This window comes from Triticum urartu, chromosome 3 (genome assembly GCF_003073215.2).
Source record: "Triticum urartu cultivar G1812 chromosome 3, Tu2.1, whole genome shotgun sequence".
Taxonomy (NCBI): Eukaryota; Viridiplantae; Streptophyta; class Magnoliopsida; order Poales; family Poaceae; genus Triticum; species Triticum urartu.
The window spans coordinates 266,304,656-266,376,744 of NC_053024.1; positions in this window are offsets into that span (position 1 = coordinate 266,304,656).

The window sequence follows — 72,089 nt, forward strand, 5'->3', positions numbered from 1 at the left end:
CGTCTTGTATTATTTGTGTATTTGTTTGTTAGTATGCCACAATAATACTTGCTTCACACACCTTTTGATAGAGCCATACATGAATTAGAATTTGATAGAATACTCTATGTGCTTCACTTATATCATTTTGAGCTTAGTAGTTTTGTTCTATATGCTTCACTTATATCCTTTGAGCGTTATAATTTTGCACTATGTGCTTCACTTAGATCTTTTAGAGAATGGTGGTGGATTTGTTTTAAAGAAACTATTGATCTCTCATGCTTCACTTAAATTATTTTGAGAGTCTTAATAGCATGGTAATTTGCTTAATAATAACATGCTTGGTATTCAAGATTTGTGAAACTTTCTTTTGAGTGTGTTGAATACTAAGAAAAGTTGGATGCTTGATAATTGTTTTGAGATATGGAGGTAATAATATCAAAGTCATGCTAGTTGAGTAGTTGTGAATTTGAGAAGTGCTTGTGTTGAAGTTTGCAAGTCCCGTAGCATGCACGTATGGTAAACGTTATGTAACAAATTTGAAACATGAGGTGTTATTTGATTGTCCTCCTTATGAGTGGCGGTCGAGGACGAGCGATAGTCTTTTCCTACCAATCTATCCCCCTAGGATCATGTGCGTAATACTTTGGTTTTTGATGGATTGTAGATTTTTGCAATAAGTATATGAGTTCTTTATGACTAATGTTGAGTCCATGGATTATACGCACTCTCACCCTTCCATCCTTGCTAGCCTCTACGGTACCGTGCATTGCCCTTTCTCACATCGAGAGTTGGTGCAAACTTCGCCGGTGCATCCAAACCCCGTGATATGATATGCTCTTTCACACATAAACCTCATTATATCTTCCTCAAAACAGCCACCATACCTACCTATTATGGCATTTCCATAGCCATTCCGAGATATATTGCCATGCAACTTTCCACCATCTAGTTTATCATGACAGATTCATCATTGTCATATTGCTTAGCATGATCATGTAGTTGACATAGTATTTGTGGCAAAGCCACCGTTCATAACTTTTCATACTTGTCACTCTTGATTCATTGCATATCCCGGTACACCGCCGGAGGCATTCATATAGAGTCATCTTTGTTCTAGTATCGAGTTGTAATCATTGAGTTGTAAATAAGTAGAAGTGTGATGATCATCATTCAATAGAGCATTGTCCCAAAAAAAGGCCAAAGAAAAAAAAGAAGGCCCAAAGAAAAAGAAAATAAATAAAAAGGGGCAATGCTACCATCTTTTTTTCCACACTTGTGCTTCAAAGTAGCACCATGTTCTTCATATAGAGAGTCTCTTGAGTTATCACTTTCATATACTAGTGGGAATTTTTCATTATAGAACTTGGCTTGTATATTCTAACAATGGGCCTCCTCAAGTGCCCTAGGTCTTCGTGAGCAAGCAAGTTGGATGCACACCCACTTAGTTTCTTTTGTTGAGCTTTCATACATTTGTAGCTCTAGTGCATCCGTTGCATGGCAATCCCTACTCCTTGCATTAACATCAATCGATGGGCATCTCCATAGCCTATTGATTAGCCTCGCTGATGTGAGACTTTCTCTTTTTTTTGTCTTCTCCACATAACCCCCATCAATATTCTATTCCACCCATAGTGCTATATCCATGGCTCACGCTCATGTATTGCGTGAAAGTTTATGAGTTTGAAATTATTAAGGTATGAAACAATTGCTTGGCTTGTCATCGGGGTTGTGCATGATGAGAGCATTCTTGTGTGACGAAAATGGAGCATGACTAATCTATATGATTTTGTAGGGATGAACTTTCTTTGGCCATGTTACTTTAAGAAAACATATTTGCTTGGTTGGTTTGCTTGAAGTATTATTATTCTCTATGTCAATATGAACTTTTGTCTTGAATCTTCCTAATCTGAATATTCATACCACAGTTAAGAAGATTTGCATTGAAATTATGCCAAGTAGCACTCCGCATCAAAAATTCTCTTTTTATCATTTACCTACTCAAGGACGAGCAGGAATTAAGCTTGGGGATGCCTGATACGTCTCCAACGTATCTATAATTTTTGATTGCTCCATGCTATCTTATCTACTGTTTTGGACTATATTGGGCTTTATTTTCCACTTTTATATTATTTTCGGGACTAACCTATTAACCGGAGGCCCAGCCCAGAATTGCTGTTTTTTGCCTATTTCAGTGTTTCAAAGAAACGGAGTCCAAACGGAATGAAACCTTCGGGAACGTGATTTTCTCACCGAACGTGATCTAGGAGACTTGGACCCTACGCCAAGGCTCCAGAGAGGAGGTCACGAGGGTGGGGGCGCCCCCCCCTAGGACGCGCCCCTGCCTCGTGGGCCCCTCGGAGCTCCACCGACGTACTTCTTCCTCCTATATATACCTACGTACCCCCAAACGAACAGAGACGGAGCCAAAAACCTAATTCCACCGCCGCAAATTTCTGTATCCACGAGATCCCATCTTGGGGCCTGTTCCGGAGCTCCGCCGGAGAGGGCTGTCATCACGGGGGGCTTCTACATCATCATAGCCTCTCCAATAAAGTGTGAGTAGTTTACCTCAGACCTTCGGGTCCATAGTTAGTAGCTAGATGGCTTCTTCTCTCTTTATGGATCTCAATACAAAGTTCTCCCCCTCTCTTGTGGAGATCTATTCGATGTAATCTTCTTTTTGTGGTGTGTTTGTTGAGACCGATGAATTGTGGGTTTATGATCAACTCTATCTATGAATAATATTTGAATCTTCTCTGAATTCTTTGATGTATGATTAGTTATCTTTGCAAGTCTCTTCGAATTATCCGTTTGGTTTGGCCAACTAGATTGGTAGTCCTTGCCATGGGAGAAGTGCTTAGCTTTGGGTTTGATCTTGCGGTGTCCTTTCCCAGTGACAAAAGGGGCAGCAAGGCACGTATTGCATCGTTGCCATCGAGGATAACAAGATGGGGTTTATTTCATATTGCATGAATTTATCTCTCTACATCATGTCATCTTGCTTAAAGCATTACTCTGTTTTTAACTTAACACTCTAGATGCGTGCTGGATAGCGGTCGATGAGTGGAGTAATAGTAGTAGATGCAGAATCGTTTCAGTCTACTTGTCACGGACGTGATGCCTATATACATGATCATGCCTAGATATTCTCATAACTATGCTCAATTCTGTCAATTGCTCAACAGTAATTTGTTCACCCACTGTAGAATACTTATGCTCTTAAGAGAAGTCACTAGTGAAACCTATGGCCCCCGGGTCTATTCTCATCATATCAATCTCCATCACTTTAATCTTGCTTTGCTTTTTACTTTGCTTTTTACTTTTTACTTTGCATCTTTATACCAAAAATACCAAAAATATTATATCTATCAGATCTCACTCTCGTAAGTGACCGTGAAGGGATTGACAACCCCTAATCGCGTTGGTTGCGAGTAGCTATCGTTTTGTGCAGGTACGAGGGACTTGAGCGTGGCCTCCTACTGTGTTGACACCTTGGTTCTCAAAAACTGAGGGAAATACTTACGCTACTTTGCTGCATCATCCCTTACTCTTCAGGGAAAACCAACTCAAGCTCAAGAGGTAGCATTCGCTACGACATTTTCATACATTAACTGGGTTTTGTAGGCATTTTATGTGCATAATTCAAATTTGAACTACATGCAGATGGTCCAGTGCAGAAAATGGGTTGGCATATCAAATGTGTGTCCTTGGCTGCATGCTTAGGTCACATGCAAGAAATGGAAATGAATTTCAAACACCAGGGCACTGTTGATTGCAAGCAAAATGTTGAGGTACTTTGTTTTTAATTTATAGTAAATCCAAAACTAGTCTGAAATTCATGAAACTTGGCATGCTATCATGGAATGGCACCCGACATATTGTGGTATTTTTCGTTTCCATTTTGACAGAAGGCGCACTCGAATAACAACCAACAAAGACATTTTGAAATAAATAGTAGCCACTTTAACATCTCAGATGTTTTCTATAATTTAAATCGTGTGCGTTACATTCTGTTAACCATTCACGTGACGCCATGCCTCACTCTATTAATGGCTAGGAGGTATCGTGCGGACAGGTACTTGACTGAACTGGAGGCATGCGAGCTGTACTCCAATGTGCATGTTCACCGGGAAGCATGCGAGCTGTACGCCACGCAGGCTCACTGGGAAGCGAGCCCTTTGACTTCCATGGCCTCCCGCCTTGATCACCCCCTCTCCATTAATGGTTCCCAAGCCACAATTTAATATGGGTGTCCTTACTGTTCGCCTCCCATTCCCCTCCCGCAGTCCTCCACCAACACCTTAGCGCAGAAGGATCATCTGCCACTAGTCTTCCAGTTGGGTTTAATACTGTATCTCGATCATATGAATATAAATTCGCAGTGTGACTGAATGAAAGATATGGTTTGAATGAACTTGCATTTTTTCTATGAATGTACAAACTTATCAAACAATTTTCTTTTAAAAAGCTCCAATGATTTTTAAATATAAAACACTCATCGCAAATGTTTTAGTTAGAACACCTGTATGCAAAGCGACAGCTTCCACGGGAAGCCAAGGGAAAATGTGCCGAGCAGGATTGGTGCAGCTCTTGATCGCAAACATTTTAGATAGAATACACATATGTAAACTGACAGCTTCCCCAGTAAGCCAAAGGAAAATGTGCCGAGCAGGATTTGTGCAGCTCTTGATCGCAAACATTTTAGATAGAACACCCGTATGCAAAGTGAGATCTATGGTCTTCCCTAGTAAGCCCTGGGAAAATTTGCCGTGCAGGATTTGTGCATCTCTTCAATGCAAACGGTTCAGATTGTACACGGTATGCAAAGCAAGACTTCGGCGCTAAGCCAAGAGAAAATCTGGCAAGCAAGATTTGTACCTCCCTTCAATGCAAACGATTTTTTCGGATGATCTGTGATAAGAAAATTCAATATGAGGCAAGCATTCTTCCCACATTTTCTTGTTATTCTTCTCTTTTTTTTTCCAAGACCTACGCAGGCAAGGAAACACGAATCGGAATTTAGATTGGTCTCAAGAACAAACCTAATATGAGAAGAACTCGGATTGGTGGTGGATATATGGTTGTGGTATATGGCAGCGGTGGTGGTATATGGTAGGGGTGGTGGTATATGGATACAGATTGGTGGTGGTATATGGATACGGATTGGTGGTGGTATATGGATATGGATTTAGAGCGGTGGCGGATAAGCAAAAGTGGTAGATGGGCGATGATGATGGTGCGACGGCGGCGTGACAACTTATGACCAGAACTCGAAACTCTAAAAGACTAGACTCTAAGACCAGCAACTTGACACGACGATGCAACCACAAATTCAACAAAGCAAAAACCCTAAAAAGATTATGCAAAGGCTCAGATTGGTTCGGATATGATGAACTAACCCTAAATTTTTTTTGTGGCTTTTTCGTGGACTGTAGGTATGAAGAACAGACTCGATCTAATCTACGAAAAACTGTAAAATCTCACCGAGCAACCTAGAAATCTGATACCACTTGATAGAGGCTAAGGTGTCCCGATCTTTCGATGAGATGGTGGCTATCGTTTTCTGTGGGAGTCGACCTTGACGATCCGACTACGAACGTGCGAGACGTCGCGCCTTAGCAATCGCTAAACCAACTTCCGAGGGTTATTGACCACGCCGGAGCACGATCAACCTGACCACGAGGGTCTGTTTCCTGCGAGCAAACGAAGAACAAGCAAGAAACTGAGATTGCAATCTGGATATTGCGAATATAAGATGAAAGCTTTATTGATCAAGGTGGGGTTCTGTGACGTCTTGGTCTGGTCGTTGGACACAAACGAAGTACGCGAAGTTGCAGCTATGGCGAACTTTTAATCTAAACAAAACCCCAAAGTCTAAACGACGCCCTAAGGGATGTATATATGGAGGAAGAGGGGGGAATTTCGTGGACCTTGAGGGTGGAGTCCGAAACCAACCCTAACTCTTGTTTCCCCACACATGCGGACTCTAAAAATAACCTATACTTAAGTATTTCAAAATTACATGGGCCTGGCCCATTAATAAGGTGACGCAGCACCTAGAATAGCCTATGGACGAATATTATGAAGTGGCATCTTGTATATTTCGTCCAAGGCTTCATGCACTCCTTATGGCGGCTTTACAGTCCTGAAATCATCACTTGTAAATCCGTTCTTGACCCCCTTGTGCATGCCATCAACTCCATGTGTGTTCTTGCTCCAATGTTCATCCTTCTCCAAGCTAGGCCCTTCATTTGTAAGCAAAACAAATGTATCCAATTTAGGCAGCATCATAATCTCATGAACATTAGAATCATTACCAAGAAACGAAAGTACCTGGTAATTTAATTGGCGTGCGCGAGCTCTAGTAATTGGTCCAATATATGTAACAGTAGGGGCTGTGGGTGTAACAATGGTATTGATGTCCTCATCATGTGTGCAACCACGTACAGACAATTTGGTAAGATTTGCATCTATCATATTGGGTATATTTCCATTTGTCAAACTACAAAGATTGAAATTTGTTGTTCTAGTAACATTGCCATTTGTCAACCTTGTAACACTGCCATTTGTCAGAATATGCAGCTAAAAATCACTAGCACTATCTAATTTTTGCTACTAAAATTCAGTAATTAAGCATAGATTTCATTCATAGATTAAGCAGTCATTCTTTATACAAACAGTTCAACTCAATAGCTGAACCGACCAAAATTTTCCCAATTCTATAAAAACTCGGATATTTTCACATAACCGGGAGAAGTTTAGATTGATAACTGCCAAAAATTCACGTACTACAGGTGTGCATTTTCCTTGTTACTAAAGAATGAAATGATGAAGTTCAAATTAAAATAAAGGAGTAGTTTTATGTATACAAAAAACTCAAATTCTTTCCGTTCTCTATGGAATATAAAAACATGTAATTCAATTCAAAAAAAAGTTTGATGCTTATTTAAAAACATATTTATTTCTAAGAATAATGCTGAGAAGTTCAAATTAAAATAATAGCGAATTTTGAAGTGCATAAAAATCTCAGATTTGTTGCAAGAAGTTCACGTGCACCTCCGTGCACGGTTCAGAATTTCTATTGTGGTACATCGGACCTCCAATTACATGTTTTAAAATGGCAAAAAGGACGTTCGACCTTCAGTTGTGTGTAATTCAACGTATACACAAAAATGTGATAGAAGTTCATAGTGAAAACAACGAGAAGTTCAATTACTGAAAGGAATGCATTTTAGTTGAGAATAAAAGTATAGATAAATAAAATCTTAAAAGGTTTGTTGAAAGAAGTTTAAGTGCTCTCTCAGGGGATGTTCAAAAATTCTTGTGAGAGAGGTTCACCGTGTATTTCCATGTTCAAAAAAACAAAAAAGAAATTGTTTGGGAGCAATTTGATTTCAAAAAGAAAATAAAAATCAAATTATAAAAATGGAAAAAGTTCATGTACTACATGGTGTGTGTTTAATATGAGAAAAATGAATAAAAAGGTAAGGTCCAAAAGTTTTTTTGTTATAAGTTCAACTCCTCGGTCGGAGAAAGTTAAAAAAATATTGTGAGAGAGGTTTGTACAAAAAAATATCATTTGTGTAACACTGACGAATGTATGAGAAAATTACAAACGAAAATACGTCACAGAAGTTCAACGCAAAAACAACAGGAAGTTCAAATACTACACTGAATGAATTTCAGATGAAAAACTTATAAAACCGTCACGAGTATGAAAAAATGATCATAAAAGGAAAGTTGCGTGTTTACACAAGCTTTCCATCGATATATCACTTTCTCAATTCCGATGAGTGGATCGAGAGCTACGGGCAAAATAGCACGTGAAAAACAGAGTGAAGTTCAAGTAGACATGCCGAGAAGTTCAAGCTCTTCACGCGGTGCATTTTCGAAGAATCTGTTTTGCGATAAAGGCAGAACGAATGATCACGCTGTTTTCAAAATTAATTGAAAACAGCTAGGAATGAGAGAAAGCCATCAACATGAGAAAGTTTCGCATTTTTTGTAGCTTTTAAATGGTATATTATTTGCCCCATTATGATAAAGTTTGGAGAAATTATAGCGAAAATACATTTTTATCCGTTTTCAAAATTGACTTAAAACAGTAATGAATTGGGAGAAACAATATATACCAAAAAGTCTCGCATTTCCTCAAGATTTCCAACACCATATCATTTGTTGCATTCATACATACAGTTAAAAAAATTAGCTATATCAATAAGAGAGGAGATGGCTGCTTGTTGTCTGTGCACGTGCGTGTGAGAGGCGGGTCAGGAGGCATGCACGAATGATGAGGGGGGACGATGTGGCTGTGGTAAGCAGACGTAACTACATAGGAAGATCAATCGCCCTTTTTAAGAGAAAGGAGAGACATAACTTGTGAGGTACGTCGATCGATGGGGGGTAGTTATAGTCGATCTAGGTATATGTTGGGAGATCGATCGGTATACATGCATGTGTGTGTTAGAACAAATGAGGTGCGAGGAGAAGGATAGAGAGAGAGGGATGCATGTAGGAGGTGGTACGAGAGGCATACTATATCGAGGGGGAGGAGTGTGCGAGTATGAGAACGATGAAAAGAGTGGTGGGAGTGAGGCATGGACGATGACAAGAGCATAGGGGAAGCTTGTGTTTGTGCTAGGCACACCTGGCTAGAGAGGCATATCGATCGATGTGTGCCGTAAAGAAGGAGCTGGGGGGCCTACACACACCGTGGGTGAACGACCTAAAGTGAAAAGACGAATTTGCGCGATGGAGCTAGAGAATGCTGAGGGAGGGTGAGAGGGATGCGGGAGTGTGCATGCACAAGAGAAAGTTAGCGCTAGCTATAAAGATAAGAGGGTTGTGTGGGTGTAAAAGATGAATAGAGATCATATATACTTCATTATAAAAAGCGAATTTGGATATTTGAAGAATTTATCATAGTGTTTCAAACCAACGGATGTGTGAATATATATAACGGTGATACACATGGTGTGGTTCTGAACATGGTATACTACATTTAATATATTTTATCTGTACTCTTATAAAAAACAGAGTTGCTGATGATGGTGTGCCTGCCATCCTGCATTATAGGCCCTCTGATATATATCTGGCGGATAGCAAGGAAACTATGATGGTTGAAGTTGGCAACAATCATGATTGTAGATTCTTACTGAAATAGAGAAATGAATTCAAATTTAGTTCGAATTGCAGCGGTAGTATAGACATTTGGAATGCACTAAAATGTTGGTATGAGTAGGTTACATGCATTATACAGCAAGTGAAAAAATTTAATCGGACATAACATGGATTCATACTCCCTCCTTCCATCTATATAGGGCGCAATGAGATTTTTAAGACCGCCTTTGACTATTGACAAGATTAATAGTACATGACATGCACAATGTGAAAATTATATCATTGAAAGAACCTTTCACAGACGAATTTAATGGTGTGCTTTGTGTAAGTTGCATGTCATATATCATTGCTCTAATATTTGGTCAAAGTTAGCATCGAAAAACGCACTAGGCCCTATATAGATGGAAGGAGGGAGTAGCTTTGAATAGGATTTGTATAGTAAAACGGGGCAAGACTCTCTCTTTCTGTGGTGTGAATAGTTTTATTTTTTTCATTTTCTTTTTGGTTGAGGGAATTGCGAATTGATTTGGTACGTACAAGTACAATATTACTACACGTTAGGCTTGTCCCTAAAATTCAACCCGCGTCTTGTTATATCCTGAAAATTCAGATATCGTGCTCCCAAAACTGGCGCCTTCACAACCCGTGCCTTGCTATCCCGAAATTACAACGCACGCGAAAACTCCCTCCAGCTGCCAAATCCCGACATGCGAAATCCCCCTTCTAACCCTGAGCCGAAAGGGCCGCTAGTTCAAATCGGTGGGGGGTACTTTTGTAACACACCCTACATTTTGGACAAGCGCGTTCCTAAGTCATGCTTCACCCCCTCCCATCGCCCCCTTTTCGTCATTTGAAATCCCAGGCCGCCATAACCTCTCTGCTCCAGCCACGAAACCCCACCCTCCTCCGTCCGCCACGTCACCGCTACCTAGCCGGAGCCTCTTCCCCGACGACGTCGTCCACCGCAATAGCTCGACGTCCCTTGTCCACCTCCCCGGATGAGGATCCGTCGTCCATCTCGCCGTCCCGCCGGTTCAGCCGCCCCGTCCTCCACCTCCAAGGAGCTGCTCCAACGATCGCCTCGTCTATCGCGGCTGCTCCATCCCCATAGCGCCGCCTTAACCTGCTCCACCGGAACTGCAGCATCCTCACCGACTCCTCGGACGAAGCCGAGGCCTACTCGGTGCCACCAAAGAGGTTGTACACTCATCGCATCGCACCTTCTCTTTAACTCGACCTCCCGGCGCCGACGGTGCTCCATCCCGCACCCCCATGGAGCGGCTACCTTGAAGCCGACGCCACGGGCAACATCTTCACGATGGCTCTCCCCCAGTGCGAGGCCCCTTCGGCGGCGGTGTCCATACCAGCCGGATCTATTGCTGCTGCTCCGGCTCTCGCTTGATCGGTCGCTCGCCCAGCTGCTGCTGCTGCTCTCCCCCTCGCTCGTGCTGCTGCTCTGCTCCAATTAAGCCACACTTCAGTCAACCGAATCGACTTGTGGGTCAGTCGATTTTTAGGGGTTGGGGGGCTCACCGCAGTTAAGGAAGAAACACCCGCAGCGGGGACGGGGGCTCGCCGGAGAGGTACCCCACTATCTGTCTTAGGGTTCAGGGTGGGGGCAGGGGGCCTAGAGGGCTGGGCGAGGCGGCGGTGGTGAGTTGTTTTGGGGCGGCGAGGTGGCGCTGGGGCCGGTGGTGGCTGGCGGCTCGGGGGGTGCAGGTTGAAGATGAACTGCAGGCCCTCCCTAAACTACATGTCAAGTGCCTCTCTGCTACCATTGCGTTCAGTTTCAACAGTAGCATTCAGATTCCACAATAAGTTTTAGTTTCGATAGTTAAGTTCAGAGTAAATAGTTTTTACCTCATCTGTTGTAGTCAGGTGGTTTTAGGTGATTTTAATTTTACATCCATTTTACATCATCTATTGGAGATGCTATTAGAATCCCACTTGAGATTGACGATGTCTGTCTTGTGCTGCTTCAGCCTTGACGTCTTAAGGCTCATCGGAGCTGCTCCAATGACAGAACGATCCATCACAACAGAGCGGTGCCCTGGACGCCGTCTACAGATTCCTCAGATCTTCCTCCACACCTCCGATAGCCACCTCTGCCTCAACTGCTTCAGCGACCAACCCAATGATGCTGAGGTCGACACGGCTACGGCAAAGAAGTTGTACACTTGTTGCATCACTTATTACTATACATTCACGTCGATCCATTAGGGCTATTTTGGTTCAACGGAAAAACATCGATCCACTGGTTGTTACCATCACTCTAAATTTCTGCATGCTCTCCTTACATAATCTCACCATATTTTTTTCGTATGCATGTCAGATATTATACACAGTCATCCTGAACATGTAGAGAAAAAGAGAAGAGTTTTGCGTGGCAATACAATGTCATGCAGACATCGCTCCATGGTGGGTTCAATGGCAAACCCTCCCCACCCCTCTCCAGATTGTAATCCATAGGAAGATATCTGTTCTGAGATGGATTCGGACGCCGCTGAGCACTCCTATTTACCCCCAAGGTGTTTGCTCTACCTTGGCATGATGATGTTAGTCATATCATGCATATGTTGCCTTGCAGTGCCTACTTTTGACATCATATATGTCATCTTCTTAGTTTAGACATGTTCTGTAATGCCACCTGTTTAGTTTCTATATCATATATGGGAATTATGCAGTCTCATTCTTTTAGCCAACCATAATATAAGTGAAATGTGCAATGCCATCCTGTTTAACCAGGCATCATATATTTGAATGATATCTTGCCCATCCTTTTCTTCATTACATTTCCATTTGTCGACAATGTTTGTACATTAAACTACTCTTCCTGTGAATCAGCCATTTGGGTGGGAGATGGAAAAATCTGGAGTGAAAACAAGGCCTTCAGAGCAGACAGTGCTACCTGTCGAAGCAGATCTCTTGTTGGGTCCCGATAGCTCCTCAGAGATGGATTCAGAGACAGATGACCAGTCCTATTCCCCCACTGAGGTGTATGCTCTAACTTGGCACGGTTATACTGCTCATATCATGCATACGGTGTCTTGCATTGCATAGTTTAGACATCATATACACAATGTTCAACACCATGTTCTCAGTTCAGACATCATATCGAATGCCCTCTGTTTAGCATATAAATCACATATGTGAATTAAATGATGCGATCCGGATTACTTAGATAACATGTAGGTGAATTATGTCATGCGATCCTGTTTAGTTATTCATCATATCTTTGAATTATGTTATGCTATGCTATCCAGTTTAGATAGACATCATATATGTGAAATTATGTCATGCTATCCATTTTAGTTAAACAATATACATGTCAACTATTTCATGCCCTCTTTTTTCCACACTATCTATTGCATCTGTCTCTCATACACTGTCTGTACATTCAACCATGTTTCCTGTTTATCAGCCATTTGAATTGGAGCGGGTGATGCCAGTATCTAGCGGACTAAAAACACGGTCTTCAAATAAAATAGTGCTACATCTTGGTGGAGATAGCACCCCGGTTGTACATGCACAAGAACCAGCCCTACCACACATAACCCAAACTCTCGCAGATTGTACCCCTACTACGATGGACAGAGAACCAGCTTCACCCAATCTAACCCCAACCCCAGCCGATAGTAACCCAGTTCCTGTTGACACATCACCATCTCCACCACAGAGCTCCCAAACAAGAGCAGTTAGTAAGGCAGCTCCAGTGCCCAAAGGGCCAGTACTATCACGGTGAACCCCAACTCCACCAGTTAGTACGCCTATTCCTGTGGAGGAAGCACAACAAGCTAGTCGTAGTTTAGCATCTATCGCATTTGATGTCGTTAAATCGTATGTGTGTATCTTCCCATCTTGGAAATATTATACTGAAGATGAAGGAAAATGCCAGTTGCAGGTGTTTGTTCAGGAGTTATGTGTAAGTAATGTTATTCACAGCAAAATTTCCCATTTTTCTCTATAGAGAAGGACAGATTTGGAAACTCAGGATGAGGTAACCTGTGCTAATACCTCTGCTATCTTCAAGAATGCTTGGTGGCAGTATCCGAATTACCTGAAGAAAACGTACTACACCGGCAAAGAAAGTCATCAAATTCCCTTACGTTCTCCTGAGACACATTTACTAGACGATGAGTGGGAACACCTTGTTCTGTACTGGTCCCGAACCAAGAATGTGGTAAGGTCTACGAGCTCATTTTCTATTTTTAAGTATTATATTCTTGCGTCTTACTGTACTCTGTTCATGTAGAACAAGTGCCTTAACCTGAAGAACAACTATTCTAATTTAAGATTCCATTGCTACCATAGGACATAGATATATGTTTGTTTGATGCTTTTATTATGTACTAGTACTTGGCAATAGAAGACTTGGTAGTTTAATCCTGTCCACCTTACTAATGAACTGGTTCACCGAACTGAGTTTCATATACTAGTACAAGCTAAACTTGTTATGTGTCTGCTTGTTTCTTCTTTTAGAATGCTGACAGAATATTGGGGAAGAGTGCCTTATTAAGCAACGGTAAAGGAAGTAATGCAGACAATGTTCAGGATAGTGACACATCCTGTCTTGGTTTAGTGTTGGAGTTACTGGCCACTACCGCTTGCACAAGCTATTCAAACTAACTGCCTGAATCAGTTCGGTTTCTTGAGTCTCAACTACAAGCTGAAAGACATCGATTAGTTGTGCTGCGACAAGAAGCGGAAGGACTGCGGAAGTCCCTGGAGCATTAAGATGCATACTTTCTGGTACAACAGCAAGCGTTGGAGGATTTTAGCGCCAAACAAGACAAAGCTAATCAGCTTGCTAAGCTTATTGCGAGCATGGTGGATACCCAGGATAACGTTTCTTGAGCTCTTTTGAAGTTGTTTCAGTTATGCTCTTGTTTTCCTGCCGCGTTTATTTGCACTGGCGGCCAATTTTGACGGTCAGTGTATATGATATGCTGTTTTGTTCCCTATATTTGCACTGGTGGCGAACTTTGATGCCCAGTGGATGTAATATGTGTAATAGCCGTGATAGCCTAGCGTTAGTTGCTTGCTTATTTATTTCCTTGTTGTCTTGTTTATTTGTTTTCTTGTAGTCATTGCAGTTCTTTTTCTGCGGTTAACTAGTGGCTGCAATAACCTATATTTTTAAACTAGGCCACAATAACCATGGGCTAATATTTACTGTAGTGACACTTGGCCTCCTACGGGCCGTAGAAACAGTGCGCCTTCTATGGGCCGTAGAAACAGTAGGCCTTCTACGAGCCGTAAAAACAATGGGCCTTCTACGGGCCGTATCATCAATGGGCCTTATACGGGCCGTATGATCGATTGCCCAAACATGGGCCAATAACAGGCCGCATTATGGCCGTAAACGGGCTAGTGTTGGAATCGTCCGTTCATGGGCCGACCGTAACGGGCCATCGTTAATAGGCCATATTTGATGACGCTATGAAAATGACCCAACGTATTAACGGACCACAAACGGGCCGACTGTAACCACGAGCTGAATTTGGCCCATAAAAAGAAAATGACAGTAACGGGCCGTAAGTAAACGAATGCTGGAAATGAGCCCAAGAATAAATGGGTTCTGAGAAGGCCGAAAGATAACATGGGCTGGAAACGGCCTAATGGCCTAACGGGGCGTTAATGGGTATAAAGTGATACACTATTCATTACGGGCCAGTTTCACCACGGGCCGTTAATGGGTGTAAAGTGATACACTTTTCATTACGGGCCAGTTTCACCACAGGCCGTTAATAGGCCAAGAGTTACATAGGGCCTCATATGGGCCGAAAGACGTCATGGGCCATACATGGGCCTGAAGTGAAAACGGGCTGGAATCATATTGGATGGCCCAGATGACGCTACTGGGCCTAATTCGGATAGGGTGTAACGGGCCTTAGGTTAGCGAGCTGTAAATGGGCTATATGCGAATAGGCCGTTAATAGGCTTTCCATGGGCCGGCCCGCCACCTTTTGACCAAGTCAAACGGGCCGGCCTTTTCACAGGAATGGGCCACTTTTGGGCCGTGCCACGTGTCGACGTATCATAGGCGCCTATCTGACCCACTGACGAGCTAACACGTGTTTCGTCCGGCCAATAAGAATTTTACATGTGGAAATTTCCCATTGGTCGGGGTTGTTAACGGGTTATCGGATCCAAAACCCGACCTGATAGCTTAACGGAGTTCCGTTACGGTGGATGCCACGTGTCGGTCACCCTTGATGAAAGCACTTCTGTGACGCGCGATTTATCGTCATGGAAGTGGACACTTCCGTGATGATAACGTTGGTAATGTCATGGAACACTTCTACGATAGCACAGGTATGACTATCTTGATTCTGTCATAAATTTGTCATGGATGTACATGCATGACAAAAAAAGCGACCTACTGTGACAAACACGTATCATCACGGAAGTGCATTTTTTTGTAGTGTGAGCCACGGTAGTTGCTACAGCCCGGTTTACCCGAGTCCTGTTAGCCCAGTTGCTACTGCTCTGGAACACTTAGACTCACCGGCATGTGTCCTTCTTCAATCATGTGTCTGTCCCTTCGGGGAAATGTCACGGGGTGTCTTTCGGAGTCCTATTAGCCTGCTACAGCCCGGATTCCTTGAGTCCTGCTAACCCAGTTGCTACAGCCCGAATTCACTCGCTGATGACCGACACGTTCATTGTTGGATCATGTATGTCTGTCCCTATAAGTTAGTGCCACTTTGGGTTCACGACTAGTCATGTCGGCCCAGATTCTCTGTCATATGGATGCTAGCGACGCTATCATATACATGAGCCAAAAGGCGCAAACGGTCCCGAGCTAGGTAAGGTTGCACCCATGGGGATACCGTGCGTGAGGCCGCAAAGTGATATGATGTGTTACATGCTAGATCAATGTGGCTTAGGATCGGGGTCCTGACAGCTTTGGTATCAGAGCCTGACTGCCTGTAGGATAACCAAGCCAAACTGGTCGAAGTTGAGTCTAGAAATGCTTTAGTTATATAAGGGAATTGATTGTGGATGGGAACGTAAGGCTCTGTTTACTCCTTTACCTTATGCCCTTCTGATCTGAGTCAACCTCTTCTTCTCTGCGGGCATTAAGAACTAGGCTCCGCATCTTTCTATCAGGATCACGTATTGCTAATTCATAGACTTATAGAATATATGGATTCAAGTCTTAGTTCAGTTCTAGTACCTCCGTGTGTTGGTAGTTGATCTCAGAACCTTGATATTGTGATGTTAAGTGGTTATGCCACCATTTTGCAGGATTTCTCAACTTTTGAGCATTTACAGCCGTTATGCTGTCAGAGTCATCCCAGGTTTCAAAATAGTTTGATGCATTTGCAAATCCTTTCTTTCCGTTCCCGATGTTTCTTTGGGCCAGTTTGACCACACTGATCGGTGAGTTGAGGTACTCTATTGCCTCAACATATATGTTGGAGCTATTATTATGACCCTAGTGATGAGGACATCAATACCATTGTTACACCCACATCCCCTGCTGCTATACATAATAGACCAATTACTAGAGCTCGCGCACGCCAATTAAATTATCAGGTACTTTCGTTTCTTGGTAATGATTCTAATGTTCATGAGAATATGATTATGCCTAAATTGGATACATTTGTTTTGCTTACAAACGAAGGGTCTGGCATGGATCAGAGGGATGAACACTGGAGCAAAACCAAGCATAGAGATGATGGCATGCGCAAGGGGATCAAGAATGGAGTTACAAGTGATGATGTCAGGACTTTGAAGCCACCATAAGGAGTGCATGAAGCCTTGGACGAAATATACAAGATGCTACTTCATAAATTTTGTCCAGAGGCTATTGTAGGTGCTGCGTCACCTTATTATTGGACCAGGCCCATGTATTTTCAAAATACTTAAGTATAGGCTATTTTTAGAGTCCGTATGTGTGGGGAAACAAGAGTTAGGGTTGGTTTCGGACCCCTCCTCCAAGGGCCACGAAATTCCCCCCTCTTCCTCCATATATATAGCCCTTAGGGTGTCGTTTAGACTTTGGGTTTTGTTTAGATTAAAATTTCGCCATAGCTGCAACTTCGCGTACTTCGTTTGTGTCCAACGACCAGACCAAGACGTCATAGAACCCCACCTTCATTAATAAGGCTTTACTCTTTTATTCGCAATATCCAGATTGCAATCTCAGTTTCTTGTTTGTTCTTTGTTTGCTCGGAGGAAATAGACCCTCGTGGTCAAGTTGATTGTGCTCCGGCGTGGTCAATAACCCTCGGAAGTTGGTTTAGCGATTGCTAAGGTGCGACGTCTTTGCACGTTCGTAGTCGATCGTCAAGGTCGACTCCCACAGAAAACGATAGCCACCATCTCATCGAAACATCGGGACACCCTCGCCTCTATCAAGTGGTATCAGATTTCCAGGTTGCTCGGTGAGATTTTACAGCTTTTCATAGTTTAGATCGAGTCTGTTCTTTATACCTACAATCCACGAAAAAGCCAAAAAAAATTAGGGTTAGTTCATCATATCCGAACCAATTTGATCCTTTGCATAGTCTTTTTAGAGTTTTGCTTTGTTGAATTTGCAGTTGCATCGTTGTGTCGAGTTGCTGGTCTTAGCGTCTAGTCCCTTAGAGTTTCGAGTTCTGTTCACAGGTTGTCACGCCACCACTGCACCATTGTCATCATCTTTGCCATATACCACCACCCCACCATATACATCGCCGCTGCCATATACAACCACCAATCCGAGTCCACATATACCATCGCCATATACCACCACCAATCCAAGTCCACATATACCATCGCCATATACAACCACCAATCCGAGTCTGCATATATCATCGCCATATACCACCACCAATCCGAGTCCAGATATACCATCACCATATACAACCACCAGTCCGAGTTCCACCAGATTCATCACCGCCACCAGTACGAGTTCCACCAGATTCATCTCCGCCACCAGTCCTATTCTGACTCCAGTATTTGTTGCTTTGTTTTCGGTTTCTAGATCACGCGATACTTCGAGTTGTGACCAAGTCAGACTCCCCAACTTTCATGCTACCCGCAGTAGAAAAATAGTTCCAAACTCAAAAAAAAACTAAGTCTGGAAAATTCTGGCTAGGCAGTTTTGAGACTATTTGTAGACTTTTTCGAAAAAAAATTGTCGCGGAGCAAAAAAAGAGGAAAAAAAGTGCAAAAAAAGAGAAAAAATTCAAAGCGTGCTCCTCCATTATTTATGTGCAGCGTCGTGATTTTGTTAGTGTTCTAGGCTCGCTTGTCTAGCACGGTCTAACCTAGGACCAGCACAGTACCATCGTTGAGCGTTTATTCAACTTTGCATCTCTGAATTGATTATTGTTGACCCTTTTTGCTAGCACATTATAAGCCTTCCAAGCTCCACATAGATCTACGTCGTGCGTTTGACTCTCTGAGGGAGTCCTCGATTAGGGGGTGTTCGGGTAGCCGGACTATACCTTCAGCCGGACTCCAGGACTATGAAGATACAAGATTGAAGACTTCGTCCCGTGTCCGGATGGGACTTTCCTTGGCGTGGAAGGCAAGCTTGGCGATGCGGATATCAAGATCTCCTACCATTGTAACCGACTCTATAACCCTAACCTATCCGGTGTCTATATAAACCGGAGGGGTTGTAGTCCGTAGGACATCAATCCATATACAACAATCATACCATAGGCTAGCTTCTAGCTTCTAGGGTTTAGCCTCCTTGATCTCGTGGTAGATCTACTCTTGTACTACCCATATCATCAATATTAATCAAGCAGGAGTAGGGTATTACCTCCATCGAGAGGGCCCGAACCTGGGTAAAAACATCGTGTCCCTTGTCTCCTGTTACCATCCGGCCTTGACGCACAGTTCGGGACCCCCTACCCGAGATCCGCCGGTTTTGACACCGACATTGGTGCTTTCATTGAGAGTTCCTCTGTGTCGTCGCCTTTAGGCCCGATGGCTCCTTTGATCATCAACAACGATGCGGTCCAGGGTGAGACTTTTCTCCCTGGATAGATCTTCGTCTTCGGCGGCTTCGCACTGCGGGCCAATTCGCTTGGCCACCTGGAGCAGATCGAAAGCTACGCCCCTGGCCATCGAGTCAGGTTTGGAAGCCTAAACTACATGGCAGACATCCGCGGAGATTTGATCTTTGATGGATTCGAGCCACAACCAAGCGCGCCGCACTGTCTCGCGGGGCATGATCTAGCTCTGTCACCGAACAGTATCCCGGAGGCCGCAAAGACACCAGCTCTGACCCTTAATTTGGAGCCAGTTGTGTCAATCGAGGATGAGCGGTTGCACGTCACCTCGGGGACTGCGATCTCAAAGGCGATCGAGCCGAACGCCGGCCCCACATTCCGCGTGACTCATGACTCCGAGGATCCGGACTCCTCTCCGGACTCCGAACCCCCCGCGCCCCTGCTGATCGAATCCGATTGGGCGCCAATAACGGAGTTCACCGCCGCGGACATCTTTCAGCACTCGCCTTTTGGCGATATCCTGAATTCTCTCATGTCTCTCTTTATCAAGAGAGCCCTGGCCGAACTGCGGTCAGCGAGGATGGGATATGGATGATGAAGAAATTCAAAGCCCACCCACCACCCACTTGGTAGACACTGTCGACAATTTAAACGACGTGCTCAACTTCGACTCCGGAGACATCGACAGCATGGATGATGATGCAGGAGATACCGATGAACCAACGCCCATAGGGCATTGGACAGCCACCTCATCTCACGATGTGTACATGGTGGATACCCCTAAAGGAAGCGACAACGAGGAAAAAGGGGATGGAATGGGAGATCGACCCCCCGAAAAGCAATCAAAGCGTCGGCGTAAACGCCGACCCAAGCCCTGCCTCGATAAAAACCCAGCCATAGAGCAGGACGAGCCGGTACACGACGAGCAGGCCTTAGAGCAACCGTCCGAACAGGGCAACACGGATAGAGAAACCAAACATCCCTCCTCCGGCGAAAACGGCATTCCGGACGACCTCACGCCGGATAAACCCATGGAGCAGAAGAATCTCCACAGGAGGCTTATTGCAACTGCACGCAGCCTGAAAAAGCAGAAGCGGAAGCTAAAAACAGCGGAAGATGCACTCCGGATTAGATGGAGCAAAGTGATCAATACCGCAGATAAATACGGCGACGGTCGCCGCACTAAAAGCTATCCGAAAAGAAACCTACTGCCTGAATTCGACGAAGAGGCCCTAGAGCCCTCACATTCAAAAAATAAGAAAGCCACACGGTCGGATAGACGGCCCCATAAAGCGGCAAGCGGCGCCGCACTTAAATCGGCATGCGACCCACCTAAGGATTCGCATCATGGCCCAGTTAGGTCCATTTATGGGCCAAGAAAGCAAGCTCTCGTAAGCAATGCAATAAAGCCATCATCAGAATCCGGCACACCCAAATACAGGGGCGCCGCACACCCCCTATGTTTCACCGATGAGGTCCTGGACTATGAATTTCCAGAGGGATTCAAACCCGTAAACATAGAGGCATATGATGGAACAACAGACCCTAGAGTCTGGATCGAGGATTATATCCTCCACATACACATGGCTAGAGGAGATGATCTCCACGCCATAAAATATTTACCCCTTAAGCTTAAAGGGCCAGCCCGGCATTGGCTTAAAAGCCTTCCTGAAAACACAATTGGAAGTTGGGAAGAGCTCGAGGATGCTTTCCGAGCAAATTTTCAAGGGACCTATGTCCGCCCTCCGGATGCAGACGATCTTAGTCACGTAACTCAACAGCCCAGAGAATCAGCTCGGCAGTTCTGGAATAGATTCCTCACTAAAAAGAGTAGTCGACTGTCTGGACGCCGAAGCCTTAGCAGCGTTCAGGCATAACGTCCGAGATGAATGGCTCGCCAGACACCTCGGCCAAGAAAAGCCAAGAACAATGGCCGCACTAACAAGCCTCATGACCCGCTTTTGTGCAGGAGAGGACAGCTGGTTGGCAAGGTGCAGCCCCAGCGACCCAAGTACATCCGAAACTAGGGATGGAAACGGAAAACCGCGATGCAACAAGGACCGTCGCCGGACTAAGGAAAAAAGTCCGAAGAGCACTGCAGTCAATGCCGGATTCAAAGGCTCACGACAAAATCAGACAAAACCGCCCCTCCAGGATAACAGGGACGATCCATCCAACTTAAAGAAAATCCTGGACAGGATATGTCAGATACACAGTACTCCCAGGAAGCCTGCTAACCATACCCACAGAGATTGTTGGGTTTTCAAACAATCCGGCAGACTCAATGCCGAACACAAGCGGCTCAACACACCAAGTGAAGACGAGGACGAACCCCAAAAGCAGAGCACCAGGAAACAAAAGAACTTCCCACAAGAAGTAAAAACAGCGAACTTACTTCACATAACAAAACGTGCGGCGCCCATAAAGATGAACGTCGTGCGGCGCCCGTCCAGGATACGGCACAACAGAGACACAGGCGCAGACGTGCAGTAGGGACCCGTCCTAAAGGATTCTTTTTAGATTAGGACCCTGCGTAAACCTTTTTTACTGTCTCTTGTTGCTACACATCCCCTGGTGTTTTCTGATATAACCAAGGACGAGGCTGGCGTCTTGGCATGTGGCCACGTTAGAATTTTTGCACATACCTGGACACTTGGGGCTTTTTTAATAAAGAGTGTTGTTTCGCCCGCACTCATAAAGACCGAACACCTTAGGGAGTGTTCGGCGTCGCGAGTTTTGGCATTATATGCATCAACTCCGAATCATGTCTTTGGTCAAATGTTGGGTTGCCCGGCTCCTGAGTTCGGCTACCTTATGTTCCGCTCTATCGGCTAAGGTAGCACCAGGAGAACTACTGCGATTGTGCCCCGGTTCGGCCGGGTGAGCACCTCAGTAGAGAAAGCCAAAAACTGACTGTCATGATGTAGCATGAGACTGGTCAGCCACTCGATGACCTATCGGAATCTATCGGATTCCTCCGCTTTAACAAAGGGCCGCTTCCCGGTCAGGCACATACGCGCCCCGAACTCGGGCGAACGCAGTCGCCACCAAGGGGCTACCTAAATAGTCTCACTGTCAAGCTCCTATGGCTAAGTGAAAGTGTTAAAGCATTATAGTCCGCTTGCCTGGCCCGCTGCGCTATCACCTCCTTTGTAGGACCAAGACGTTGGGTTAAGTGTGAAAATGCGTCTTCTGCGAGCACCCCCGCACTATGTGCATGGGGGCTGAAGCCAACGACTGCCATCTTTCAGATTTTGTATATATATATCTTAAAACGGCCGCACAGGAGGTGTTCCCAATACTTGAAGGCACAAGTATAAAAAGGCCACTACAGTTTTTCAAAATATTACTTTATAATTACATATGCTATCATAACATAGCATCTTTTGAGCACTGTATCTCTATTACACGAGCACCTTCAAGGACTTCCTGAAAATAGTGCTCGGAGGGTACTCGGCTTTTGTCCGAATCTCGGGACGCAATAACGTGGTCTCCATCTCTGCCCATTATGTCTTGACACGGTCAAGAGCCATCCTTGCGCCCTCTATGCATGCTGACCTCTTCATTGCATTAATACGCGGCACCGCGTCAAGCAATTGCTGCACCAAGCTGAAATAACTCTTCGGCTCCGATCTCCCCGGCCACAGATGACCCATGACGTACTTCATGGCGAGTCCGGACAACCTATTCAGTTCGGCCCATTGAGCCAAACGATCGTCCACTGCCAGTGGACGCTCTGGATTGTGAAACTGCGACCAAAAAAGCTTTTCCACTTCGCGATCTTTCTGATCTCGAAAGTGTTCGGTCGCATCAGCAGCACTCGCTGCCAAATCCAGATAGGTATCCTCCACACTCCACATCCGGTCCAACGGAGAAAACTTCGGATCGCAAAATTTCCTTCGCAGCATAAAGGGCTTTCCAGCCGCAATCTGTTCGGCCTGATGCAGCTCCTCCTTCGCAGCTCTCATCGCAGAGCGCGCATCCTTGGCATTGGCAACGGCCTTTTCTAAGTCCGTCTGTTTCGCCTGGTCTTCTTTCTCAAGAAGTCTGCAACGGTCTGCAACGCTCTTTAACTTTTCGGCCATCTCTTCCTTGCTTCGGCAATAAGCAGCCTATTCGGCTCTCAGCTCTTCAAGGGCTTTCTTGGCAGCCGCATCACTTTCTCTAGCTTGTTCTTTAGCTCGGGCAAGTTCTGCCCTAAAACTCTCCACGGCGGCCGCACCATCTGCGTCAAGCACACACATCGTAAGACACTGGCATAAAACTCTTCTTACCTGATGCCACCCGAGGAATTACATACCTTGAGCCTCATCAAGCCGCTTGTTGACAAGCGCGATGTCGGCATCTGCCACGTCCAGTTGCCGCTTTAGTTTGGCAAAATCATCAGTTCGGCTCGATTCCGGACACCCTGCCGCCTACATTCAAAGGCGACATCTTAGACCTGGGATTATGATCCTCCGCATTCCGTCATCTCTTGACGACACGCAGAGTCTCAGGGGCTACTATCTACACAGGGCGCATCTTATTCATGCGCAACTGACAAAAGTGTACATTATCTAATGTACCTCAAAACCCGTCAGTAAACTTTTGACGGCCTCATGCAATCCGCTCTCTGCAGATGAGATCCTTTCAATCACCGTGCCCATCAATACACGGTGCTCCTCCGAGATAGAAGCTCGCCCCAGCAGAATCTTTAGCTCCTCCGGCCGAGCACCAGACGGTGCCGGACTTGTCCCACGACCTCTTTCGAAGGCCGGACGCGGAGAACCTCGGGGGGGCCACATAGCTATCTTCTGCCCCTGCCGGTTCGGAGAAACCCTCCGCGACGACACCTCAGGGTCGCCCGCCTCGCTAGGCGGCACGGCAGGGGGAGGCGTCCTGCTCTCCATCATCTCCAGAAGGAGATCCCCCGAAGACGAGCTCTGCTGAGAAGGGCTGAGGTCCGAGCTACAAGGTAAAAATTCGGTTAATCTTCTCAGATATAAATCAAGGATTTCCCTCATCTCTCAAAAGGAAAATCTTTCTCTACTTACGGCTCGCTGGAGGGCTGATCCCCTTGAGGGCGTAGTCCGGCCGAGGAACTCCCCGGCGTCGGACCCTCTGATGAGGATTTTCCCCCTGCTTTGAGGCCATGGTTTCCGGGTCGTCAGAGGCGGCTCTCTTCTTCCCCTTAGGAGAGGAATTGTCGGTTCCTCCCTTCGGAGCATCCTCCTTCGAGGAGGCCATAGTTTCCTTGTCCTCCCCTTTGCTTCCCTCCAAAGGCATTATCTCCAGCATCCTGACCAGCACGGGATCCGGCCTGGTTTCGGGAAGCGGAGCCAGACACCTGATCAACTTTGCCTTCGCTATCCACTCCTGTTTAAAAGGACGGATCTTTTAGGGGCAAGTTTATGACAATTATACGGATAGAAGGTCCGGGCACAAGGTTGCTTAATTGAGTATCCGGGCGATTGCAGCTTAGGCCTGCGTCCTCGGTTAATTCCGGACACATCTCTTGTGATCCGAAGAACAGTTTATACATCTCTGCGGGCGTTGCGCCCATGAAATTCTATAGAGCTCGCGGTCTCTCTGGATTAAACTCCCACAGGCGAAGGGAGCGACATTTGCTGGGTAATATTCGGCGAATCAGCATGACCTGCGTCACCTTGACCAGGCTGAGGTCTCCTTCCAAGAGATACTTAATGCGGCCATGTAACAAGGGCACGCCTTTGGGCAAACCCCAATCTAACCCTCTGTTGACCCATGACGCTAGCTGTGGTGGGGGACCCGAGCGAAAGGTAGGAGGCGCCACCCACTTGGTGCTCCGGGGAGCGGTGATATAAAACCACTCTCGTTGCCACAAGCCTAGCTCCTCTTGAAAAGAGCCCTCGGGCCATGGAGCATCAGCATTTTTGCTTATAACAGCGCCTCCGCACTCTGCGTGTCGTCCCTTGATCATCTTCGGCTCCACTTTGAAGGTCTTGAGCCATAATCCAAGTGAGGGGTAACACGGAGGAACGCTTCACAGACGACAATAAACGAGGAGATATGGAGGATGGACTCCGGAGCTAAGTCATGGAATTCCAGCCCGTAATAAAACAGCAGTCCGCTCACAAAGGGATCCATTGGGAAGCCCAACCCCCGAAGGAAGTGAGACATGAACACCACACTCTCACAAGGCTGGGGACTAGGAATGACCTGCCCTTGAGCAGGCAACCTATGCGAAATTTTGCCGGTCAGGAACTTAGCCTCCCTCAACTTTAGTACGTCCTCCTCCATGACGGAGGAGGGCGTCCATCCGCCTTGAAGGTCAGAACCGTACATTGTCGAAGGTCCGAAGCGCCTGGAATCTGGAGCCTAGGGTGTTGGAACTTGAGCCGACGGGCGAACTCGCTTGAGATTGAAAAAAGGAGTAAGGCCTTGGTCTCTTTATAAGAGGTTGAATACCAAGAGCCCTCCCCGTAACCGTTCGGGACTCGTCTTTAATCGAGGAAACATGCTAACGGGCGCGGTTGGGTTACCCACGTCCGCATTGATGAGAATCCCGTAAAAGGGGGTACACGATCTCTGCTTTGACAAGACGTGCCAAGGAAACCGCCTCACAAAACGTGCTGAGGTGGAAAAGTAAAAACGATTCGAGTAAAGGACTTGGTTGTAGTGTGATGACGCACTGCGGAATACGTCAGTAGATTTGATTTGTGTTAATATTATTCTCTGTATGGCAATATGTGGAAACTTATTTTGCAGAGCCGGGCACTACTCTTGGTGTTTTCAATCTTCTATGAAGGACTTGGAGGAGGAACCCGCCTTGCAATGCCGAAGACAATCTGCGCGCCGGACTCGTCGTCATTGAAGCCTGGTTCAGGGGCTACTGAGGGAGTCCTGGATTAGGGGGTGTTCGGGTAGCCGGACTATACCTTCAGTCGGACTCCAGGACTATGAAGATACAAGATTGAAGACTTCGTCCCGTGTCCGGATGAGACTTTCCTTGGCGTGGAAGGCAAGCTTGGCGATGCGGATATTCAAGATCTCCTACCATTGTAACCGACTCTATGTAACCCTAACCCTATCCGGTGTCTATATAAACTGGACGGTTGTAGTCCATAGGACATCAACTCCATATACAACAATCATACCATAGGCTAGCTTCTAGGGTTTAGCCTCCTTGATCTCGTGGTAGATCTACTCTTGTACTACCCATATCATCAATATTAATCAAGCAGGAGTAGGGTATTACCTCCATCGAGAGGGCCGGAACCTGGTTAAAAACATCGTGTCCCTTGTCTCCTGTTACCATCTGGCCTTGACGCACAGTTCGGGACCTCCTACCCGAGATCCGCTGGTTTTGACACCGACACTCTCCCTGGTAATCGCTCTATCGAAGCTTTGAGATTTTTGACTACGACGGTTGCCGATCACCGCCTGCTGCTGGGTAAGAACTGGTAAGAATTTGAGATTTGCTTGACGGATTTGTGACACCCGCCACCACCTCTTGTTAGTAGTCTGTAGGATCATATTCTTGTGTGTTTCTATTGCTGCTAACCATGACAGGATCACAAGCCGACGAGACTGACTGGGAGAACATGACAAATAAGGAGTTGCATGATAATTTTCAATAAATGATGAGTGGACAGGTGCAAGATGTGCTAAACAGATTTGAAGAGGCCATGGAGAAGATAGATGGCATGGAGAAGACGTTCGAAACAAAGCTCGATAACAAGTTTCATGAATTGCTTGCGTGTCTTCCACCACCACCACTGGCTGCACCTAACGCACCTCTACAACAACAACAACAACAACAACAACAACAACAACAACAACAACAACAATGACTACCTCCAAGTCGCGAAACAGCCCTCCGCCGAGCGAGCCGTCTCCCTCTTGCGCCTGGCCAAACTGTTGGTTCCACAGTTGATACTTCTGTGGCTCCTGCTGCTGATGCGGAGGAGGATGATTTTTCGGGAGATTCCGAGGATGAGGTTGATCAAAATCAGAACTACGTGCAACCACCAGCACCACAACCACCAGGTCGTCCATATGCAAATAATGGTAATGGTAGGGCTCCCCCTCAGGTACGAGATCATGACCATCTCCCTAAACTGAAATTAAATATTCCACCATTTGAGGGTAGATATGTTCCTGATATATATCTTACTTGGGAGTTAGAAACTGAACAACGTTTTACATGTTTACAATATCCCGAGGAGAGACGTGTTCCTGCTGCTGTTTGTGCTTTCACTAGTTTTGCATGTCTTTGGTGGTCTGAACATTGTAGATTATATCCTATTCCAGCTACTTGGACCGCTTTGAAAACTGCTATGCGTACTCGTTGGGTTCCACCATATTATCAACGTGAATTACTTCAAAAATAGCAGCGTTCAAGACAAGGAAAAAATTCTATAGAAGAATATTATCAGGAATTACAAACTGGCATGATTAGATGTGGTATTATTGAGGAGAATGAAGCTATTCTTGCACATTTTATGGGTGGATTAAATAGAGAGATTCAGACCATTCTAGAGTATAAGGATTATACTAATATCACTCGTTTATTCCATCTTGCTTGTAAAGCTGAACGTGAAGTGCGGGATCAACAGGCATTGGCACGAACTAACTTTTCTGCAGGTCGATCTTCATCATGGACACTGTCGTGGGTTTGTCACGGCAGATGTCCTTGTGAAAGGACTTAGTCGTGGAGCCATCGCAATGGGTTAGCTTAAAGGGGTTAAACCGGACAAGGGGACACGGGGAGTTTATACTAGTTCGGCCCCTTCGATGAAGGTAAAGGCCAACGTCTAGTTGTGATTGATATTGCTAGTGTTTCGAAAGCCAGGGAGCGAATCCGCTTTGTCTGACTCTCGAGTTGTTGTCTGTCCCTAAACCGCTGCCGGGTCTTCCCTTTATATACATAGGTTGACGCCCGCCGGTTTACAGAGTCCCGAAGACGGCTCATAAACATGTCTGGTTCAGTCCCTACACTTCCTATCTTACAATGCAAGTTACATAATTAGGTCGGTTTACATCTACAGGCCTTAACTCACCTCTGGGCCTTGGGACTACATAAAGCGCCATCATTCTTATATCTTCATGGGCTTCTAATCTTCATAAAGCTAACCTGGCTACTCCTGGCCGGTTTACGTCCAGTAGTAATATCCCCAACATTAGGCCCCAGATTGGTTTGAACTTGTTCATGTCAATCTTCAATACTTAGAAAAATTCCTCCCTTGCATCTTCACCTTGATCTTGTAAACCGCTGTGACGTCACACTCCAGAATCATGATAAAATGCCCTAACGTCATCTATCCGTTGAAGCTGAGGATTACCTTCATTAATGCATATCCACTCATCAAAGCGACACCATTATTAACTATCCGTTTTTGAGCTCCTCGATTCCCGCACTTGTCGCCTTATCGCTTCGCCTTATAAATAGGGTCACGGGTCCTTATCATTTTTCCCTTCGTCTCATTCGCTTCTTCTTCCTCCTCGCGACACCTCCGCACCTGAGCGCCGCCGCCATCATCAAGCCTCGCCTCGGCTTCGACAAAGGCCGCTGCATCAACCTGACTGTTACTAGAGAGCTGCGACGTTCCTCCGTTGCTTCAATAGTCACTGTAAGTCCTTTTCTTTCCCCCCTTGTAGATCTGTCTAGGGTTTCCTTGTTCTTCGCAGTTCATTGAAGTTCATCGGAGTTTCGGTGCTGCTCTTTCCTGCTCCTCCTTAACCTATGGATAGAAAATCTCAATGTTGATATATTCCGCGTAATGGTTTATTTTCCGCTACCACCACAAACTTTTTGCACGCGAAAAACTAATCTGAACTTTTACAACCTGCTTTGGGTCCTACCCTTTTTAGGTCAAAATATTTTCGCCTTTGTGTCTTCGGTAGATCCAAAATTCCCATGTGATCCTTTGAAACTTGTTTTTCCTTACTTAGCCCTTTTCGCCTTAGATCTGTATCCTCTGTACCATGTAGGCGGTTTACCTTTGTAAAAACAATCTATCTCATACCATTAGTCCCCTATTAAACCGGCAACCCTTCTGCACGTTGATGGTAATAGTCCGGTTTAACAACACATGTATGCCCTTTATATGACCTTGTCATTCACTTTTATATCAGTCTGCGGTTTACGCGAATTCACATACCGGTATATGTTTATTCCATTGTATCTTTGCTCCTTCATGAATGACTCGTAAACCGGCATTTCCTTTTCAGCTTTTCATTTCACAATGGCCAAACAGTTTTGCAACTGGGCCCGCTCCCGGATCACCGAAGATCAATTGAACAAAATGGTTAGTATCGGCACCTTGCCAAAGAAGACGGAGATCCAATGGCGAGTTCCAGGAACAGAGAATCCTCCTACCCCGAGGCAGGGTGAGGTTGTGATCTTTGTCGACCACATAGGTCATGGTTTCAAACCGCCAGGGTCAAAGTTTTTCCAGGATGTTCTTGCCAGTTTCCAACTCCATCCTCAAGATATTGGACCCAACTCGGTGTCCAATATATGCAATTTCCAAGTTTTCTGTGAAGCATACCTGCAAGAAGAGCCCACTGCTGAGCTATTCCGGGACTTTTTTCATCTGAATCGGCGTACAGAGTTTGTAAATAGCCCCAATACTGAGCTTGGTGGTGTCTCAATTCAAAAGCGGAAGGAAGTTGAATTCCCTCATGCCAAACTGCATAGCCACCCTAAGGAATGGAACCAGACTTGGTTTTACTGCAGAGATACTTCTCCTGAAGATGAGAATCCCCTTCCAGGCTATGGTGATCACCGGCTTTCCAACACCCATCCAATGCCGCAACGCTTAAGTTCTGCAGAACGGGCCAAATATGCCCCTCAACTCGCCAAGCTCCGGGCTTTTATGGCCAACGGTTTAACATGCGTTGATTTCATGCGCTGTTGGATATCTTGGAGCGTCTTGCCGCTAAGCCGCCGCCCCAGTTTAATGGGTGAATACACCGGTGAAGTTGAAGACCCTCAACACCATATCAACATTCAGGTGACCGATGAAGAGGTCACTGAAAGCGTAAAGAAAATTTTGAATGAATCGGAATCAGTCTGTAGTCAAACCGTCTTGAACCCCTTCTATACTAAGAACAAACCGCCTGCTGTAAGCACTATACTTCCTTTTCATCTTTTGATATCTTTAACTTGTTCAACTTCTAATCATTCTTATGTGTATATATGAATAGGGTGATGATCCCTTCTGGAAACGGAAATCCGTAAATAAAGTGGTAAAGCCAACCAGGGATAAAGCAGTCAAACCATCTCGTCCCAAAACCAAAGCCGTCAAGCGGACCTCAAAGCGGAAAACGGCTGACCGGATCAACATGGAACTTGATGAAGATGCTAAGGATCTGGAAGTTGAGGTAGAACTTGACTCACTTGCCTCCCTTTTCATGCACCTCATTAACAATGATCTTTATCAGGAGGACGTAGAAGGCAGCCAAGCTGATGATGTAGAGGTAATTACCCTTTCCTCTGGTTCAGACTCTATGCCAACACAAAAAACCCGTCAAGCAGTCCGGAAAGTAAGCTTTTCTCATCCTCTTGCTTACTTGGACCCAACATTTATTTCAAAGACACAGCAGCATGAAGCTCGTCAGAGAACCCGGCACAGTGGCCAACAGGTCACTTCGGCCAGTTTACCTGATACCCCGGTTCGGAAGCGCCGGTCTGAGGTCTCTTCCACTTCTGACCATTCTTATCCCAAGGCAGGTTATTTCAGACAACCTCTTAATCCGTCCGATTCAAATTATCAGGTGACACCTCCCTCATCCTCTGGCGAGTCGACAGCAACCCAACTCCCTCCTCTAAAAACTGTGGCTGGGTAAGCTTTCAAACTCCTTCTTCCAATGTGTTACAAATCTTGAATAAGATGCTAACCATCTTTTAATTTATTTGCAGAGCCAAAGCCAGACCCGGCAAGAAAGCTCGGGTCAACAATCTGTCAGAAGAGCAAGCAGTTTTTGAAGAAGAGCAGAGAGGTGAACCGGACCAAACTCATGAACTGGAGGGTCCTCATCCTGAAGCCGCCTCTGATGAACTGCCCCTTAAAGATCAGAATACTGATGAACCACCAGAAGCTGACCCTGCCATGCCTGACACTGAACTGGCAGCTCCAAACCGGGCTAGTCCGATGAGAGATACTGAAACTCCGTCATCACCCGCAAAAACCACAGAAGGCCAAGGAGATGATGTTATCGTTACTGGCATGGGCCACAGCTCTCCTAGCCATCCCGTAATCTTGGCCCAACATAGTGCCAAAGAAGAGCGTGCTGCTAGGGAAAAGGGCAAATGGAGTACTGACTTATCAAGTTATGCCCATCTTAACGCTCTAGAGATTCACTCCGGTTTCTTGAACCGTCTGCACTCAAACCGTGACTATGAAGCCGGTTTGGTGAATTTGATGAAGGAACACTATGAGGTATTTTCATCTCCCTTTACTTCTTGATTCCAAAGTTGAAATGCCAGCCCAAGTAGCCCCCAAGGGCCGTTTTATGATGTTAATCGTGAACCGGGTCTTTGTAATACTTTAAGTCTCTCCCACTGACCCTCAAATGTTAGGTCCTTAGTTAAAACCAAGGCCAACACTTTACCAATTTAATGATATAGCTTTCCTCAGCGCAGCCCCCAAAGGCCGGTTTAGCTTTGCAAGGTAATCCGGGTATTAATCCATGCGTCCGTTTTGAATAGATATACATTAGCCCAAGTGTCAAGGATAATGTTGGCATTGTTCTGGAGACTTTATAAAAAATGTAGTGAATTAGAGCAAATAGGCATTAGCCCCCAAGTACGAAGTGCATAACTTGTTATACGCTTTGTACTTTAGAAAATATATATCCTGTTGTTTGACATTTCTTCATTGTTGTAGGCCGAACTAAGCAATAGAGATGCCCGGACTGTTGATTTGCAAGAATATGTGAAGTCCCAACAAGCAGAAGTTGTGAAAGCTAAAGAGGAGCTGACCAAAGCCCCGGCAGCGATGGAAAAGCTGAAAGAGGCTTTTAACAAAGATCACGCTGACTGGGAAGCCGAGAAAACCGGTTTAACCAAAAGAGCTCAGGATGCCGAAGCTGCCCTGAAAGCAGTTGTAGATGAACTAGCTGGCTTGAAATGTCAAATCAACGCCATGACTTCCGCTGTCTTTGGTAAGTATCTCCTTGTGCAGTTTGTCCAATTCATGGAACCTTATCATTGATCAGAACACTGATTTTAAACCGTAACAGGCACTCGTATTGCTCATCTGGGCACAGATATGCGGATGAAGCTTAAAGTGACGTATACTTTGATTGAATAGTTGTACTATGGGTCCCAGCGGGCTATTTGCACTGCGGCTTACAATAAACTGGCACCATCACTGATAAAGGAAACTCTTGAGAAGTTGGCCATCTTACCAGCCTGGATTACCGAACTGAAGAAGGCAGCTGCAAGAGCAGGCGCATTAACCGCACTAATCCGAGCCAAGGCATGGATTCCAGACCTCGAAGCGGAGGACATCATTAAAGGATACCCAGGTGTAAAGGAGGACGGTTCAAACTTCGACAATGATGACCTCCGCAGGCTGACCAAAGAAATGCGGCCAATAGCTAGCAAATTGGCAGAGGACACAGACTTGTCTCATTTCCAGCCGGCTTATGACGCTGAAGGGAAGAGACAGCCTGCGGAAATCCATGAAGTCGAAGAACTTGTGCCTCCAATCCGTAAGCATACCTTTGCTCCTGATATTAACCCCTCCAGCCTTATCCATGAAGAAGCCGTGTTTCAAGCTTTAACTGGAGTCGATTGGTCCACGGTTGATTTCCAACGTCTGGGGAGGGATGAAGAAGAAGTGATCACATCAACTGATCCTCAACCTTCAAACTGTCTATACGAAGCATCTTAAACCGGCAGCCGGTTTACCAGATATTGTATGCCAATGCTAAAAAAAATTATACACTTGTAGCCGCTTTAAAGCTTCTTGTAATAGGATAGTAAAACTCCTTTATCTGTCATGCCATCGAGCATGTTTTGTGATACTTCGTGAAAATTTGTTCCACTTTTTGGGATCTATTTATGCATTGCCCATGATGAGATGTGTTCCTAGATACAAGAACTTAAAAGTATCCTAGCAGTTTACCACTGGATGGGTTATGATGCTCAACAAATATACAATACTTAGATGAATGATCAAAGTTTATGTATAAAAAGTAATATGTGCAACATACCTCGTTGGTTGACCAACTAATTGTATGGTAAAGGTGTCAACACCAATCCGGAGTGTTGATAACTCCGTCCTTATTTTGCCGGATTATGATAATAAACCGTACCGGAATATAATAATCACCGGGTTTTCTTTATAGCACTGGGGATTTAGTCAAACCAGACCGGGATAAGGAACGCCGGCTTGTAGCTGATCATGTACTGACAACGTGTAGTTGAAAGTCAAGTTGGGCCAGAGACACCGGTTTATCAGATATATTATGAACCCCAATAAGGCAGAAAACTTAGCAAATAGGATTCCAAAAAAGAAATATGCAAGGCTTTTTACGAGCTGCCAGGCTCCAAATCGAGGCTTTTCATGGGCTACCAGGCCTTTGAGTTAAGCCACTTAACAAAGCCTTTTATGATGGGCCTCCAATTAACCAATCGTCGTTTTAACTTTGACAAGTTCAGGGTCTATAAAAGATTGACTTGTCAAACGTTCGGCGAGTCATACCTGGATTACCTGGACAGGAGTGGCTTACTTGATGAAGGCAAGTTAACCCGGGGTTTTAGGTGAATACACCCGGCTTCCAAGCCATGGCTTGATAGCCAATTACAATGGTCCTTTCAAACTCTTTGTTGCTTTGCACAAAGAGCCCCCAAGTAACTTTGTGAGCTGTGCTCAGTGGGTGCCCATGTTTGAGTTTGTGCTTTGTGCAACACTCTCTTTGGCCCCACATAATTTCCTTTGTGGCTTAACGCCTATCAACAGGTGTAGCTATGGTGTGATAACAACCAAGCCCCCTAGTGAAATTCTTTTGTATTCGTGCGGCTGCAGAGACCGGTTTAACAAAATTTTGCTTTGTTAGTGGAAACCCTAATAAGCACACACATGATGTAAAAAGAATAGAGACCCCGCTTTATTCGAGGCTCCGGTTTATTATATAATATATACATTGTCATAAATATGTACATATGAAGAGCCTGTGGCTCAAGTATAGTAAGGCCGAAGAAGAGCTATATTCCACGGGCGCTTGGTCTCCTCCTCCGATTTACGTGAGTCTTTGTGCTCTCGAACATCAATGAGGTAGTATGACCCGTTGTGCAGATTCTTGCTGACCACAAATGGTCCTTCCCAAGGTGGGGATAACTTGTGCATATCAGTCTGATCCTGGATGAGCTGGAGCACGAAATCGCCCTCTTGAAAGGTTCTGGTCTTAACCCGGCGGCTGTGATAACGTCGGAGATCTTGTTGATAAATCGCCGAACGTGCTGCTGCAAGATCACGCTCTTCATCTAACAGGTCCAGGGAGTCCTGACGTGCCTTCTCATTGTCAGCTTCAACGTAAGCTGTTACACGAGGCGAGTCGTGACGGATGTCACTAGGAAGAACTGCCTCTACTCCATAAACCATGAAAAAAGGTGTGTACCCCGTAGACCTGTTGGGTGTGGTGTTGATGCTCCATAACACAGAAGGTAATTCCCTAACCCAACAACCCGGTGTCCGTTGCAAAGGAACCATAAGCCGGGGTTTGATACCTCGTAAAATTTCTTGATTTGCCCTCTCTGCTTGACCATTAGACTGGGGGTGAGCCACCGATGCTATATCAAGCCGGATGTGCTCACGTTGGCAAAATTCCTCCATCTCTCCCTTTGATAGATTAGTACCATTATCAGTTATAATGTTGTCTGGAAAACCAAACCGGAACATCACCTTTTTGATGAATTGAACCGCCGTGGCCGCATCACACTTACTGACCGACTCTGCTTCCACCCATTTGGTGAATTTATCAACTACCACTAACAAGTGGGTCTTTTTGTCCTTGGAGTGTTTAAAGGGTCCAACCATATCAAGCCCCCAAGTCGCAAATGGCCATGTTATTGGAATCATCCTCAACTCCTGAGCCAGAATGTGAGCACGGCGTGCAAATTTTTGACAACCGTCACATCGTTTGACTAAATCCTCAGCATCAGCATGAGCTGTTAACCAATACAAACCATGGCGAAAAGCTTTAGCCACCAAGGACTTTGAACCGGCGTGGTGACCACAATCCCCTTCATGGATTTCTCGCAAAATCTCACAACCCTCCTGAGGAGAAACACAACGCTGAATTGCCCCTGAAACACTGTAACGATGCAATTCTCTGTTGAGTATAGTCATCGATTTGGAACGCCGGATTATCTGCCGGGCCGAGGTTTCATCCTCTGGTAACTCGCCCTGGTTCATGTAAGCTAGCTATGGGATTGTCCAATCCGGTATAACATGCAAAGCTGCTACCAATTGAGCCTCCGGGTCAGGAATAGCCAAATCCTCCTCTGTTGGTACTTTGACCGACGGATTATGCAGCACGTCAAGAAAGACATTTGGTGGGACCGGTTTATGCTGAGAACCAAGGCGGCTTAAAGCGTCCACCGCTTCATTCTTTCCCTAGTCTATATGGTCCACCTGATAACCCTTGAAGTGACCAGCCACTGTGTCCACCTCTCGTCGATATGCAGCCATGAGTGGGTCTTTAGAATCCCAAGTGCCATACACCTGTTGGGCCACCAGATCTGAATCCCCAAAGCACTTAACCCGGCTTAAATTCATCTCCTTAGCCACCCGAAGACCGTGGAGCAAGGCCTCATATTCAGCTGCATTGTTAGTACAAGGGAACATTAAATAGAGGACATAACAAAACTTGTTACCTCATGGGGAAGTTAGTATGATTCCAGCCCCCGAGCCCTCCAACTGCCTGGATCCCTCAAAGTGAATAGTCCAATACGTGTTATCCGGCTTTTCCTCTGGTGCCAACAATTTCGTTCAATCATTGATGAAGTCCACAAGTGCTTGGGATTTAACTGCTGTGCGAGGTATGTATTTGAGCCCGTGAGGTCCAAGCTCAATAGCCCACTTGGCAATCCGGCCTGTTGCTTCTCTATTTTGAATGATATCTCCCAGAGGGGCTGAACTAACCACTGTGATAGGATGACCCTGAAAATAGTGTTTAAGCTTCCGACTTGCCATAAACACTCCATACACCAGCTTCTGCCAATGTGGATACCTCTGCTTTGACTCAATGAGCACCTCACTGATATAATAAACCGGCCGTTGAACCGGATATTCCTTGCCAGCTTCCTTGCGCTCCACCACAATAGCCACGCTAACAGCTCGGGCATTAGCAGCCACATATAGCAATAACGACTCCTTATCGATCGGTGCTACAAGCACAGGCGGTTTAGCTAACTGCCTCTTCAGATCCTCAAACGCTTTATCAGCTGCCTTGCTCCAGACAAAATCATCTGTTTTCTTGAGCATCTGATATAGGATAGCCTTCTCCCCAAGACGACTGATAAACCGGCTCAAAGCCGCAATCCGGCCGGCCAGACGTTGAACGTCATTGATACATGCCAGTTTAGCCAAAGATGTAATTGTTGAATTTTTTTCTGGATTAGCCTCAGTGCCTCTATTTGACACCAGAAAACCCAAGAGTTTGCCCGCTGGTACATCGAAGACACACTTTTCCGGATTGAGCATCATCTTGTAAACCCGAAGGTTGTCAAAGGTTTCTCTCAAATCGTCTATTAATGTTTCCTCCTTCCTGTACTTTATCACAATATCATCCACATATGCATGAACATTGCACCCAATCTGCTTATGAAGACAATTCTGAACACAGCGTTGATAAGTCGCCTGGGCACTCTTGAGCCCAAAGGGCATGGAGAAATAGCAGAAGGCTCCAAAGGGAGTGATGAAAGCTGTCTTCTCATGGTCCTTAACTGCCATTTTGATCTGATGATAACCAGAGTAAGCATCCAGAAAACACAAACGGTCACAACCCGCCGTAGCATCAATGATCTGATCAATACGAGGGAGGGCAAAGGGGTCTGCATGACAAGCTTTGTTCAAGTCTGTGTAATCTACACACATACGCCAAGTGCCGTTTTTCTTAAGAACCAGCACCGGATTAGCCAACCACTCTGGGTGAAAGACTTCCACGATAAACCCTGTGACCAACAACCGAGCTACCTCTTCACCGATAGCCTTACGCCTTTCTTCATTGAAGCGGCGGAGAAACTGTCGGACCGGTTTAAACTTAGGATCAATGTTAAGTGTGTGCTCAGCGAGTTCCCTCGGTACACCTGGCATGTCAGAAGGTTTCCATCCAAAGATGTCCTAGTTCTCACGGATGAACTCGATGAGCGCGCTTTCCTATTTGGGATCCAGGTTAGCGGTGATGTTGAACTACTTGGATGAATCGCCAGGAACAAAATCAACCATCTTCGTATCCGTGACCGATTTAAATTTCAACTCCGGATCGTGTTCCATAGTTGGCTTTTTCAAAGAAGTCATATCCGCTGGATCAACTTGGTCCTTATAAAACTTCAATTCCTCCATGGCACAAACCGACTCAGCATAAGCCGCATCACCTTCCTCACATTCCAAAGCGATCTTCCTGCTCTTGTGTACTGTGATGGTCCCCTTATGACCTGGCATTTTAAGTTGTAGATAAACATAACACGGCCTCGCCATGAACTTAGCATAAGCCGGTCGTCCAAACAAAGTGTGATACGGACTTTTGATTTTCACCACCTCAAAAGTCCATGTTTCTGACCTTGAATCATAGTCATCCCCAAAAGCCACCTCTAAGGCTATCTTGCCTACTGGATATGCAGACTTGCCAGGCACCACACTGTGAAAAACAGTGTTTGACGGTTTAAGACTCTTATCTGTCAACCCCATACGACGGAAGGTATCATAATATAGAATGTTGATACTGCTTCCCCCATCCATGAGTACCTTCGTGAACTTATATCCCCCAACTTGAGGGGCCACCACTAGGGCCAAGTGACCCGGATTGTCAACCCAGGGTGGGTGATCCTCTCTACTCCACAAAATGGGTTGCTCAGACAAGCGCAAATACTGAGGCACCGCCGGTTCAACAGAGTTTACTGCCCTCTTGTGAAGCTTCTAATCACGCTTACACAAGCTAGTGGTGAAGACATGATATTGCCCACTATTTAGCTGCTTAGGATTGCTTTGATAACCCGACTGCTGCTGCTGCTGGTTCCCCTGATGGTTGTAACCTCCCTGGTTGCCTTGGTGCCCTTGATTGATGTGTCTGGTTTGATTGCCCTGAAATCCTGAACTGGAATTGCCACCTCTGTAACCCGGTCCATGGAAACCACCTCCTCAACCGCCGGGCGGGCCATTATCGTACTGGAACATATTGGAGTTCTTGAAATCTCGCATGATATAACAATCCTTCCAAAGATGTGATGCTGGCTTCTCCTTTGATCCATGCTTTGGATAAGGTTGATTTAATAGGCGCTCCAAATTGGGGCCTGAACCTCCGCCCCTCTGGGGCTGCTTGCCCTTACGGCGCTGGCCATTCTCCTGAGCATTGGTGTTAGCGACAAAGTCCAAGCTGTTGTCGGCCTTGCGCTTACCACTGTTCCCATGGCCTGCCGAATTATGCTGCTGACCCTTGGCGTTGCCGTTCTTTTTCCCTTTCCCCGGTTTGTCCTCCTCTAACTCAGGGTCTTTGCTATTATCTGAATCGGCATACTTAACCAAAGCAGCCATAAGCGTTGACATATCATTGCAATGATGTTTGAGCCTTCCTAACTTCTATTTGAGCGGCAGAAAACGGCAATTGCCCTCCAACATTAGCACTGCGGTATCTGCATTGATACGATCCGATGAATGCAAAATCGCTGAGACCCGCTTGACCCAATGGGTCGTGGACTCGCCCTCCTCTTGGACACAAGCGGCCAGATCCACAATTGACATGAGCTGCTTACAAGTATCTTTGAAGTTCTGGATAAACCGGTGCTTCAATTCGGCCCATGATCCAACAGAGTTAGTTGGTAAGCTCTTCAACCAAGTACGAGTTGTTCCTTCCAACATCATGGTGAAGTATTTGGCACATACCGCTTCATCCCCATCTAGCATATGCATTGCCATCTCGTAGCTTTCAACCCATGCTTCTGGCTGTAGATCGGCGGTATAATTGGGTACCTTATGAGGTCCCTTGAAGTCTTTGGGCAATCTCACATTATGCAAAGCGGGGGTAAGGCACAACACCCCCAAGGAACTGAATACTACCCCTGGTTCGACTGAAGTGGTGGGACGAACCGGAGTAGGTTGACGGGCCCCGTGCAGGGCCACTAACTCGGCCTCCCGACATGCACGACCATGATCCACTACATCCTGCGCATTGGCACCGCCCCCTTCCAGGTTGTGTCCTCGCGGCGAGTTACGGTGACGCACACTGCTTGACACGGCCGGTTCATCCTCTACATGCCTGCTGTAGCTCCGGCTTGGACATGGGGTGGAATGAATCCTCTCACGACTGTGCGAATATGCCTGCTGCTGATTTAGGGCTGTTTGAAGGAGATCTCTGGCCCGTCGTGCTTCAACTGCAACTGGTGACTCGCCGTCGGTTGGGAGAGCCGCTAATCGTGAAGCGGCAGCCACAATGTTGTCCAACGGGTTGGAGTAATGCTCGGGAGGTGTTGGAACATATTGCAGCACAATGTTATTCTGATGAGGCGGATCCATCATGCGCGGCTGAACCGGTGCTCCTGTTCCTGGTGCCTCCGTCTGGTTTAATATTGGCTGGTTACTAGTTCCTGCTCCTGGCGTGTTGAAGAGATTTCGTGGCTCATAACCCGACGGGAGATGCGATCAGTACCTTCTTCTCATTACTTCTTCGGAAGTGTTCTGATCAAGCCTAATCCGGTAGGCCTGAGCTTCCAACTCAGCCTGTTCTGTAGCCATCCTAGCATTCTCCGCCGCTAGATCCGCTTTAGCCTGAGCTATCTGATCCTTTACCTTTGCAATCTCCGTGTTGTGCTGATCCCGGGCTGTTGCATCCACCTCTGCGGCCATCAATGTTGCCAAAGCGTCGAACAAGTCAGACAGGACTTGAGCCGGAGGCGGCGCAGAGCCTCCTGCCCCTGCCGGCGTGGCGGTTGTTGAACCGGAGAGTATTGCTGCGGCAGCTGACGAATGAGGCACCGATTGTGTACCGGCCATGAAGATAGCGGCCCGGTTTGGCAGATCAGGGAAGTCCGGAATACTGTTGCCCTCGGATCCTCCACTAATCCGGCCATCCTGCAACTGATAGAGCGATTCAGTCTCTCCGGAAGCCTCGTCATCGAGACAAACAACGGTTTCTCCATCGGACACCGGTCCATCCTCGTATTCTGCTCCATGGATGACGCCTACGAAAACATGCTTCACCACGGGCTGAACCGTGGAAGGGCTTGCACACTGAGCCGTCTCGATGATGTCGGTGCAGATGTCCGGCTCAGGGGCCGGTTCGCCAATCTTGCCAATGAATACGTGAATCCCCCCAAAGGGGACCCGGTACCCGTATTCGATTGAATCGGCCTCGGGACCCCATCCTGCGTTGTCGATTAGAGCTTGTCGCGACGACTCTTCGTCATCTGGCCCACGGTGTATCCCTTGAGTCCATCAAAGCTGCCCTTCAAGAACTCGAAACCATCGGGCGATGGCCCCACGGTGGGCGCCAACTGTCATGGGTTTGTCATGGTAGATGTCCTTCTGAAAGGACTTAGTCATGGAGCCATCGCAATGGGTTAGCTTAAAGGGGTTAAACCGGACAAGGGGACACAGGGAGTTTATACTAGTTCGGCCCCTTCGATGAAGGTAAAGGCCTACGTCTAGTTGTGATTGGTATTGCTAGGGTTTCGAAAGCCAGGGAGAGAATCCGCTTTGTCTAACTCTCAAGTTGTTGTCTGTCCCTAAACCGCTGCCGGGTCGTCCCTTTATATACATAGGTTGACACCCGCCGGTTTACAGAGTCCTAAAGCCGGCTCATAAACATGTCTGGTTCGGTCCCTACACTTCCTATCTTACAATGCAAGTTACATAATTAGGTCGGTTTACATCTACATGCCTTAACTCGCCTCTGGGCCTTGGGCCTTCATAAAGCGCCATCATTCTTATATCTTCATGGGCTTCTAATCTTCGTAAAGATAACCTGGCTACTCCTGGCCGGTTTACGTCCAGTAGTAATATCCCCAACAGACACCACATGCATCCTCTACTTCCACTGCACCAGCACCTCCATCAGGTGCCACCTCCAGCCGTGATACAAGAAAGCACGCACAACCACCACTATCTGCCAAGAGCACACTTGCTGGGCCTGCACAAAGCTCTTCTTCTTCCATGGCATCAACAGGGCACACAAGTGATATTATTTGTCGTCGTTGTAAGGGAAGAGGACATTTTGCGAGAGAATGCAAATCTCAGTGTGTGATGATTATTACTGAGGATGGTGGGTATGAGTCCGCTAGTGACTATGATGAAGGGACTTTGGCTCTTATTACACATGAAGAACACGGTGGAGATGATTCTGATCATGAGATGCAATACATGGCTCCTGAAGATGCTGACAGGTATGAATGTTTAGTTGCTCAACGTGTTTTGAGTGTGCAGGGTACACAAGCTGAGCAAAATCAGAGGCATAATTTGTTCCATACAAGGGAGTTGTGAAGGAATGTTCTGTTCGCGTCATCATAGATGGAGGGAGCTGCAATAACTTGGCTAGCATAGAGATGGTGGAGAAGCTATCTCTCACCACAAGACCACATCCACATCCTTACTACATCCAATGGTTCAACAACAGCGGCAAGGTTAAGGTAACACGTGTTGTCCGTGTGCATTTTAGTATCTCTACATGTGCTGATTATGTTGATTGTGATGTGGTACCTATGCAAGCATGTTCCTTATTACTTGGTAGACCATGTCAATTTGATATAAAAAATGTACACCATGGTAGAAACAATCAGTATACTCTTGTTCAGAAGGATAAAAATATTACTTTGCTTCCTATGACTTCTGATTCCATTTTGAAAGATGATATTAATAGAGTTAATAAAGCAAAACAGGAGAAAAGTAAGAGTGAAAATCAGATTGTGGCAAAAGAATTTGAGCAACAAATGAAGCCTAATAATAAACCATCTAGTGTTGCTTCTGAAATTAAATTGAAAAGTGCAAGTTTACTATGCTTTTGTGTGCCACCAAATCTGATATTGATGATCTAGATTTTAGCAAATCTGTTTGCTCTGCTTTTGTGTGCAAAGAGGCATTATTTTCATTCGAGGACGTGCCTGCCTCTTTGCCTCCTGTTGTCACTAACATTTTGCAAGAGTTCGCTGACGTCTTTCCACAAGCCGTGCCACCAGGATTACCACCTATTCGAGGGATTGAGCATCAAATTGACTTAATTCCCGGTGCATGATTACCCAACCGTGCACCATATTGTACCAATCCAGAGGAGACGAAGGAGATTATGCGTCAAGTACAAGAACTGCTCGACAAAGGTTATATACGTGAATCCCTTAGTCCTTGTGTTGTTCCTATCATTTTAGTGCCGAAAAAGGATGGTACGTCGTGTATGTGCGTTGATTGTAGAGGCATTAATAATATTACTATTCGTTATCGTTATCCTATTCCTAGGCTAGATGCTATGCTTGATGAATTGAGTGGCTCTACAATATTCTCCAAAGTTGATTTGCATAGTGGATACCATCAAATTCGTATGAAATTGGGAGATGAATGGAAAATAGCATTTAAAACTAAGTTTGGATTATATGAGTGGTTAGTCATGCCTTTTGGGTTAACTAATGCACATAGTACTTTCTTGAGATTAATGAACGAAGTTTTACGTGCTTTCATTGGACGATTTGTGGTAGTTTACTTTGATGACATATTGATTTATAGAAAATCTTTGGAGGAACATTTGGAACATTTACGTGCTGTTTTTATTGCTCTACGTGATGCATGTTTGTTTGGTAACCTTGGAAAGTGCACCTTTTGCACCGACCGAGTATCTTTTTCTTGGCTATGTTGGTACTCCACAGGGAATTGAAGTTGATAAAGCCAAGATTGAAGCTATTGAGAGTTGGCCGCAGCCCAAAACAGTCACACAAGTGAGGAGTTTCCTTGGCCTCGCTAGGTTCTATAGGCGTTTTGTGAGAGATTTCAGCACCATTGCTGCACCTCTCAACGAGCTTACAAAGAAGGATGTGCCTTTTGTTTGGGGTACCGCACAGGAAGAAGCCTTCACGATATTAAAAGATAAGTTGACACATGCTCCTTTACTCCAACTTCCTGATTTTAATAAGACTTTTGAGCTTCAATGTGATGCTAGTGGAATTGGATTAGGAGGTGTGTTATTACAAGATGGCAAACCTGTTGCATACTTTTCTGAAAAATTGAGTGGGCCTAGTCTGAACTATTCTACTTATGATAAAGAATTATATGCTCTTGTTCGGACCTTAGAAACATGGCAACATTATTTATGGCCCAAGGATTTTTTTATACATTCTGATCATGAATCTTTGAAACACATTAAAAGTCAAGCAAAACTGAACCGTAGACATGCTAAATGGGTTGGATTCATTGAGACTTTTCGTTATGTCATTAAACACAAGAAGGGTAAAGAAAATGTTATTGCTGATGCATTATCTCGTCGTTATACTATGCTTTCACAACTTGACTTTAAAATATTTGGTTTGGAGACCATCAAGATCAATATGTGCATGATGCTGAATTTAAAGATGAATTGCAGAATTGTAAGGAAGGGAGAACTTGGAACAAGTTCATTCTTAACGATGGATTTGTGTTTCGTGCTAACAAGCTATGCATTCCAGCTAGCTCCGTTTGTATTTTGTTGTTGCAGGAGGCGCTTGGAGGAGGATTAACGGGACACTTTGGCGTCAAGAAGACAGAGGATATACTTGCTACACATTTTTTTGGCCAAAGATGAGACGGGATGTTGAGCGTTTTGTTGCTCGCTGCACTACATGTCAAAAAGCTAAGTCACGACTCAATCCTCATGGTTTATATATGCCTTTGCCTGTACCTAGTGTTCCTTAGGAGGATATATCTATGGACTTTGTTTTAGGTTTACCTCGAACAAAAAGGGGAGGGATAGCATATTTGTTGTCGTGGATAGATTCTCGAAAATGGCACACTTTATACCATGTCATAAAAGCGATGATGCTATTAATGTTGCTGATTTGTTCTTTCGTGAAATTATTCGCTTGCATGGTGTGCCAAATACTATTGTTTCAGATCATGATACTAAATTTCTTAGCCACTTTTGGAGATGTTTATGGGCTAAGTTGGGGACTAAACTGCTTTTTAGTACTACTTGTCACCCCCAAACTGATGGACAAACTGAAGTAGTCAATAAAACATTGTCTACTCTGGTTAGGGCTGTTTTGAAGAATAATAAGAAAATGTGGGAAGAATGCTTGCCTCATATTGAATTTGCTTATAATCGTTCATTGCATTCTACTACTAAGATGTGCCCTTTTGAAATTGTGTATGGTTTCCTACCTCGTGCACCTATTGATTTGTTGCCTCTTCCATCTTCGGAGAAGGTTAATTTTGATGCTAAAGAACGTTCTGAATTGATTTTAAAAATGCATGAGTTAACTAAGGAAACATTGAGCGTATGAATGCTAAATATAAACTTGCTGGAGATAAGGGTAGAAAACATGTTGTGTTTGCACCTGGAGATCTTGTTTGGTTACATTTGCGTAAAGATAGATTTCCTAATTTGCGCAAATCAAAGCTAATGCCACGTGCTGATGGTCCTTTTAAGGTGTTAGAGAAAATAAATGATAATGCATATAAACTTGAGCTACCTGCAGATTTTGGGGTTAGTCCCACTTTTAACATTGCAGATTTGAAGCCTTATTTGGGTGAGGAAGATGAGCTTACGTCGAGGACGACATCATTTCAAGAAGGGGAGGATGATGAGGACATCAATACCATTGTTACACCCACAGCCCCTACTGTTACATATATTGGACCAATTACTAGAGCTCGCGCACGCCAATTAAATTACCAGGTACTTTCGTTTCTTGGTAATGATTCTAATGTTCATGAGATTATGATGCTGCCTAAATTGGATACATTTGTTTTGCTTACAAATGAAGGGCCTAGCTTGGAGAGGGATGAACATTGGAGCAAGAACACGCATGGAGTCGATGGCATGCGCAAGGGGATCAAGAACGGAGTTACAAGTGATGATTTCAGGACTTTGAAGCCACCATAAGGAGTGCATGAAGCCTTGGACGAAATATACAAGATGCCACTTCATAATATTCGTCCATAGGCTATTCTAGATGCTGCATCACCTTATTAATGGGCCAGGCCCATGTAATTTCGAAATACTTAAGTATAGGCTATATTTAGAGTCCGTATGTGTGGGGAAACAAGAGTTAGGGTTGGTTTTCGACCCCACCCTCAAGGGCCACGAAATTCCCCCTCTTCCTCCATATATACAGCCCTTAGGGCGTCGTTTAGACTTTGGGTTTTGTTTAGATTAAAAGTTCGCCATAGCTGCAACTACTCATACTTCGTTTGTGTCCAACGACCAGACCAAGACGTCACAGAACCCCACCTTGATCAATAAAGCTTTCATATTATATTCGCAATATCCAGATTGCAATCTTAGTTTCTTGCTTGTTCTTCGTTTGCTTGCAGGAAACAGACCCTCGTGGTTAGGTTGATCGTGCTCCGGCATGGTCAATAACCCCTCGGAAGTTGGTTTAGCGATTGCTAAGGCGCGACGTCTCGCACGTTCGTAGTCGGATCGTCAAGGTCGACTCCCCCAGAAACGATAGCCACCATCTCATCGAAACATCGGGACACCTTTGCCTCTATCACCTAGGTGTCTTAGAGAACCACCTAGTAATCTAGCAATGATTAGCGTTCCCAATGTGATGATTCTGGCCATCATTCTCGAAAGCATCCCGTGATGCCATTTAGTAGTAGGTATTCTACTCCTGGGTTCTTGACCCAAGATTCACTCTACTTACCTCGTGTTGATAGTGTTGCTCCTACGTTTAGGATATCAGTAACCTTTGTGATAGTCCTCGAGGTCCGTGGTATCTCTTTCTTCCAAATACCATGAACTGCTTATGGCAGAAGTTCTTTTGAACCAAAAGATCACAACCAGAGTGCTCTTGATGAGTTCTCCATTCTACATTGTGAATCTGCCAGTTCTCCTTTCTGCATGGGTTATCCGGAAGAAATGTTGAGCTTTGCTCGACATACTAATCTATGCATCCACAACTCAGAAAGATATATGTTCCTTTGAGTTGTCCCTCTCTTTAGTTGTATCCCGATCTCCGTCTATCATTTGATAGTAAAGAGCATGTCATGCATTCATGCTCATTGATACGTCATATTCCTGTGGTTTGTCAAGCCATTCTATTCCGGAATGACTAGGAGAAACAAACTCCATTACCTCATCCATATCTAGGATTGGGTTAAAACAATTGTATCCCGCAGATCAAATTGCCAATCCAGCCTTTGATATGTTCTACCTTGGGATATTACCATCTTTATGTCAAGAATGTCATGGGAATTGCACCACCTCCTATGAACTCTTGATACAGTGATACCTCTCGCCATCATTGTTCATTTCTCGGTCTCTGTGTTATTGTAACCGGAATACCGACAAGTGAATTGTGAGGTGTGAAATCAATACTCCTAGCAACTTCGTTGCTTGGTAGTTAATGGACAATAACTTCATTCTTCGCATGTTGGTTATTGAATCATCATTCTAAGATTGATCGTGCTACCTAGTCCATATTTTTGGTGCATTCTTCGATCAATGGGTTAGGATTGTGCTAATCCCTCCCTCTTTGGATCATATCGCCTTGCCCTGAGAAGCAAGATTGTTCCCGAGCTTAATAACATATCGGTGGTTCATGATTTTCTGAATGTCCTCTCGGAAGTATCACCAGGTTGTCCCCTGACCGTTATGTTGACCTTGCGATCAAGTTGGTTTTCTTATAAACCACCCCATCTCCAAGAATCTATGTAGGATACCCTGAGCTACTTGGATAAGCTAAACAACAACTTGGATAGTTGGAAGATAAAGCTTTATCTGACTTAGTTCGTCTCTAAGGGATATATTTTGTGTGTGTATTGATAAAAGATGATATCCTCATTGATTGATCCTCGTGATCAGTTGTGGGTGCTATTGTCTTACCCAAATCATTGATTGGTGTATGGGCTATCATCAAATCAAATTAGAACCAACGATTTTCGTAATGTTGTCTTGTCCATGGTTGTTTCCTCGGGCATACACCATTACATATTTTGAGTCTGGCCAATGCTATCACCGTGTTCACATAATTGTGGAATTCCACTTTTATGGAAACCTGGATGAACTGTTGTTGAGCCCATCGACAACATCCTTATCTTCTCCATGATTTTGTTGAACATTAAGCTAGTGTTGGAAACTTTTATAAGCATTATCTTCATGTCCCGTTCGTGAAGCACATGTTGGATGAAAGAAGTGACTCCCTCTCATTAATGTGCATTCGATGCAAGTTGCCGCCGTGAATTTGAGAAAGTTAGTTTTGCTTCCCCTGGAATTGTCCCAAGTCATTCATGCATGTATGAAGTATTCTGTGATTTGTTAGATTAATTACCTCCATTCCATATGTATTCCCTAGCACACCAAGCCATTGGCTGATTTGTTCAGGGAGAAGAAGTTTCTTCATAAGAGCTAATCATATGACTTATGCAAGGACTTGGTGATGGTTCACAACCAGGACTCGGTAGTGTTTCATTGTAAGACTACCATGTGGTCATGCTTGTCTGGGATAGTGTGTTCACATGTGTTTAGGAGAACCAGCTCATGTTTTTGGAGCATGCTACCATAGTTCATTTCCCGAGAATCTCGCGATGTCATCTCATCGGTTTGTGTTGCAAATTTTCTTTTCCAGACATGTTGTCTAAAATATCTTGTTACCAACCAGATCCGAATCTCAGGCAGATATGATGGTTGGAACTTTTCCAAGATCTATGATGTAGGCCCCGACAAGGTTGATGTTCTGACCGACACACCTAGCTAGAAGATCTATCATTGTAGTATCTTGATTGAGCTATTTGACCATCTTCTCCATTAGGATTTGGTGCGACTTATTCTAGAAGTTGCTCCTTAGGGACCCTTGTGCTCTTAGTTTCCTCGGTTGTTCTATAACCATTCAAACAGTGGAATCACTCTCGACCATTGAGCTTCTTCCCTAGTTACTAGAATCATTCCCAACATTTGCATTTGTTTCCAGCTTGCACCCGCTATTGAGCCATTTTACCATGGGCTGCCTTTCTCAACAATCGTTGTTCAGGATTATCTTTAGAAGTGGACATACCATGGGTCCCATCCTTTTCCCTTGTTAAACAAGAGGGAATTCATCCATTGCTTTGTCTTCAACAAGGTAGTCCACATCGTCCATTCTAGTCCGGGTATGCTGATACGTCTCCGTCATATCTACTTTTCCAAACACTTTTGCCCTTGTTTTCGACTCTAACTTGCATGATTTGAATGGAACTAACCCAGACTGATGTTGTTTTCAGCAGAATTGCCATGGTGTTATTTATGTGCAGAAACAAAATTCTCGGACTGAACTGGAACTCCACGGAGCGTATTTTTGGAAATAATAAAAAATACTGGCAAAAGATCAAGACCAGGGGCCCACACCCTAGCCATGAGGGTGGGGGGGCGCCTGCCCCCTGAGCACGCCCCCCTACCTCATGGACCCCCTGGAGCTCCTCCGACCTCAACTCCAACTCTATATATTCACTTTCAGGGAGAAAAAATAAAGCAGAAGGATTCATTGCGTTTTACAATATGGAGCCGCCGCCAAGCCCTAAAGCCTCTCGGGGGAGCTGATCTGGAGTCCGCTCGGGGCTCTGGAGAGGGGAATCTGTCGCCATCATCATCATCAACCATCTTGCATCACCAATTTCATGATGCTCACCACCGTGCATGAGTAATTCCATCGTAGGCTTGCTGGATGGTGATTGGTTGGATGAGATTTATCATGTAATCGAGTTAGTTTTGTTAGGGTTTGATCCCTAGTATTCACTATGTTCTGAGATTGATGTTGCTATGACTTTGCTATGCTTAATGCTTGTCACTAGGGCCCGAGTGCCATGATTTCAGATCTGAACCTATTATGTTTTCATCAATATATGAGAGTTCTTGATCCTATCTTGCAGTCTATAGTCACCTACTATGAGTTATGATCCGGCAACCCCGAAGTGACAATAATCGGGACCACTCCCGGGGATGACCGTAGTTTGAGGAGTTCATGTATTCACTATGTGTTAATGCTTTGGTCCGGTTTTGTACTAAAAGGAGGCCTTAATATCCCTTAGTTTCCGCTAGGACCCCTCTGCCACGGGAGGGTAGGACAAAAGATGTCATGCAAGTTCTTTTCCTTAAGCATGTATGACTATATTCAGAATAGATGCCTATATTACATTGATGAATTGGAGCTAGTTCTGTGTCACCCTAGGTTATGACTGTTACATGATGAACCGCATCCGGCATAATTCTCTATCACCGATCCATTGCCTACGAGCTTCCATATATTGTTCTTCGCTTATTTACTTTTCCGTTGCTATTGTTATCATCACTACAAAATACCAAAATCATTACTTTTTCTACCATTACCACTACTATCATATTACTTTGCTATTAAATACTTTGCTACATATATTAAGTTTCCAGGTGTGGTTGAATTGACAACTCAGCTGCTAATTCTTGAGAATATTCTTTGGCTCCCCTTGTGTCGAAACAATAAATTTGGGTTGAAGACTCTACCCTCGAAACTATTGCAATCCCCTATACTTGTGGGTTATCAAGACTATTTTTTGGCGCCGTTGCCGGGGACCATAGCTCTATTCTTTAAGTCACTTGGGATTTATATCTGCTTATCATTATGAAGAAATTGAAAGATCCAAGAACCAAGATTTATCCCTCAACTATGAGGGAAGGTAAGGAACTGCCATCTAGCTATGCACCTGATTCACCTTCTGTTTTGAGTAAGCTTGCGACACCTAAACCTGCTTCTGCTATTGATTCCGATTTGTCACATGTTATTGATGATGCCACTTCTGCTATGCATGATACTCATGATGAAACTACTTCTATGCTTGATACTACTGTGCCACTTGGTGAATTTCTTGATGAACAACTTGCTAGGGCTAGAGAGAATGAAATTATTGAAACTGATAATATTGATGAAAGTGATGACGAGGACTCTCCCCCTAATAAATATGAATTGCCTGTTGTTCCTGAGGGTTATGTTATGGATGAAGAAGCTACTAGAGCTATTTTATCTTGCAATGATAGAGATTATCTAAAGAGATTATTAGCTAAATGGGAGCAGCAATCCCTTAATGCCAGAATGAAACCTGGCCCTGCTTTTGCTACTTCACCTATCTTTGTTACTGATAAAGATTATGAATTCGCCCTATAGTGAGTCGTATTACAATTCACTGGCCGTCGTTTTACAACGTCGTGACTGGGAAAACCCTGGCGTTACCCAACTTAATCGCCTTGCAGCACATCCCCCTTTCACTAATGATGAGAGAACTCGTTAATTTTATATCCTTAAAATATTTCCGTTCTCATTAAAGGGTGATGCTAAGATATGGTTTAATTCTCTTGATCCTGGTTGTGTGTGTAGTCCCTAGGATATGATTTATTACTTCTCTGCTAAATATTTCCCTGCTCATAAGAAACAAGCTGCCTTAAGGGATATATATATATATATAATTTTGTGCAAATTGAAGAAGAGAGTCTCCCACAAGCTTGGGGGAGGCTTCTCCAATTACTTAATGCTTTTCTTGATCATCCTCTTAAGAAAAATGAAATACTTGATATCTTTTATAATGGACTAACCAATGCTTCTAGAGATTACCTAGATAGTTGTGCTGGTTCCGTTTTCAGGGAAAGAACACCAGATAAAGCTGAACTTCTATTGAATAATATGTTGACTAATGAAAATAATTGGACACTTCCTGAGCCAACTCCTGGGCCTATTCCTAAACCAACTCTGAAGAAAAGGGGTGTTCTATTTCTCAGTCCTGAAGATATGCAAGAGGCAAAGAAATCCATGAAAGAAAAGGGGATTAAAGCTGAAGATGTTAAGAATTTACCTCCTATTGATGAAATACATGGTCTTAATTTATCACATGTTGAAGAAATATATGGTTTTAATCCATCACCTATTGGAGAAACACATGGTCTTGATAACCCGACACAGGTAGTAAAGGTAAATTCTCTCTATAGATATGATAAAGCTGAAATCCCATTTACTAAGTTTTCTAGCCCATGCTTAGATGAGTTTGATAAATTTATGGTTAAGCAAGAAGACTTCAATGCTTATTTTGGTAGAGAATTAAAATGCTCTGCTGATATGCTTGAACACTTGGGTGATTATATGGCTAATGTCAAAGGTGAACTTAAACTTATTAGTAAACATGCTTCTATGGTTACCACTCAAGTAGAACAAGTACTTAAAGCTCAAAATGATTTGCTCAATGAATTGAATAGTAAGAATAAGGACTATGATGTTGGAGTGTCTACTAGAACTGGTAAAATGACTCAGGAACCTTTGTATCCTGAAGGCCACCCTAAGAGAATTGAGCAAGATTCTCAGAGAAATAATATAGATGCACCCAGTCCTTCTAAAAGGAAGAAAAATAAGAATGATAGGAATGTGCATGCTTCTAGCGAACCTATTGCTGAAACACCTGAGAATCCAAATGATATCTCTATTTCTGATGCTGAAACACAATCTGGTAATGAACCTGAAACTAGTGATAATGTAAATGATAATGTTCATGTTGATGCTGAACCTAGTAATGATAATGATATAGAAATTGAACCTGTTGTTGATCTTGATAACCCACAATCAAAGAATCAACGTTATGATAAAAAAGACTTTGTTGCTAGGAAACACGGTAAGGAAAGAGAGTCTTGGGTTCAAAAACCCATGATTTTTCCTCCCAAACCATCCAAGAAAAAGGATGATGAGGATTTTGAGCGCTTTGCTAAAATGATTAGACCTATCTTTTTGCGTATGTGATTAACTGATATGCTTAAAATGAATCCTTATGCTGAGTACATGAAAGAAATTGTTACTAATAAAAGAAAGATACCGGAAGCGGAAATTTCCACCATGCTTTCTAATTATACTTTTAAGGGTGGAATACCAAAGAAACTTGGAGATCCAGGAGTACGCACTATACCATGCTCCATTAAAAGAAACTATGTGAAAACTGCTTTACGTGATCTTGGAGCCGTTGTTAGTGTTATGCCTCTCTCTTTATATCGTAGACTTGATTTGAATAAGTTGACACCTACTGAAATATCTTTGCAAATGGCTGATAAATCAACTGCTATACCTGTCGGTATTTGTGAGGATGTGCCTATTGTGGTTGCAAACGTTACTATTTTAACGGACTTTGTTATTCTTGATATTCCTGAGGACGATAGTATGTCTATTATTCTTGGAAGACCCTTTTTGAATACTGCAGGGGCTGTTATTGATTGCAACAAAGGCAATGTCACTTTTCATGTTAATGGTAATGAGCATACGGTACACTTTTCGAGGAAACAACCTCAAGTTCATAGTATCAATTCTATTGGAAAAATTTCATCGATTATTTTTGGATGTTTTGAATTTCTTCTACCCACTGTCAAGAAGAAATATGATATTCTAAATATTGGGGACGTGCATATCCCCGTTGAGGTAACTTAGTGTTATTCGAAATCTCTCCAGTTCCATGTTATTCGGAATGAGTTTGTTAACAAGACCTGATCAACCTTGTTAATGGATTCCTTTTGATGATCATGAGATGGATGAAGTTGGAAAGCACAACTCGCTGTACCCTCCTTTTACTATCTGTTATTTATATTAAATAAAGTAAAAATAGTATTTTCTGTCTGTTATCTGAATTATCCGTGTAATATAAAAATACCCCGAAAATAAAAGTTCTCCAAATGCCCTGAAATTTAAATATGATTTTTTGGAGAATATTTGGCACTAAGAACACAATAGGGGGGCATCGACCTGGCCACGAGGGTGGAGGGCGCGCCCCCTGCCTCGTGGGCCCACGGTAGCCCTCCTCCACTTATTCCTGCACCCACACACTGCTTCTTCCTCCCACGAACACCATTATCCAGCTCAAGCACGAGTTCTAGCTCATTTTGCTGCGATTTTCGATCTCCTTGCTCAAAGCACCTCTCACAAAACTGTTTGGGGGGATTGTTCCTTGGTATGTGACTCCTCCAATGGTCCAATTAGTTTTTGTTCTAGTGCTTTATTCATTGCATATTTTTGCTGCTTAGGTGACCCTGTTCTTGAGCTTGCATGTCAAATTTACATGGTCAAAAGTAGTTTTGGTGCATGATATTGCCTCTAGGCACTTGTAGGAGTAGTTGCTATCGATTTTGTTGAGTTTGGTTCACTTTTATTTGAAGTTACTAAAAATTTCAGAAATTTTTCAAAGGAGGAAATATGTTTAGGAAAATGTACCATGGTGGTTCTTCAAGGAAACAAGGACCCAGGCTTGCAATGCATGATGCTGATGATGAGCCACCAAGGGACGCTCCAGTGCGGCCTTGTGAATGGCCTTTAGAGGACTTCATGGATCGAGCGGGAATTAGGGAAGAATTTAACGCATATTTGCGTAACGCTGATCTTGTGAGCTTCGAGGAAGAAAAATGCCGGCAGTACCACTATCTCACTAGTTCCTTTGTGAGGAGGTTTGAATTTTCATCTTCACGTAATTCTCAAACTGTCCTGTTTGATCTTTATGAAAATTCTTACACTATGGACTTAGAGGATTTTACCACTGCTTGGAAACTTCCACAATGGGGTAGTGCTAGTGAACCTCGCAAATATGAATTTAGAGATTTTATTGCTAATATAACTGTGGGGGAATCTAGAGATATAGCACAAGCTACCATAGGGAGCATTCACTTTCCTGCTATACATTATTTTGCTCTCTTCATTGGTAGATGCATTAACGGTAAAGATGAAGCATGTCATATGTGTCTCCCTGACCTCAGTATTCTTAGGAGTGCTGTGTTAGGAGATAAATCTTATAATTTGGGAGCCATTGTTGCACGTAGGTTGCATCTTAATAGATTTAATGGAGATTTCTTCGGTGGAATTTATGCAACCCGCATAGCTAATTTTCTTGGTATAACCATACGTGAGGATGATATTGAGTTGCCTCCTGCTTATTTGGATTATGAGGCTATTGTTCGTCATCAGCTGGTTGAGAGGAACGATCAGTTCCTCCAGTACCGACTAACCTTTGACAGACGACGCACCTATAACGTCGCTCTCCCTGCTTCTACTTTCTTTGACTTTCAGGCAAAAGGGAGATATTTTATAACCAGAGAGGAGGCGGAAGTGTATAAGAGGAGAGCTGAGATAGCTCACCTCCAAGCTACAGCCCATGATGCAATGACTGTTGCATCTCAGTACGACCCCAACTATAACTTTGGATATCCGCCAGGCCATCCGTGGCATTAGACCAACTTAGGCCAAAAGCCTAAGCTTGGGGGAGTACGCATTTCTCACCGACATTACATTCATGTTCACACACTCATTGCTAGATGTCGGTGCTCATACTTTTTCATTGTAATATCCATGCTAGTTTATTTCCTTTTTATGATTTCTTCTTGTGTATTTAATAAACCTTAAGAAAAACCAAAAAAATTGTAGCTTTTAATTAGTTTACTTTCCATGCTTTTATTCGTAATTAAAAAGAAAACCCAAAAAGATTTCTTGTTCTTGCTTGCAATGCATGATGCTGATGATGAGCCACCAAGGGACGCTCCAGTGCGGCCTTGTGAATGGCCTTTAGAGGACTTCATGGATCGAGCGGGAATTAGGGAAGAATTTAACGCATATTTGCGTAACGCTGATCTTGTGAGCTTCGAGGAAGAAAAATGCCGGCAGTACCACTATCTCACTAGTTCCTTTGTGAGGAGGTTTGAATTTTCATCTTCACGTAATTCTCAAACTGTCCTGTTTGATCTTTATGAAAATTCTTACACTATGGACTTAGAGGATTTTACCACTGCTTGGAAACTTCCACAATGGGGTAGTGCTAGTGAACCTCGCAAATATGAATTTAGAGATTTTATTGCTAATATAACTGTGGGGGAATCTAGAGATATAGCACAAGCTACCATAGGGAGCATTCACTTTCCTGCTATACATTATTTTGCTCTCTTCATTGGTAGATGCATTAACGGTAAAGATGAAGCATGTCATATGTGTCTCCCTGACCTCAGTATTCTTAGGAGTGCTGTGTTAGGAGATAAATCTTATAATTTGGGAGCCATTGTTGCACGTAGGTTGCATCTTAATAGATTTAATGGAGATTTCTTCGGTGGAATTTATGCAACCCGCATAGCTAATTTTCTTGGTATAACCATACGTGAGGATGATATTGAGTTGCCTCCTGCTTATTTGGATTATGAGGCTATTGTTCGTCATCAGCTGGTTGAGAGGAACGATCAGTTCCTCCAGTACCGACTAACCTTTGACAGACGACGCACCTATAACGTCGCTCTCCCTGCTTCTACTTTCTTTGACTTTCAGGCAAAAGGGAGATATTTTATAACCAGAGAGGAGGCGGAAGTGTATAAGAGGAGAGCTGAGATAGCTCACCTCCAAGCTACAGCCCATGATGCAATGACTGTTGCATCTCAGTACGACCCCAACTATAACTTTGGATATCCGCCAGGCCATCCGTGGCATTAGACCAACTTAGGCCAAAAGCCTAAGCTTGGGGGAGTACGCATTTCTCACCGACATTACATTCATGTTCACACACTCATTGCTAGATGTCGGTGCTCATACTTTTTCATTGTAATATAGAGGAACGATCAGTTCCCTCCAGTACCGACTAACCTTTGACAGACGACGCACCTATAACGTCGCTCTCCCTGCTTCTACTTTCTTTGACTTTCAGGCAAAAGGGAGATATTTTATAACCAGAGAGGAGGCGGAAGTGTATAAGAGGAGAGCTGAGATAGCTCACCTCCAAGCTACAGCCCATGATGCAATGACTGTTGCATCTCAGTACGACCCCAACTATAACTTTGGATATCCGCCAGGCCATCCGTGGCATTAGACCAACTTAGGCCAAAAGCCTAAGCTTGGGGGAGTACGCATTTCTCACCGACATTACATTCATGTTCACACACTCATTGCTAGATGTCGGTGCTCATACTTTTTCATTGTAATATCCATGCTAGTTTATTTCCTTTTTATGATTTCTTCTTGTGTATTTAATAAACCTTAAGAAAAACCAAAAAAAATTGTAGCTTTTAATTAGTTTACTTTCCATGCTTTTATTCGTAATTAAAAAGAAAACCCAAAAAGATTTCTTGTTCTTCTTTTTGCTTGTTGGGAGCTTTCCCGTGTAAATAGTTTTATTCTTTTTCTTTTCCTTGGGGGTCGATAGGAGAAGATCATGATTAAATTGTTGAAGTGGCTCTTATATGCATTATTGTTGATCTGACAAAAGAGCCTATATTACCTTGTCTTCTCCTGTTTATTGAATGCTTGCAGATTCTAGCTTAGTCCAATGCACGTGCACTATTATTATTATCCACATCGTTCGGTCGTGCAAGTGAAAGGTAATTATGACGATATATGATGGACTATTGAGATGGGAGAAGCTGGTATGAACTTGAACTCTCTTGTTTTTGTAAATATGATTAGTTCATCATTCCTGATTGAGCCTATTATGAATAAGGGACAATTCCATTTCTGCCCCTAGCTGGAACCCACTACTCAAATTTGCCCCTAATTTCAATGTGTGCTCAAATTTTCCCCTCTACCGTTAGTTGCCCTTATAGAAATGCCCTTCTGCGATGTTACCGTCTGGTCAAACAACTTTGACCATCTCTAAAAAATAGCAAAAAAGTCAAAAAAATCTAAAATTTTGTGGGATCGAAGGCACTCTGGTTCGCAAGGTGCATGAAAATTTTCATGTTGTTTGGGCATTCTAGGAGCTCGTGGCGAAGGAAAAACAGTAATATGTACACCTGTGAATCGTAAATTCGAAAAATAGCAAGAAAATTAAAAAATAATGAATTCTTTTGGCATCCAAGATGCTTAGGTGCGGAAGGTGTGTGCAAAATTTTGTTGTGTTTGGACATTGTAGGAGTTCGTGGAGAAAAAACAAAATTTGTCTCAGAAAAAAAGTTGTAAAAAATACACTGTTTTGGTTTATTTGGCGAGAGCTCCCCGCATGTCATTTGATAACAAAATTTTGCACACACCTTGTGCACCCAAGCATCTTGGATGCCAAAAAATTTCATATGTTTTTGAATTTTCTTGCTATTTTTTTGAATTTACTATTCAAAGATGTACAAATTTATTGTTTTCCTTTGCCACGAGCACCTGGTATGTCTAAATAGCACGAAAATTTGCACGCACCTTGCGAACATGAGTAGCTTCAATCCCACAAAAATTCAGATTTTTTTTGAGTTTTTTGCTATTTTTTCGAGATGGTCAAAGCTGTTTGACGAGATGGTAACGGTGCAGAAGGGCATTTCTATAAGGGAAACTAACGGCAGAGGGACAAATTTGAGAAAACATTGAAATTAGGGGCAAATTTGAGTAGTGGGTTCCAGTTAGGGGCAGAAATGGAATTGTCCCTATGAATAAACATGTTTGTAATGATAATTAGAGATCATAGTTTCTTATGCCATGCTTATGTAGCTAGGAGCCTATAATGGTTTACCTTGCGTGCCAACATGCTACTAAAATGGTTGTGATGTGGTATGATAGGGTGGTATCCTCTTTTGAACGATTCGAGTGGCTTGACTTGGCACATGTTCACGCATGTAGTTGAAACAAAATTAACATAGCCTCTACGATATTTATGTTCATGGTGCATTATATTCTACTCATGCTTGCATTCGGTGTTGATTAATTTTAATGCATGTTCATGATTGCTGTCGCTCTCTAGCTGGTCGCTTCCCAGTATTTTTCTAGTCTTCACCTGTATTAAGCGGGAATACTGCTTGTGTATCCAATCCCATAAGCCCCAAAGTTATTCCATATGAGTCCACTATACCTTCCTATATGCGGTATCTACCTGCCGTTCCAAGTAAATTTGTATTTGCCAAACTCTAAACCTTCAAATAAATATCTTGTTTTGTATGCTCGAATATCTCATGTATCAACTAGGGTTGTCCATATCTTCCATGTTAGGCAGGTTATTCTCAAGAGGAGTGGACTCCGCTCCTCACTCACGAGAAAATGGCAGGTCACCGGGATGCCCAGTCCCATGCTTTATGCAAACCAAATCAAAATAATTGCAAACAAAACTCCCCCTGGGACTCTTGTTAGTTAGAGGCACTCGTTGTTTCGAGCAAGCCATGGATTGATGCTTGTTGGTGGAGGGGGAGTATAAACTTTACCATTCTGTTTGGGAACCGCCTATAATGTGTGTAGCATGGAAGATATCGCCATCTCTCGGTTGTTATGTTGACAAAGAAAGTATACCGCTCAAAATATTATTCATGTTTATTAAAAAACCGAGCTCTGGCACCTCTACAAATCCCTGCTTCCCTCTGCGAAGGGCCTATCTATTTACTTTTATGTTGAGTCATCATCTTCTTATTAAAAAGCACCAGTTGGAGAGCACCGCTATCATTTGCATTCATTACTCTTAGTTTACATTGAGTATGACTTGACTGGATCTCTTTTACCATGAATTACAATGTCTAGTCAGTCTTTGATCTTTAAAGGTGCTCTGCATTTATGTTTTGCGATCTCAGAAAGGGCTAGTGAGATACCATCTTGTTATATCATATTATGATTGTTTTGAGAAAGTGTTGTCATCTGAGATTTATTATTATTGCTCGCTAGTTGATTATGCCATTGATATGAGTAAACATGAGACCTAAGCGTTATTGTGAATATGGTTAGTTCATAATCTTTGCTAAAAACTTGAATGATGGCTTTACATATTTACAACAACAAGAGCAAATAGAGTTTGTAAAAGTTTTTCTTTATCACTTTCAGTTTATCAACTGAATCTCTTGAGTACAAGCAAAGGTTTAAGCTTGGGGGGAGTTGATACGTCTCCGTCGTATCTACTTTTCCAAACACTTTTGCCCTTGGTTTGGACGCTAACTTGCATGATTTGAATGGAACTAACTCGGACTGACGCTGTTTTCAGCAGAATTGCCATGGTGTTATTTATGTGTAGAAAGAAAAGTTCTCGAAATGACCTGAAACTCCACGGAGCGTATTTTTGGAAATAATAAAAAATACTGGCAAAAGATCAAGACCAGGGGGACCACACCCTAGCCACGAGGGTGGGGGCACGCCTGCCCCCCTGGGCGCGCCCCCTACCTCGTGGGCCCCCTGGAGCTCCTCTGACCTCAACTCCAACTCTTTATATTCACTTCCGGGGAGAACAAAATAAAGGAGAAGGATTCATCACGTTTTACGATACGGAGCCGCCGCCAAGCCCTAAAACCACTCGGGAGGGCTGATTTGGAGTCCGTTCGGGGCTCCGGAGAGGGGAATCTGTTGCCATCGTCGTCATCAACCATCCTCCATCACCAATTTCATGATGCTCACTGCCGTTCGTGAGTAATTCCATCGTTGGCTTGCTAGACGGTGATGGGTTGGATGAGTAATCGAGTTAGTTTTGTTAGGGTTTGATCCCTAGTATCCACTATGTTCTGAGATTGATGTTGCTATGACTTTGCTATGCTTAATGCTTGTCACTAGGGCCCGAGTGCCATGATTTCAGACCTGAACCTATTATGTTTTCATCAATATATGAGAGTTCTTGATCCTATCTTGCAAGTCTATAGTCACCTACTATGAGTTATGATCCGGCAACCCTGAAGTGACAATAATCGGGACCACTCCCGGGGATGACCGTAGTTTGAGGAGTTCATGTATTCACTATGTGTTAATGCTTTGTCCGGTCTCTATTAAAAGGAGGCCTTAATATCCCTTAGTTTCCGCTAGGACCCCGCTGCCACGGGAGGGTAGGACAAAAGATGTCATGCAAGTTCTTTTCCATAAGCATGTATGACTATATTCGGAATACATGCCTACATTACATTGATGAATTGGGGCTAGTTCTGTGTCACCCTAGGTTATGACTGTTACATGATGAACCGCATCCGGCATAATTCTATATCACCAATCCATTGCCTACGAGCTTTCCATATATTGTTCTTCGCTTATTTACTTTTCCGTTGCTATTGTTATCATCACTACAAAATTCCAAAAACATTACTTTCGCTACCGTTACTTTTGCTACCGTTACCATTACTATCATATTACTTTGCTATTAAATAGTTTGCTGCAGATATTAAGTTTCCAGGTGTGGTTGAATTGACAACTCAGCTGCTAATACTTGAGAATATTCTTTGGCTCCCCTTGTGTTGAATCAATAAATTTGGGTTGAATACTCTACCCTCGAAAACTATTGCGATCCCCTATACTTGTGAGTTATCATATGTCATTCCTTCGTACTCCTCCAAACGATTGTTGGTGAATTGCCTTAGGCTGGTATAGAGAGTTTTAGTGATCCATGTATCAAAAGTAATTCTTTTTCCCACTTAAGGGAATAATCCTACGAGCCACCTCCCTAAGGTGCCCCGTTATGGAACAATGGTAATTATTCCCTTGCTACTTTGAAACCATGCACCATCTTCTAAGCATGGAATTTTTGCCTACTAATCTGAACCTTCGTCACCTGCTTCTTTCCATCGCTACTCATATGTGTTTTTGTTCCTCAGCTCGAGAGATGTTTCTACATCTCGCTCCGTGAGTTGATCATGTGATCATTCAGGTGATCCATCCCTGTAGAGTTATCTCGCTCTCCTGTCCTCGTGTTGGGTGAAGATCTCGAAAGCAAGGATGTCAAGTTCAAGATGATGCAATGAATCAATATATTCGATGAGGACAGTTGGATCATGAAAATTGTGATAGTTCGAGTCCCCTCTTCATTTTTACCCTGCGCTTGAATCTCGGGATGAGATTCTTGTTTAGTGGGGGTGAGCTGTCACAGCCCCAGCTTTGGCCTTGCTTGTGGACTAATCTTGGTTGTTGCATCATGTTTAATTTCTCAGAAACTTGAAATGGGGATGACAGAAACCCCAGCACCACCTAATCCAACTAGGGTTACTCAAATACTTTTTCAATGAACCTAAAGTGCCCTTCAAAAATATTCATCATTTTTGTCTTGGTTTAGAACCTCTACCAAAAATGGTTCACATTTTTCTAGGACAACTTGGGTCACTGAACTAAATCATAAGTTATTTGCATTTGGGCATTTAAATGCTATAAATTATTTTAAGTGCCCAAATAATCTTGATTTTAAATGAGGGCTGTTGGAAATAATCCAACTAGTGCCCACAAATATTTTCATGATTTTTGAAAATGCTCTGGCATTTTTAATAAAGACAAAACAAATGCCGGAAATAGAAAAAAACTAAATTTGCAAAAGACAGAAGAGGAGAGGAAACCTACCTGGCCCACCTACCTATAGCCGGCCCAGCTTAACTGACCCAGCCCACTTACCTCCTCGCTCGTCGTCTTCCTCCTGCCAGTAGGCAGGAGCGAACACGCGCGCGTACCAGTGGAGCCTCCACCTCCTTCTTCGCGCTGGCAGCGTCCCCGTGTGTCCACCTGCTCGCCTGGAGACGCCCAGCACCCCCTGCACTTCTCCCCTCTCTCCCTCGCCCTCACCCTCTCCTCTGTCTTAATTCACGCGCACGGCCGAACGTTACCGTCGCCGCTGCTTGCAGTTGCCGTGGCCAGAGCCACCTCCTCGCCCTCCGCCCGAGTCCAGAAGCTCCGCCACGTCTGCCTCGTTCTCTCCGTCTACTCACACGATGCCGGACGCCTCAAGGCACCGCCCCCCGACGTCTTCTTCCTCCTCGGTTCGCCGAGATTGACCTCGCCGCCCTGCTCAGCTCCGACCTCCACCGAGCCCACTTTGACGGCCGTCGCAACCGCCGTGAGCTTCTACACCGCCTCCCCCTCTTCTTTGCTTTGTTTACGCCCTCTAACCGCCTCCTCCACCGGAGCCGAGACGCTCCGCCGCAAGAGCTCGTCGTCGGTGTTGCTCCAATGACCATTTGGTCGCGCCAATATGCCAAACATGCCCGCCGCACCGCTTAGTGCCTTGCCTGCGCTTTAGTTCGCACGTTTGCTCGCTGTAGCCGCGCCCCTATGCACCACCGAGCTCCCGCCGCCGCGCTTCTCGCTGTCGATGTCGTTTCTGTGCACCCTAGCCACCGCCGCCTGCTACGTTGGAAGCGCACGAGCGTGCGCTTCGCGTAGAGCCCCTCCGCCGCTCGAATGGTCGTCGTTGGAGGAATTCTGACGACCTCCGCCACGACTAGCCTCGCCGGCGGCCTTAACTCCGGCTAAACACCGATTAGGCACTAACCAAATGACCCCCTGGGTCGCTGACAAGTGCGCTCAGGCCCCTGCTAATTTAGGTTAAGCGCTAACTAAACTTAATTAGCCCTGTTAACACTAACATGTGGGCCCAAGGCTTTAACTAGTCAAGTTTAGTATTAGTTTAGAGCTAATTAACTTAGGTTAATTAGTTAGACTCTGACATCTGGATCCCAGCGTCAGGTTTGACCTGGGCTAGTGCCTTTGACCTACTGATGTCACACCGATGTCATGCTGACGCAGTTAACCATTTTCTGGATTAAAACAATTCAGGAAATTCCAAAAAATGTCTAAACTTCTAAAAATCATAGAAATTAATCTGTAATTCCAAATGCAAATTTTTATATATGAAAAATGATCAGAAAAATCCAAACTTTCCATCTGTACTGGTTTCATTCATGTTAAAGCAACTTAACCCTACTATTATATCAAAACATGATAAAGCACTATTTAAATTCATATGATGAGTTTGGGGTTGAACCTTTGGTTCAAAATGGCTCAAAACCATCTGGTTGTAGTTGTATTAGCCCAACACACTCATTTTGCCATGTCATGTGCATGCATCATATTATTGCATATCGCGATGTATTGATTGTGTTACCGGCGTAATCTCCGTGGTAGGTTCTGCTCCCGAGGATATTCACGAGTATCCAGTTGAAGGGCAGTACCCCTCGACCACTCTGTCAGGCAAGCAATACCCCCTTGTTCATTCCGATACAATCCCACTCTCTCGCTACTGCTCTCTTTTACTGCATTAGGACAACAACGATTCAACTGTTACTTGCTACGGTAGTTAAACCCTTTCCTCTGCATGACCTGTCATTGCCACAGTAAAATAGATGAAACCCACTAGCATGAGTAGGAGTTGTTTGAGCCCTGATGTGCCTACTCATCCATGCTTGTTGTCATGCCTTCTACTGCTTAGAGTTGAGTCAGGTCTGATTCATCGAGGATGAATTGGAATGTGGTGAACATGTCCTACTGTTGAGATCTAAGTGTGTGAACATGATTTGGTAAAGGTAGTGGTGAGAGGCCATGTAGGAGTACATGCTGGGTTGTCTCATTGAAACCGTCCTCAGGAACTGAATTCTGTGTTTGTGATCCATGAACAGTTACTACCACACATTGGGATCCTTAATTGACTCTCTCGACTTAGTAATCGCTTTGATCTCTGTCCAGGAGTTGCAACTAGTTTCTGGTGTTTGTAGGATATGTGTTGGAGGCTGTGCGTAGCACTGACCCTAGGGGTGGGCTATGATGGTAGATACACCGTGGCACGGTGTACTGAGTCGCCCGTTTGGTGTCTGGGGAACCCTGCACACATCGTTTGGGGCTGTGAGGACGAGGTGAAGCTTGCTTACTACGCCTTACGCCCGCTCCGTCGCCCACGCGCGCGTTGGCTCACAGGACGAGGAGAAAATTTTACTACTCTCTCCGTTTACTCCTTGTCCCTACCTTGGTTAGAGATATTATCATATTGTTTGGAATATATGTCCTTTAGTAGATTTCAATATGAACTACTAGTACATACTCCAAATAATGATGTATGTAGACGTATTTTAGAGTGTAGATTCACTCATTTTGCTCTGCATGTTGTCAATATTGAAACAGACGTAATAGTACGCACTCTCCCTCGCCCACGTGGTGGACGTCCAACAATTCATTCGGTCTCATATAGCCAGAACAATATATACTGCAGTACCATTATGTAACACCCCGGATATGACTTTCCCAATATGTATTCCAACTCTTGCCGTTTCCGGCGTTAAGTTATTTTATTTTCTCGAGTTCAGGTTTTTATCTCCGTGTGTTGTTATCGTTGTCATGCATCTCATATCATGTCATCATGTGCATTGCATTTGCATACGTGTTCGTCTCATGCATTCGAGCATTTTCCCCGTTGTCCGTTTTGCATTCCGGCGCTTCGTTCTCCTCCGGTGGTCATTTCTAGCTTTCTTTCATGTCTGGGGTTTAAACATTTCCGGATTGGACCGAGACTTGACAACGGCCTTGGTTTACTACCGGTAGACCGCCTGTCAAGTTTCATATCATTTGGACTTCGTTTGATGCTCCAACGGTTAACCGAGGGACCAAAAAGGCCTCGTGTGTGTTGCAGCCCAAAACCCCTCCAATTTGGCCCAAAACCCACCTAACTCTGCTCCATCATCTAGAGCGTTCGATCACGATCGCGTGGCCGAAAACCGCACCTCATTTGGACTCTCCTAGCTCCCTCTATGCCTATAAATAGCTCTCCTCTGAAATCCCGGGTCTCCCCTCGTCCCTAACCCTAAAATCCCAGATCCACGCGGCCGGACATTGTCCGCACCGCGCCGGACACACCGCCGCCAGCCACTCGCCACCTGCCACGTCACCGCCGCCGCCGCCACTCCCACCGCCGCCCGCAGGAGCCCTAAGCCGGCCCCCCAGGCCCACGCGCGCCGCCCGCTGCTTCTCCTCCCTCCGCGCCGCCCCACCGCGCGTCGGCCACCACCGTCACTCCGACCGCCGCCAAGCTGCTCCGTGCCGACGAGCTCGACGCCCAGCCTCGCCCCGCCGCCTCACCCTCGCCCCGCCGCCTCACCCTCACCGCCCCTCGGGTCCCGAGCCCCGGGCCGGCCTCCTCCTTCCTCCAGCCACCGCGGCCCCCTACTCCGGCGAGGGATCTAGTCAACCTCGTTTTGCGTGCAGATCCAGATCGGATGAACTGTAAACCCTAGGTGGAATTTCCTCTAAGTCCTCGGATTTTCAGATCCAAGTGCTCATATTCATCATGCCATAACTCCGCATCCGTAGCTCCGATTTGGGCATGTAGCATATCAAATTGTTCGTCTCAGAGAGCACATCATTTCATTCCATTGCATCATTTTCATTTGAGTTTATCTTGATGCCCGAAATGCTGTTAGAAGATGGCTACTTGAGATAATTGTCAGATCTGCTACTCCATTTAGCTTTTTGTCATTTTTGCCATGTTTATTGTGTGCATGATATGCCCTGATGCTCTACATATGTTTTGTTAAGGGTTTTGTCATCTTTCCAGAGGCGCAACCCATGTATTTTTGTGATGTGGGTGGTGCCTAGTGCAAGCTTGCCAAGTGAGGCACTTGGTAATTCTGTTTTCAGGGACTTAGCATTTCCAGTAAGTCCTTGAGCTGTTTATCTCATGTTGTCATATGTTCATGTTGTTTCCGAGTGATCCGTGCCTCTTTTGAGAATGATCAGTAAGGTTGTTTTATTAATCTTGTATTGCTCTATCCATCCATGTCTTTGTTTGCAATTATGGAGCACCCTAGCTTGAGTCAATCGAGCTCTACTTTTGCTACTTTGTGAATCTGGGCAGATTGTTAACTTGTTTGCAATTTTGCCGATGATGTTGTAGTTGATCCGTGCATGCTATGCCATTGTTCTTGCCATGTCTAGCTTGCATTTTTTGTGTTCTTGATATAAGTATGCTTATCTTGTCATGACTTGCACCGTAGTGAGTGCATCGAGCTCGTAAACATGCCTACTTGAGTTATGTTTCAGCATGTGACAGTTTTCACTAAGTCTGAAAACTGATTATGCTTTTGCTATGTTCCCATGCTTGTTAGTATTTTTTCTGATCCCTTTTGGCTCAAGGTCACTAAGGGACTTTTGTTAAGCTATTTGAGTAGCTCCATGCCATGTTTTACTTTGTCATGTTCAGGTCCTGTAGCATGTTGTTTTGTTGCTCCGAAGAGTGCTACTTGGTCTGAAATTCCAGACAAGTGTTAATTTCACTAAGTCTGAGATCTGTTTGCCATATGCATTTTTGCCATGCTTGTTTGAACCTGTTAATGGATGAATTGGCCGTGGCTCAGTGCTAGACTTTTGTTAAGCATCTTGAATGCATCCCTTCCATGTATTTTGTTGCCATGTTTGGGTGCTGTAGCATGTTCATTTCATTGCATTTAGATGCCTACTTGCTGTAAATCGCAGACCGGTGTCACATTTGAATCGCTTGCCATTTCCAAACCGTAACTCCGATTCCGGCGTTCTTTATATCGTTTTCAAGCGATTTCATCTCATCTTTCCAGTGGCACACTTGTATTTCCATGTTGAGGCCAGGTTCATGCTTTCCTTGTCAAATCTTGCATATGCATCCCGCATCGCATCCCGCATAGCATATCATCATTGCATCATACTGTTTGATCCTTGCACGTGGTTGATTGTGTCCTTTTTGCTTGTTTGTCTTGTTTGGGTAGAGCCGGGAGACGAGTTCGCTAACGAGGAGCCCGTTGAGTTTGCTTTCGAGGATCCAGTCAACTCTGACAGCTTTGCAGGCAAGATGATCATACCCTCGAAATCACCACTATCTTTGCTATGCTAGTTTGCTCGCCCTTTTGCTATGCCAATGCTACGATGCCTACCATTTGCTTGTCAGCCTCCCAAATTGCCATGTCAAACCTCTAACCCACCTTGTCCTAGCAAACCGTTGATTGGCTATGTTACCGCTTTGCTCAGGCCCGCTTATAGCGTTGCTAGTTGCAGGTGAAGATTGGAGGCCGTTCCTTGTTGGAACATTTATTTACTTGTTGGAATATCATTATATTGCCATGTTATCTTAATGCATCTATATACTTGGTAAAGGGTGGAAGGCTCGGCCTCTCGCCTGGTGTTTTGTTCCACTCTTGCCGCCCTAGTTTCCGTCATATCGGTGTTATGTTCCCGGATTTTGCGTTCCTTACGCGGTTGGGTTATAATGGGAACCCCTTGATAGTTCACCTTGATTAAAGCTTTTCCAGCAATGCCCAACCTTGGTTTTACCATTTGCCACCTAGCCTTTTCCCTTGGGTTTCACGGACTCAAGGGTCATCTTATTTTAACCCCCCCCCCCCCGGGCCAGTGCTCCTCTGAGTGTTGGTCCGAACCGAGTAGACTGCGGGGCCACCTCGGGGCAACTTGAGGGTTGGTTTTACTCGTAGGATGTCTGATCTGAGTGTGCCCTGAGAACGAGATATGTGCAGCTCCTATCGGGATTTGTCGGCACATTCGGGCGGTGTTGCTGGTCTTGTTTTAACCTGTCGAAGTGTCTTGAAGAACCGAGGTACCGAGTCTAATCGGAACGTCTCGGGAGGAGGTCTATTCCTTCGTTGACCGTGAGAGCTTGTCATGGGCTAAGTTGGGACTCCCCTACAAGGATTTGAACTTTCGAAAGCCGTGCCCGCGGTTATGGGCAGATGGGAATTTGTTAATGTCCGGTTGTAGATAACTTGAACTTTAACTTAATTAAAATGAATCAACCGTGTGTGTTACCGTGATGGCCTCTTCTCGGCGGAGTCCGGGAAGTGGACACGGTGTTGGAGTAATGCTTGCGCAGATTGTTCTCTAGTTTCTCGCTCGCGCTTTGCCTCCTCTTCTCACTCTCTTTTGCGAATAAGTTAGCCACCATATATGCTAGTCGCTTGCTACAGCTCCACATATATTTACCTTACCCTACCTATTAAGCTTAAATAGTCTTGATCGCGAGGGTGCGAGATTGCTGAGTCCCTGTGGCTCACAGATTACTATTACACCAGATGCAGGTCCAGGTGATTCCGCTCCAGGTGACGCGCTCGAGCTCAAGTGGGAGTTCGACGAGGACTCTCAACGTTACTATGTTTCCTTTCCTGATGATCAGTAGTGGTGCCCTGTTGGGGGTGATTGGGACCATGTCGCATGTTGGGTTGTCTTTTATTTTGGCGCCGTAGTCGGGCCATGAGTGTTTGGGTGATGTATGTTATTTATATACTTGATTGACGTGGCGAGTGTAAGCCAACTATGTTATCCCTTTTCATTATCTATATTACATGGGATGTTTGTGATGATTACCTGACTTGCGACATATGCCTTCAATGCGATTATGCCTCTAAGTCGTGCCTCGACATGTGGGAGATATAGTCGCATCGAGGGTGTTACAAGTTGGGAATCGGAGCCTTCCCCGACCTTAGGAGCCCCATTGCTTGATCGTTTTTAGCAGCCGAGTTGTGTCTAGAAAAATATTTTGAGTCATTTAGGAATTATATATCGGAGAGTTAGGAACCCAGTCTCCTCATCGCTCTGGTAAGGCATCCTGACGTAGAGTTTTGACTCTTCTCTTCTCAAATTTCACTAAAAAAATTTAGGATCATGCGGGTATCTTGGAATCGTTCCAATGGTTTTATGATGAGAACATTGTCTTGGTGCCTCCTGTCAGGGGTTTAGTGGAAGTGTCCCGGGGAGTTGAGCTCTGAGGTGTTGTCATCCTAATTTTATCGTTGCAATTCTGGAATACCTGAGTTTAGTACACCGACATCGAAAATCTCTTTTATGCAGTTCGTTGGTGAGATAACCTCGACGCCACCCAGTACTGGGGCGGGAGTTCGGGAGTATCGCCATAACTTGTATAACGGATTCTTTTCGAAGGTTGAGGTAGATGGTTTCCGAAGGTTTCTTGGTTATGTGTTGAAGGATGGATACAACTGGATGTAGGATTTGCTAGATTTGGGTGAGATATTATGCTTCCCCTGTATCCCCAACACCTGATTGCATAACCGGAAAGGTTCGGGAGTTTCATAGGTGGAAATTCTCGTAGCTCTAGTTCTTCTTCCACGGATATTGGTTTGAGATTGGGATTTCTTACCGATTATTCGTTCTTGATCCGTACCTTGTTGATTTATTTATCTACCTTAATTCTTCGTGGCTTCGCAATTTATGGATATGTGACCATTTCAAGAGGAATACATTCGTTCATTTTGTTCGGATGTGAAGACTTTATGTTGCAATTTTCATTCCGTTGGATTCGGCTTCATTTTATCTGTCTATGTGCTAACGGTGGTCAACCTCTTTAGGATGGCTCCCGCTAAGAGCACCAGTCAGAATCAGAATCAAGATCCGCCACCACCTCCACCTCCTCCGGAGGCATGGCAAGCTGTGATGGCCGCAACCAATGCAAACACACAGTTGATAATGCAAATTCTCCAAGAGCGCAATCAAGGCAACCAAGGGAATCAAGGCAACAATCAGAATCACTTTGCTACACTCAACCAGTTCCTTGCTAATGGGCCAAAGACTTTCAGCAATTGTGTTGAGGCAACCGATGCTGACGATTGGCTTGTGGATCTGTGTAAGCATTTTGAGTGCAGTAACGTCAGGCCTGAAGATTTCATCAAGTTCGCTTCCTTCCAACTCAAAGATCAAGCTGCAGAATGGTTCCAGCAGTACAAGGATTCCAGAGGTGGACGTGTTATCTCTTGGGATGAATTCCGTCAAGATTTCCGAGCTCATCACATCCCTCAAAGCGTGGTGGAAAGTAAGCATGAGGAATTCCGCAACCTGAAGCAAGGCTCTTTGTCTGTCTATGACTACAACAAGTTGTTTCAGAAGCTCGCCCGCTTTGCCAAGCAGGACGTCCCTGATGAGAAGAGCATGATATACCAGTTCAGGGGTGGTCTTAGAGAAGAAATCCAGCTCGCTCTTGTTCTCTTTGAGCCCTTGAGGTACGATGAGTTCTACAACATGGCATTGAAGCAAGAGGCCGCTCAGTTGAGGTGTGATGCTTCCAAGAAGCGAGTCAGAGATGCTACTCCTTCTTCCTCTACTCAAGTGGCCAAGCAGCAGAAGTATTGGCTTCCGCCTCCTTCGTTCCATCAGTCGTATCAGCAGAAGAGCAAAGGTGGCAGTGGTTCTTCCCACCCACCCAACCCTGGCTTTCAGAACAAGACTTCGTCTCAACCTCCAAGATCGAGTGCTCCGTACCACCGGCCGCTTTCAGAGGTCACGTGCAACAAGTGCCAAGAGAAGGGTCACTATGCCAACAAGTGTTTCAACCAGAGGCATCTTCCTCCTCCTCCTGTGAGATCGGCAAGTACAGCTGTGGTCAAGCATAACCCCAAGCACGCCAAGGTCAATTTGATGAATGCAGCTCAGGCAGAGGATTCATCAGATGTCATCATGGGTAACCTTCCTGTTAACAATGTTCCCGCTAAAGTACTTTTTGATACTGGTGCATCGCATTCTTTCTTGTCATGCCCGTTTGCATCGAAGCGCAATGTTGATACCGAGATCATGCCCAAAGTCATGCAAGTTGTTTCTCCCGGCAAGCTTTTGACTTCTAGTTTGGTTGCTCCTGATATCTCTATCACGTTGGGCGACTACAAGTTTCTCTCTTCTCCGGTGGTTCTTGGTAATTCGGATATTGTTCTTATTCTCGTAATGGATTGGCTTTCTAAGCACAAGGCGCATCTTGATTGTGCAGCCAGGCAGATTCAATTGACTCATTCGTCTGAGGATGTAATTGTCTTTGCCGCTCGTGATGATACCATCCGTCTGTTTTCTCTCAATGAGAAGGGTGAACTGGATGCTATCTCGCAAATTCCAGTCGTTTGCGAATATCAAGACGTCTTTCCAGAAGAGCTTCCAGGAATGCCTCCGCACCGGCCAGTTGAATTCGTCATTGATCTTGAGCCCGGTACGGAACCTGTGTGCAAGCGTCCTTACAAGCTCGGACCTGAAGAGTTGAAGGAACTAAAGAAGCAACTCGATATTCAAGAGAAAATGGGTCTCATCCGGCCTAGTTCTTCTCCGTGGGGTTGTGGTGTTCTTTTTGTGAAGAAGAATGATGGAACGGACCGACTTTGTGTTGATTACCGTCCATTGAACAAGAAGACCATCAAGAACAAATACCCACTTCCCAACATCAATGAGCTGTTCGAACAACTCAAAGGTGCCCAAGTATTCTCCAAGCTTGATCTCCGTATGGGTTATCATCAGATTCGTATCCGTGAGCAAGATATTCCCAAGACGGCTTTCAGGACAAGCTATGGTTCATATGAATACACTGTCATGTCTTTTGGCCTCATCAACGCTCCTCCGACTTTCTCTCGCATGATGAACTTCATCTTCAACGCCTACACCAATGACTTCGTTTTGGTCTATCTCGACGACATTCTGGTTTTCTCGAAGAACAAGGAAGATCATGCAAAGCACTTGCGTTTGGTACTCGATAAGCTCAGAGAACACAAGTTCTACGCCAAGTTCTCCAAGTGTGAATTTTGGCTCGATGAGGTTCTTTATCTTGGTCATATCATCTCTGCCAAGGGCATTGCCGTGAATCCTGAGAAGGTGTCTGCAATTGTGAATTGGGAACCTCCTCAGAACGTGAAGCAACTCCGCAGCTTCCTCGGTCTCGCAAGCTATTGTCGAAGATTCGTTGAAAACTTTTCTAAGATCGCGAAGCCTCTCTCAAAATTTCTCCAGAAGCACGTCAAGTACGTTTGGTCTCCGGAGTGTGACATTGCTTTCAACACTTTGAAAGAGAAATTGATCACTGCTCCAGTTCTGACTCCGCCTGATGAATCCAAACCGTACGAGGTCTTTTGTGATGCCTCTCTCCAAGGTCTTGGCACAGTATTGATGTAAGAGAAGAAAGTTGTTGCTTATACCTCTCGCCAGTTGAAGCCCAATGAGAAGAACTACCCCACTCATGATCTCGAGTTGGCGGTAGTTGTACATGCTCTTTTAACTTGGAGAGATCTTCTATTGGGAAGAAAAGTGGACATTTTCACTGATCACAAGAG